This window comes from Populus alba, chromosome 10, assembly GCF_005239225.2.
Source record: "Populus alba chromosome 10, ASM523922v2, whole genome shotgun sequence".
NCBI lineage: Eukaryota > Viridiplantae > Streptophyta > Magnoliopsida > Malpighiales > Salicaceae > Populus > Populus alba.
Window position 1 is genome coordinate 15,384,069 of NC_133293.1, and position 63,547 is coordinate 15,447,615.

Below are 63,547 nucleotides of genomic sequence, written 5' to 3' on the forward strand. Positions count from 1 at the left end.
AGGGATAAAATTTGTGGAGGCCTTTATCGAGGATGCTCACGAGTATAATCGATCGTCGATCCGTCTAGGTTCATGTCTCTCCTTGATTGATGTGGAGCATTGTGTTAAGTTGCTTTTAAGGATACTCAGTATTCAAAGAAAAATCTTTAGAATCTTTACTTATTCGATGAATCTATTGTCTGTGAGCAGAGCTATAATCAAGACACACACGTTCATTGTTGATTGGCTGTGGTTTTCATGGAAAATGTTCGCCATAATAACAATAATAAAATGCAAGACAAGACTTTGGTATGCGGCGGAGCAAGGGTGACGGCAGGGCCAAAGCCCCTGCAAAGATTAAAAAAAAAAAACAAAATCTTCGGAGCTTTTTAGCATATCGATAGAAAGATAAATAGAAGTAGAATATTTACCTAGTAACTCTTTAAACCTTAAAAATGTTATATTTTAGTCGTTCGTCTTTTATACTTTTATCCGAGTAGTTTTGCTGTCCCACTTACAAGAATTCTTGGCTCCACCGTCGGCTTGGTGGTACGCAGGGAGCATAATCATGGCTAGCTAGGGCCAAGGTTCCATTCCCATTGCCTTTGCATAATTACTCTTAAATTCATGTGTTGTTGGACTTGGATTTAATTTGGGTTTAATGGTCGATAAAATAATTGGCATGTTCTAGCGTGGCCAGCCTAGTTAACGCTGGAATAGTAGTGGATAACCACATCGATATTCTACTGTTTGGAGATTTAAAAATTAAAAAAAATGACATATGAAGTATTTTTGAGATGAATAACTTAATTTATATATAGAAGAATTGAAAAGGGCTATTTTATGTGAAGTTTGATTAGATGAAGTCTAGCACCCTTCATTTTTTTCAACGAGGAAATCACTATACATATTGGCTACTCCCTGCGGAAAGAGAGGCTATACACATCATTCGCCGATTAAAACATCATAAATAGGACCTTTCCTGTTGAAGTTATAAACCTACATTGTTTCAAAGCAAGTTGATGTGATTGTATCTTATTAACGAAAACTAATTGAGAAATTAGAGGGGTATTCACTTTGATGCAATGCTAACTTAAATAATGTTTTTTTTTTAATTTTTTAATTTTAGTGTTTTTCTCCATTTTATTGTATTGAATTTTCTTATTTTATATCGTTACTTAGATCTTGAATTCAACATATTAACTTGGATCGAAATTAAACTATATAGTTTTTTTTATTTGTTTTTATAAGGTTATATCGATTTTATTATCTTGATTATAAGTTTGGCGACTTGATGGTTAATTATTTTATCTTTATTTTTTATTTTATTTTTATTTTTATCATTTAATATTAGGTTGATTGGCAATTGAGTCTTGTAATTTATTTTGATTTTTTTTTATGAGGTTATCTCAATCATATAATTCAGATTGCAGGTTTGACATGTTAACTTAGGTTGACTTAGGTTATTTTTTAAAAAGTTTTTTTAATTGATTATTTTTTTTCAATTTCAACTTTCAATATTGGTTAATTTAATTGAGAATTGAATTTCATAATTTGTTTCAACTTGCTTTCTATAAGGTTATCTTAATTTTATAACTCGAGTTGCGGATTTGATAAGTCAATCTAAGTTTACCTAGGTTAATCCAATATATTTCCATCTCAATATTAAAAAAAAAAATATCTTGAAATTTATTTTTAATAATTTTTTAAATTATTTTTAGACTTATAAAATTAATTGGATCACATTAAATTAACTTTTATTTTGTATTTTTTCATTAAAAAATACATTAACAACATTTAAATATTTTTTTATAATAAAACAAATTAATCTGACACTTGGCGTAGTTCAAGCAAACAATCTAATTGAAAAGTATAAGCTAGTTGTAAGTGGGGGTTAACAATACGGATGCAGTGTGAAAGTGGGTTTTTTGGAAAAGTAGAAGTTCTGGACAGTTCTTGTTACTGGAGGACATTTTCTATACTCCCCAAAAGGGGACGAGACCAAAAAAAAAGCAAAAAAAGAAAAAGACGAAGGAACTCCAGTCTTTTGACACGTGTCCCATAACACAAAATTCTTTTAAAGTGTTATTATCATTTTTATTAGTATTAGTATTGTTATTATTATTCTCTGGCCACCGAGACACCAAAACTCTTCGAGCTAGATCTGAGTGGTACTGCAGGCGAGTGGACTTCGTTTTCATCACTGTTTTGCAGACATTTTAAGAATATAAATCCTGTCTAATTTAACAAATTACTATTATGTTTAACAAACTCAATCATCTAATAACTTTTTTTTGTCGTACCAAGCACTAATTAAATAGGATCATAGTTGGCTATGTAAATGTAAAATCTTTAATTTAAGAACAGAAAAAAATCCTGAGATATTGGATTGAATAATTGAGTACAAGTTGTTGAGAATTTGTCAAAAAAAAAATGGTTAAGGGATATATTTGAGGTAAAAAATTTTTTTTAAAAAATACTTTTAGTATTAAAATTTTGTTGGATTAATCTCAAATATATACTCTTTAACATAAAATATTAACATGATTTAAATAAATTATAAATGAAAACATTATTTATCATTAATTTAATACATTTAATTACAACTAAGAAAAACACAATTCACCTTAAGAATTAAAAAAACACTTAAATCTTTTAAAAAATGATTTATTTACTATTTCATATACTACGATGCATTATACAAGATAAAATATGTTATTTATTGTATTTTGACATAAATTATTTATTTTTTAATAGACTAGAAAGATAGATTCGAGTTTGGTATCTAAAATAGGCTCTCGATACCACCCAATTATAAAATAAAAGATAAATAAATCTGAATCAACCACTTTCATGTGTGTAACTCAATGATTGACGTTAAGTAGTTCTTACCTTATGTTATATGATAATGCACGAGCTTAATTGCCCTTTTATAAATTATTTATGTATCATTGTTGACATTGTGCCAAATAACAAGCAGCTAATAGTTGAAATCAACTAAACTCGTGGTTTAGGGCTTAGAACACGCGTACATATATCCTTACATACATATAGCAACAAATAAAAGTTAAAAGATTTCAACTTAAACAAAACTTGTTTCAAGATAAAGTCAGCTGTTTCATGGAAATCCAGTAGCCGAAGAAAGAATTACAAGACCATTAATTAAGAGGAGATATACATGAGAGTGACAGTACCATCCATTGTTTCCTGGTCTTTAGTCGAAAAGCAAGCGGGTTTTAGGGATTCATGGCGTTGACATTTCCACTGGACGGTGTTCATATCCACCCATATATATTGTGGATAGCAACTAGCCATCGATCTCAATCTGGTTTTTTTTTTTTTTAATTAGTTATCACTCATTAAAATTAAATTCTTTCAAATGGATCTTTTATGATAAGGTAGAACATCCACGTCTAAAATTGAATTTCTTTCTCACAATATATCTTTCTCTGAATTTAGAACTCTTAGATATTAACGCAGAGCTGATAAAATCCACTCATCCCTATAATTAAACCCAATTGCTACTGTGTTCTCTTATTTTCATTAAAGTTAAATTATACCATAATTGAACTTCTTTTTAATTTTCATATGAAGCTGAAGCGTCTTTGACCCAAACATATGTTGGTAGCACCTTTTTTTTTCTCTCCTCGCCAATTTTTTGACCTCTTTGAAGAGGCATGCGTATAATTTTCTATTGCAAGTTGTATTTGTTAGGTATAAAAGTTCTTATGAAAGTTTGACAAGCTTATGTCTTGGTAGGAAAAAAAAAATAGCATAAACTTAAAAGGCATGCCGCGAAAATCATACAATTTATTGTACTTTAACCATCATTGGTTAATTATTCGAAGTTGATGTGAAACTTCTGGAGGATACTTTCGTGTATTTGATCAAAAGTCTTAAATCTGGACAATTTTAATGATTTTTCTGACAAAAATAAATAAATATTTTTTAATTTTACAGTTGAAACGAGTTGAAGAAATGGTTACATCATTTTAATGTAAATAACTGAACCAGTAATATTAGTTGAGGTCGAGATCATATTTAAATTAAATTTGAAATTTGTTATTTTGTATTTTATTTTATTTTTCTAGTAATTTTTTAATTATTTTTCTTGTTAGGTTGAGATTTCATTTAATTTGAATTTTTATTAATTAGGCTGGCTTAGTAAAAAAATTTGTGTTATTTTTCAGATGAGTGGAGAATTTTTTTATATTCAACTTTTATCAAATGAGAGTTTTCTCTACAGTTATTTTGGACATTGAGAAACTCTAATTTCTTTCTTCTTTTTTTTTAATCACTATACATTACTTCAAAAGCATGGAAAAATTCAAACTAAATGTTAATTAAACTAATATAATAAAAAAGGTGCTGTTAAAAACTAAGGAGACTTTCTTAATTACACGTATAGATATCGTTAGTCATGTTCATTAAATAGCCGCTTTCCACGTTCTGTTTTAGTCGGTCGAGCCTTGTCAAGTATCTTAGGTGACAAAATCGGTGTTAAATATTTCGTCTAAATTAAACTATATAATATAAATATATTGAAAATTTAATCAATTTGGTTAAAGAAAGTTTGTGTTTGAAAGGATATTCATGCTCACCCCTTAACAGCTAAGTTTTTATGATTAATGGATTTAATTTTCAACTTATCATCTAAGGTTGGAATCTAAAAAGAGATCATTAAATCATTAAAAAAATTTATCAGTGAATGCATCATAGAAAATGTGGATTGTATGTTAATTAAGTCCGGATAAGACAGTTGCATAAAATATTGGCTCAAGAATTACTTGAATTTTTTTTTTTTGGTCAGGATTGTTTTTTTTAAAAAAGAAAAAGAAAAAAACGTCGTTTTATTTTATATATGATTAAGACTTTCATTTCACGCCTTAACTTCCGATTATCCGTAACAAGACTAATCAAGTTATTTGTTCCTGGTGAACAGTACCCATACATTCTTCCTAATAAAATTGATTTAGAATGTGTTTGACAGTGTGATAGTGGTTGCTTTTTAAATAACTTTTCATGCTGAAATGCATGTCAATGATGTTTTTTCATTTTTTAAAAATTATTTTTGACATCAGCACATCAAAACAATCCAAAAAATACAAATCGCATTAAATTTTAGCAAAAAAAAAAATTCAAATTTGGTGGGAACGCGGTTTGCACCGCGTTCCCAAATGCTTCATTAGCTACATCATTGCTTCTGCAGTAATTCGAGCTGGGTCAATTTTTTTAATAGAAAAAAAATATTTGGATGTTGTTAATGTGTTTTTTCAGTAACAAAGTAAAATTAGATTATATATGGATTGATCTTATATGATTTGATCGATTTAACAAATTTAAAGACAATCCGAATAATAGATAAAAATATAATTTGATTTTAAATAAAATAGGACAATATCTTTTTTTTAAAATATTGAAACAACATATTAAATCAACTTAGATAAACTTGTCAAATTCGTTACCCAGGTCATAAGATCATAATAAACCTATAAAAAAAATTATAATTTTTTTATTAAACCTAATTTTCAATCAACTCAGTATTAAATAATGAGATTTAAAATAAAATTCAACTGAAAAAATAAGTTAAATCAACTTGGGTTAACATATCAAATATAGATCATAAGACCGAGATAATCCTATAAAAAAAAACGAAACAAATTATGAAACTTAACTCTCAATCAACCCAATATTGAATGATAAAAAAAAAAATCAATTAAAAAAGGATATAAAAACCACCTAAATCAACCAACCAAATTCATGATTCTAATTATGAGATTGTAATAACCTTATAAAAGTAAAACAAAATAAATTATAAATTTTAATTCTCAATTAACCCAAATATTGAAGAATGAGATTTTAAAAAATCATCTAAAAAATAAAAAAAATAATAACTTGAGTCAATCGGCATAACTAGTGATCGGATTATAAAAATGTAATAACCACATAAAAAGCAAATAAAAAAAATATAAATTTCAATTTCCAATCAATATGATTTTGAAGTATTAAATTGAAAAAAATAAGAAAAAAAATAACTCGAGTCCACCCGGGTTAACCTGTCAAATCTAGGTTAGAAGATTAGGATAACTTCATAGAAAGTGATTTAAAAAAAATTATAGATTATGACTTCCAATCAATTCAGTGTTGAAGAATGAAACTAGAAAAAAATTGACAAAAAAAGACCCAGGTCAATAGTCGGTACAGCCAGCCTACAAAACTTGCAACTCAAGTTACGAGATCAAGATAACGCTATAGAAAGTAAATCGAAATAAATTATGAAGTTTTATACCTAATAAATCAAATATTAAAGGATGAAATTGAAAAAAAAATCTAAAAAAATCAAGGACCAAAGTAAAAAAAAAAAATCTTGACTTTTCATTATTCATTAGAATAGTAAAAAGTCAATCATGTTTAGTATATGTTAATGAAGTTTTAAAAGGATTCAACATTGTCATTAAATTAAGCAATCGTGGCATTTTATAGTTAGACATATATTTTAGCTAAGTAGATGATCAAGAAAGCAGCCAAGGAACAAAGCAATTGTCTCATCTCCTGGACGCATGCTTTCATTAAAGATAGAATTTTTAAGGCTAAAGCATGTGTGTTTGTTCCCTTGACCTTCGCCATTTATTAAGTATACGTGACTATGTTGGTTTCTAACTCTGCAAACTTGACAGATTTATATTTATCTGATCTCTTTGATTGATTTAAAACATTTTCTTGTGGGCGAGCGTGTTGTTGCGCCACCAGGGCTTAATTAAGATCATTATAAGTTTTCTTAATTAGTTTAATCATTTTCGATTTGATTGTTCACCGTCTTTCTTAGTAAAGTTCACACCACCAAAGTGGGAGAGAAGGAGATCTGATACGCATGGATGGCGTGGCACAGAAACGTGTTAGACGACTTCCTTATGGACACATGTTCATTGGCCACCATAGCAGGGACCAAAAGAAGTTTTCTTTTGAGATCATGATAATGAAACATCGCTTTACGTCGGTGACCTTCAAAGGGTTCGATGGGTCTTATTCCCTTTGTCTTCAACGGGCAAACTAGGCGCGCGATCAGATTTGCATAATTACAGGTAGTTATTAATTGAAGTTGCACCTACAATCAGGTGGTGTCAATTTGTGATTGGTTCACGTCTGCATTTTGCTATTTAAATGGTGGGGAATTATTATACTTGCGTTTGCCAACATTACATTGACAGCTAATTAGGGTTTGACGTGTCTAAATTATGAGAATACGTGCCTTTCTTTTGGTTTAATTGCTCAGGCTTAGACTTGGAGGAGAATCACGACAGTCAGATACGAGGATGTATTAGTTAACCGTCCATAGTTACGTTTTCATGTTGCAAATTGACCACAAGTGAGTACTATCAAACGAGAACAATATCCATCGCCAAATTCCTGGCTGCTCGATAATTAATCAAGACTTGTATTTTTGGCGTGGGGAACCAACGATCCTGTATTGATCCCTGCTCCGAATGCTCAATCATCGACGTGTAGTTGTCTGAGAAAAAGATTATTAGGACATCAGAATGTTGGTGATCAATTTACAGGGAAAATTGAATTTATGATCTGATAAGAATGATGATCACAACGAAAATAACAGCAAAAGATGACGAGGACGAAGACGAAGTTGATGGTAGTGGAGATGTAACTACAGTAGCAGCCTCGCAGTGAAAACGAAAGCAATAAATAAATACGTACTGTAGCCTAAGATGTTGATGTTGTAGATCGAGCATGAATTTATGGTGATTAGAAGTATGACTCAGAAACTTGAAGAAATTAAGATACTTCAGTCCAGATTCAATGGCTTCTCTCATGTCAAGTCCATGCTGTAAAAGGACCCGTGTCTTTTGGATTTTCTTTATTTCTACTTTTGTGTTTTTTTTAATAAAATTAACTTACTTGCTAGTTGCGCAAGTCAATCAAATCAGACGTGTATTACTGTAGTATGCTATGATTAACAACCTTTTATTCCCCTCTTCTAGATGCATACTATTGCGCCTTTTTTGTTATATAAAATAATATTATTTTGATTTAATTATATAAAAGTTAATTAGATATTTAATCTTTATATTATAGAAATTAATTAGATAATCCCCTAACCAAGATTAACCACCACCCATTTAGTACTCTTTGTTCTAAAAAAGCCTTTTTTCCTTATCATATTTTTCCATCAGAACTACTTCTCCTTTTCTCTCTTTTTTGCTCAAATTTTTTTTTTTTTAAAAAAAGATTCGAATTAAGTTATAAGCACATTTAAGAAAATGGTTTAAATATATAGTTTCTGAAACTATTGAGGATGAAATTTTTTTGTGAAAGACCATGAAGACTAATTAACTCCAATATCCATTCGTTGGTTTTTTTGTTTTCTTTTCCCTGCAAATACTTGGACCTCGACTGCATGATGGAGTAACATCCCTTGCTTTTAGGTAGTGTTTGGTTTTGCGTTTCAATTTGTATTTTGCTAAATTTTAAATTTTTTTTTGTTAAAATTGAGTGCGGTTTGTACCTTTTGGATCATTTTGATAAGCTGATGTCAAAAATAATTTTTAAAAAATAAAAAAATATCATTGGTATGTATTTCAGCACGAAAAACTATTTGAAAAGCAACCGCTACCACACTGCCAAACATACTTTTAATTACCTTCATCTCATGATCCCCCGAATGGAACCCTATACTAGCTAACAGTTACTGCTGGTTTGAGATCTTGGCTATGACATGATATGTTCAGATCTTAAGAATGGTGGAAAGAAAATTGAGATATCTTCATTTTATAAATAGTCCAGCAGGATCTACCTCCAATTTGACCCCAAATAAAAAGGTATCATGATTTATCCGGTGACACCAACCGTTTGTTTCGGTAATGCTTGGTTTATTAACAAAACCCACCAAATGCATTTTCAAGAAAGATGTGAAACTTGGCGCGCTCAAGGGAGTGAAAGTCTATAATATTTTGATTATGTAAGACTAAAATACTGGTCCCGGGCTGAGCGTTGAAGGTTTAATCAAGCTGATTGACAAACATAGGCAGCCATGGCCACAAAAGTCAGCAGAAGAAACAAAATGTTGCAGCAGTGACCAGTCGTTTCATGGTCCGAATAGGATAACTTTCCTGACCTTTGAACGAAGAACAATTTTAATTGAGTTGGTTGTAGAATTTCAGTATAACTTCACTTCGCATCGCTGGAGCAATATTTCCCTTACATTTCAATACGGTGCATTGCTTTGGGTCATTATTTGGACAAACCTTAAGCTCAACGAAATCAAATCATCTTAATTATATTATTATTATGACTAAAATGTGTCAGGAACTCGTCAATTATTAGTCAATTTATTTAAGATATATATATAGTTCACGAGACAAACTAGTGAAAAGAATTAGTCGTGGATTGTTAAATTATGTTAGGATTTCATTAAATAACTCTAGACAATGTGATTTTTGTATAGTTAATGCGAATATAAAAAATATGTAAAATACAAAGATAATAAATACCTAAATCATCATATAATTGTTTAAAATAAACCCTTGAAAATATCTAAAATTTAACTACTCTCGACATGAGACAATCAGATCGATATCCATGCCACAAAGTTATATGTTCTTCTTATACTTTGATTTGCAAATTTATCAGCCATGTAATTGGCCTCACATAAAACATGATAAAAAAAAGATAAGGAGCTCAAACTATGAGGAAAAATAAAAAGCCAAATAAAAATTTCATGAAATCTCCATGTTCAAATTTGTGTTCTGCGTTAAATAACTTAAATAAAGATTATTTACATTTTAAGTTTCCCTGGCATATTTTACCCTGGTTTAAGCATCACATTCTTTAATTCTCGCTACTTTGATCTTATAATTAATTGAATGAGTTTTTTCCCCGAAAGGGGGATTTCCTCGTATCAATGAATTGAATTAACTTTGTGTTCTAAGTGCAGCTCTTCACTAGGGCCGGCTTTTGTTTGATTTTTTTTTTCTATTATTAATTTGTTTTTGTTATAAATGATAGGTTAGAATTCCAGTAATATTGGTGTAAGTCGAGCTTGAATAGAGGATTAATTTGTTTTGTTTTTTCCTCTAAAAATATTGTATGTTGTTTTTCACTTTTACTATCAGTAATTAATGGTGATCCTTTTCACCTTTTTTTAATCCAAACAGCTAATATGCATGCATCATAAATCATGGGCAATAATTACAGAGGAAAGTAACAAAAGTATGAAACAGAATGAAGAGTTTGAACTCAGCAATGCCCCCAAAAGTGGAAAGCAAGGTGGTTGAAACATCCCTTTTCTTTTTATACATTTCCCTAGCTTGGAGACACCCGGTTGGTTAAAGCACAACAAAAATAATGGATTGAGTTGAAACATGCTCACTTAGAATAACACTGTGCTACCATTTCCATAATTTATTACACACAATTGATCAAAAGCTGATAATTAATAGACTTGGAATTATTTAACCAGACTGTAGATCAGGATGTGAACGTTACATGTCATTGTGCTTTGCATGTTAGATACTTAAAGCATCAGATGAAATTTTAAATGATTTAGACCACCTTTTTCTTATCTTACTAGCAAACTACAAATGTAATTCAATTAGAGACTAGTTTTATAAATACTTTGGCCTAAAGTTTCAACACCTATGGCAGTCTATAAAGCCATCGTCAGGACACCATCCGTGTGCTTTGCTTAGTTGCTTGTCAACAAAGGATGCTCATCAAATTAAATTATTACATCCACAACAAAGATCTAGAAAATGGCTTAACTCAAAGCTTTAATCGTATAATTTATGAATTAATCATGTCTTGTGCAGGGGTACAAGTTTGTGAGATTAACCAGCGAAGGTTTCTAGCTACTTTCCAGTCAACAAATGGATCAGGCAGTGCAGTATTGTATAATTTCTTAAGAAAAAACAGTTTATTCAAATCTATGTGCCACGGCATGTGCTTTAGGGGTGTGCAAAAAAACCGGAAAACCGAAAAAACCGAGAAAACGAGAAAAAAAAAACCGAAAAAACCGAACCGAAAAAAAACCGATTAAACCGATTAGAATAGTTAGGAAAAATCCCGGTTCGGTTCGGTTTTCGGTTTTACAATGCAGGAACCGGTTAAACCGAACCGGTTTAAAAAAAAGCACTTAGAAAAATTATCCCCCCTCACTTTTTCTCTCCAACCCTAGCCGCAGCCCCCTCACTTATTCTCTTCATCTCCCTCCCGCAGCCCCCTCCCCCTCTCCCTCTTTCTCTCCCTCTAGGCCTCTACCTCCCAGCAGCCCCTCTCACCTCTTTAATTTGTTTTTTCCATGATATACATGGCCATGTCATCGTTGCTTTCCTGCTTTTCTTCTCGGGGAATTTTTGAGGGGTTTAGTTTGTTAAACGAAGACCCCTTGAGAGAGTGAGAGACATCATATGCTAGATGTTCTTCTTTTGAAAGATGCGTGGGAGCCCTTGGATTCTTCCATTTCAATATCCATTGTTATGATCAAGGCATCTGTTGAACAACCTGTTTTTATGGCTTCAAAGTGTTGAAACTAAGGGCAATTGAAATAATTTTGATAAAGTACTTGAAATTCGTTTGCATATAGGTTTTCTCGGTTTTTTGAAAAAAAAACCGAACCGGACCGGACCGAATCGGTTTGACTCGGTTTCGGTTCGGTTTCGGTTTTTTTTTCAAAAAAAAAAAAGAACCGGTTTGATTGTTTTTTTCAGTTCAAAACCGAACCGAACCGAAAATGCTCACCCCTAGACTGCTCTTGGTCTTGTTTTCCCAGTTTATTTTAGCTTGTAGAGTTCTCCTTTTCCTTTGGCACCCGAAATTGCCATAGATCCACCACTCACCCAAATCAGCTTTGCCGAAGATGTCCCAGCAGCAGAACAAAACAATATTATATTTGCCAGTCAAGACCAAAGTTTATAAAAAAACTGGGTTGAAAACAAGGTCAAAGCGATGAAAAAAAAGGTCAAATGGCATAGTTGGAGCACAAAACGGAACCAACCACAAGTGGGTAAGGCAGGAGTCAGCTCAACAAGCATTTTCACAGTTGAATAACATCTTCTAATGAATGATAGAGTAGAATGAAGCACTCTTAATAATATAATTTGCAAATGTTAATTTGCAGGAACACCTAATTTCCTTTGACATTGATTAATGAATGGTTGGACTCCTATCCGCTTCGATTGTTGAACTTTTCAAATGGCTTAAACAAGGTTAAATGCGTTTTACATTTTATTTTTATTTTTGGTTATAACACTCGAGTGTTCTTGTTTGCTAAGATTAGAAACCAAGGAATCAAATCTTAAACAAGTTATCAACATTAAGATTAGAGTATTTGTAATAAAACCCCTCTCTCGCTAATTTCCTTTCCTTAAATTCAAACCGACACGATAGCATGTCTAGGAAACCAGCTTGTCATCGGAGCAAAACCATGTGAACATGCATGGTTAATTGCCAGGGGGCCAGGAGATATATTTTAGTGGCCTCCGGGACGGCTAGTCTTATTCAACAGGATCGAATTATCCAAGTTGTAAAGGTCGACTTATAGGCGGCCTAGCCTCGTGGCCTTTTTTTTTTGGCGATTTCTTATTTGACCCGGAAATGGGTAGGACGTGGCCGTCCTTTTCTTTTAAGAATCTAGTAACCACTAGATCTCTTACAGGGCCCATCCTTTACAGACAAGGTCCAATCTCGGCCCACAAAAACCTGGAGAACCTTCCTGAAGCAAGAATAGGAGGAGGAGGAGAGATTTTGTTGGTTGAAATTGCTTAACCTTGCAGTGCTGCACGAACTAATATAAGTTAGGTCAAAAGAGATAGAAGAAGCCACCGTCCTCCAACCATGATACTTTTGAAATGGACTAACCCGTGCAAAATATGGGCATAGATAGGCTCTGCGTTTTTTCACAATTTAATGTAATCACTAATTACTAGCAGTATTTAAACCCTGTTTTGCAATATCTGAAGTCCTTTCCAATAGGTGGTTCAAATTTAAACTCGAATGGGGCCTCACAGGGAAACCCAGTGGAAGCATGGGCCGGGGGTTCAGTAAGGGCTGGTCTATGGGCTCATATCATAGTTGGCTTTGCAGCTACAGTTGGTATTTGTAGCTCAGTATGGGCTGGGCTATGGGCTGTTAGCATCGGCTTGGACATGACTTTGGAGCAAGGAAGGTGTGAGGAAATTGATGGCGAAGACTGGCTCTCAGGTATTCCTCTGTCTCCTTTAAATAAAACTGTAACATGCAAGATAGTTCACATGTACCTCTTCCCTGTCTGTTTAAGAATTTGAAGGTTTTAGCTCTGGTGGAATTAGAGTTTGTTTGTGAATGTAGTTGTGATTGTTTTTTAAATAATTTTTTGTATTAAAATGAATGTTAATAATATTTTTTTTTTAAAAAAAATATTTTTAACATCAACACATCAAAATGATTTGAAGAACATTAAAAATATATTAATTTAAAGTTAATAAAAAAAAAAAAAAAATTAAATTTTTTAAAAATACTTTTAAAATATAAAAACAAAAATATTTTTAGTTAATGTTTGTATAAGCTATCCGTATATTTATATTAATTAAAGAAAGAATTTGAAGGTTTCTTGCGTGTACAGGGAGGGGAATATCTGTCTGTGCAGACAAGCTAGCAAGCTGCGAAACTTGGGCGTCTCGTTGCTGAATGGTATCACTGGACCTACCGTCATGGGATTGCATTTGGGCTAATCTTACCGGGCTAAGAATGACTTTTTCATTAAATTCTTTCACCGCTTCACTTGTGAACATTAATTATATTTTATTCAACTTAGTTATATATTGTTTTTTACTAAATATCGTCACTTGATATTCATGAAAATTCAATCCAATTCATGGTAACATTTTTTATTATTTTTTAAATGATATTGAATGTCTTTAAAGGAATTTAAATATGTATTTACACTGTATCATTTATATATGTGTAAATATATACATTCTAGAATATGTGTTAATTGAATAACATTGTATATGACGATGAATATTTATTTGATTAGTAGTTGAGTTTGATACATAGCCTCGAATAACAACGAATATAAATAAATAAAAAATTGAATATATAAAAGTTATTTTATATATTATAATATTATTTCTAATGGAACATATAATTTAATGTTAATGGACAAAAAAGGAAAAATAATTTTAAGAAACACTAAAAAAAAATATTAGTCAACTCGAGTTAACTTATAATTTTTGTGGCCATAAGGTGTAGGATCAGGATAACTCAATATAAAAAAAAAGAAAAAAAAAAGTGCGGAAAACTAGTTTTCAACAAATTAAATTTTAAATAATTAACTTGAAATAAATCAATTTTTTTTTTTTAAATCAAGAAATAAAAAATAAACCCACATTAAGCTTTACAATCGGTGCCCTGGCCATGAACCAAAGACCAATCTCATACAAGCTAAATCCTAAAAAATTAAAAAATAAAAATCTTTGCACTGACATGATATTACAAAAACAAAATGATAAAAAAGGGGGGGAAAAAACCCTTATTAGAGAGCAATGTTGATAATGTCTTTAAGGACACAAAAGTAATTTTAACTATTTTTAAAAAATAAAAAAGACTGTAACACCCCTGATTGGAGGCAACATAATTTTTTATATCAAGGGTAAATAAGTATTCTTGTCATGTAAAAAATAAAACTATCAATTTATCTCTGCACAAATTATTAAGAACAATTGTGTTAAAGTGAAAATACAATTCTACTTCAATACCTGATTGAAAGTTTTTTCAAGCAACTAGCAAATTTTCTAAATCACTATTACAATGAGGCAGTCTCCATCTAAAGCTATAGTAATTTCTCCTTCACCTTTAATAATTTTTTATTTTTATTTTCAATTCAATTCAATTTAATTTCTCGTGGTTGAACAGAAAGGTAGACTTTGTCTACCACTATAACTATAACTTTTACCAAAGTTGAACAACTAGAAAAGCTGGTAACGAAAATTACTTGTTTATTATCCACCTTCTATTACTAGAATCCAATATATTGCTGTAATTGATAGTATATTGTAAAACATTTAAAAGTTCAGAACAATTTAAACCCATAAAAAGTGATGTTGGTGAAGAAGAGTGCTAATTTACTTGAAAATTTCTCAAAATAAATACCTAAAAAATTACATCGAATCTGTTTATGAAATTTTCATGAAGGGATACAGGGAAGAAATTTTTTGATGAAACGAGCAATACTTGTGACCGAGAATCTAGTTATTTTTGTGTTTCACCAAGAATTGAATAATTTTTTTTAACAAGAAAAAATAAATATATAAGATTTTTTTTTTTTTAAAAAATTAATTATAGATTAGAAGGCTTATATATATATATATATATATTTAATCAAATACACCAAGAAATATTTGCCAATAAATGCAAAAAACAAAGTTTTAACTTGTCGATTCAACTCGTCTCGCTATAAGCCAACTAATTTATTTTTCCAACAAAAAAGAATTAATATTCAAGTATTATTAAAGTATTATTTGACATTGAATAAAAAACATAATCCTAAATAAAAAAAATTAATGTTTACATATAATAAATCATAATAAAAATCACACGTGTTAATAAAAACACGCAAGATCTCAAATTTATTTTTAACCTAGCATGATAATGAAAAAAAAAGTTGCAATTGCTACAATGATTCATTTAGTTATTGTATAATAAGTTTTTTTTTTTTAAAATGCAAAGAAATTTTTTTCAAAAAAAATTCAAAAGAATAAACATAAGAATAAAAATAACGGTATAAATAGGTCAAGTGTATGATCAAAGTATAAAAAATAATATTTTTTCCAAAAACAATATAAAGAAAATAAAAGAAAAACTAAAAAATATATTTTTAAAAAATAATGATAAATAGAGCAAGTATAAAATGATAAAAAATTTCAAATATAAAAAGAGAAATTTTTTAAAAAAGCTTGTTTTCTAAAAAAAACTTTAAAAATTATAATTTTTTTACTTTACAATAAAAAAAGATTAGTAAAATTTATAATTATATTATTTCTGCATGGAAACACCATTTTTTTTTTTAGTATGCGTATAATAATAATAATAATATAATGTTGTTAAATCATAAGTGTAGAATTTTAATATTGATGAATTTACAGCGGTAAAGAAAAGGAAAGGGAAAATCATGCAATTGGTCGGTTGCTCCTTTACACGTACGACGTCCTTCTTTTCAAGGACCTTTAAGAACTGTATTCATTATGCGAAGTTTCCCAGTCTTCCTCTTCTTCTCCAAGTCTTGTAAAACTGAAGACGAATTCCTTAAATATCTATTTTAAACCCGGACCTATTGTTTTAAAACCGGCGTTATTAGAGTTCGACTCAGAAGATATACGATGTTTTTCAACGGCGATCCATCGACACGGAAGCGAGTGGATTTAGGAGGTCGGAGTTCGAAGGAAAGAGATAGGCAGAAGCTTCTTGAACAAACTAGATTGGAACGGAATCGTAGGTTGTGGGTGAAGCAACAGAATGCTGCTGCTCTCAAAATTCAAGTTAGCTTTTGCTCCTATTAGTATTATTTTTGTTTCCTCAATTGATTGTAATTTACGCGTGTTAATTTGTATTCTTTTTAGTTCATTAAATTCAATGCCATGTTTGTTCACGCGAATGCTATATGCTCTACACGTAACGGTGCTGTTTTAGGCATGGAATTTTGTTGATTTAGAAACTAGGGATGGAAGGATCACGAGAATTAGGGTTTTTGTCACTTCATTGCTTTAGTTGCTCAAAGTCAGTTACAATCCGTGTTTGATTGAAAATGGATTGTTTGATTTCTTTGTCCTGTTAGATGTTGTAGCGAGAAAGCTTTTGCAAGGTCAATTTTAATCTAAATAAAGAGCACATTTGGTGGCTTTTTTAGTTGATATAAGCATTTGTCAGGACTTGTAATGCATTTGTTGCAAAGTGCTTACTAATTAGTAACTACAGAAATGGTTTAGAGGGAGAAAGGCAGTGGAGGCTGAACAGTCTACGGTTCGAGAGCAGTTCTTTGGAACCTATGGGAAGTATTGCCAAAATGTAGACAGGTAACGTGGCAATGTCCTCATCCTAATGTTATTAATAGCAGTTGTGACAATTTATTGTGGAAGTCTGCGTGATACCCTTTTTGATTGAGATTCTAAATTCTTCCTCCAAATTGTCTTGTGTATCCAGGCATTGTTTCAGTTCAGATTCAGAGTTCCTCCGGCAGCTGTTATTTTTCTTCAATGCACAAAATACTGATGATTTCACTATCCTTGTGGAGACTTGCCGATTGCTTCTGCAAAATGTTCGAGATAGTGGTATTTCCATCACTGTAAAACTTCTAAAATGGAAACCTTACATGCATGTTTATTTATTTATTTTCTAAAAAACATAATGTCATCAACAAGGGCAGCTTGTCCAATCATAAGATATCCTCGTGTACAAATTCACACTTGTTTGAGTTGTACTTCTCTATGTAAGAATGTCTCTGGATTTAGCATTTGTTGCATTTTGATTCTTGACATGCTGATTATATTTTTCTATTTTATTTTAGCCTTCAACATTTGTAGCACTTTTGAACTTGACATTTAAATGACAATCTAAAGTGGCCGTGGCGGAAAGTTTATTAATTTAATATTTGCTCCTGACAGTGGATGGAAAATATTAAATTCCAGAAAAAGGAGACAAGGATTATAATTTTGGGATGTTATGCTGCTTTAGATTGTACCATACTCGTTCCAACCTTTACATTTTTCTGAGAAACTCTGATACACAGACTTGTGAGAAAGTGCTTTAATTCAAGCATTTTTTACTCTCAGAGAGACTAGCATACAACCGAGCTATTTTTCTGCCAGCCCTTTTTTTATCTGGGAAGGCACCTAGCCCCCTACCCACCCAACCCAAACCCAGACCTTTACTGAAGATTGCCAACGGGTTTGAGCCCCCTTTACAACTGAAGTTAAGTTCAACAGTAAAAGAAATAACAAAAGCCATAAAGCCAACCTTTTTTTTTTGTTAACGAGGTTTATTGTCATCTGCAGGGTGAAATCCTTCCCTTCATTGATGAACAGTGACAAACCATTCAGAAATCAGGATGTCACTGTTTAATAAAAGCCTTCTAGGAGATTTGTATTTTTCAACATAATAAAATCAAACAATGTCATTGTTTAGCAAATGTAGATCATTGGTTATGAAACTTTTTGTTTGGGTCAGGTGTGAAGATTGTCATTGATGTTCTTAGATGGCCCCACTTAATTAATCAGAAGCATGTTCTAGGGTGGCCCATAAACAAACTCTGTGCTGTTGTGGTAATAGTTAAGAAGCATGAACGATGAGCTATCAGCTATGGTGCCATAAGGCATCTCTTCTCTCCATAATGATTGGATTGAGGGTGAGCTTGAGGGTTCATCCCACTTGCATAAGTAATTATGGTGACCCATTGATGAGAAATGGAAAAGGGAGGAAAAAAAATAAAGTGCAATCTATGCTGCAAATTGCTGGGTGTCTTTGTTTGTTCCTAATTTTGGACTCGATCTCTTTGTTTCATTTTACTAGGTTCACTTGTGCAAGTAATGCGTAATTGAAATTCCACTGCATTTCTCAGTTTCCCTCTCATTGTACTCCATTTGCAGCACAGCATTTTACCATTTTGTATTAACAATCTGTCATTATTCAACAGGGGACATTGTGAGCCTGTTTGCTGGTGTGGACTATTCAACCAAGCATGCTTTGGTGGACTATAGGGTCAAGCAACTTGCATTTACCTGTATTTGGGCTATCTATCAAAATAGGTTTGCTTTGTGAACACCTGTTTGAATATATCTGAAATCTGCTGAACTTTCATCTCTACTGAATTTGGGTGCTAGTTGGATGCAATATTTTCCCTGTTATCGTGCTTGTGCTAAACTCTGAGTACATGAGAGGCGCTGTCTCTTGATTCTGTTTCCATGTGTAGTCATATCCTGGTCATGATTTTGACTATTATAGCTCTAGGCATTCTATCATGCAGACCCTAACAAAAGTTCTTTCCTGTCTTAAATTTTTGCTGATTAAAGATTGAATAGTGTAACATGTAGTGGCATTGTCCCAGTTTTCTTTTATGAAGAACCAAACAATGGAATTATTCAGCAAAGATTTCCTCCTTTGCTGTATCCCAAAATTTAAGGATGATGATTGGATCGATCTTTGTGCTGGTTTATGGAGATAAGACAGATACTAACATTACATTGATGAACTGTGGGGAAAGAAGTGTCTGTTTCTCTTGTAGTACAAATTTTTATCTATTGTTTTTTAACTTTACATCGATTGAATTCTGAATGTCACTACAAATTTAAGGATGATGATTGGATCGATCTTTGTGCTGGTTTATGGAGATAAGACAGATACTAATGTTACCTTGATGAACTGCGGGGAAAGAATTGTATGTTTCTCTTGTAGTACAAATTTTATCTGTTGGTTTTTAACCTTACATCGATTGAATTCTGAATGTCACTATTAAATCTCCTTAGTCTGGAGGTAAAACTCCCAGCATGGACCTGATTTATACTTGCATAGGGTGTGCCAAGTTTCAATGGCTATGTATTTGAATTTTTATCGGCGCAAATATTATTTTAACATGTTGGATTTTACTCTCTGTGTTTGTATTGCTTTTTTGCTTCAATTGACCTTGCATGTCTATTTTTACTTGTGACGTACATGCTTGTGTTTTTAGGATTTATCTACATTTTGCTTAACTTTTGTGGTTTTGATGGACATGTGCTTATGATGTCTGATAGCCAGTACATTCTCTTAGAATTGTTCTTTGAGACTATTTTTTAACATTATCCTTAATTTTTTTTTTTAAAATTTAACTACCTTGCTGATACATGATGCCTATTGGCATTGTGATTGTGGAGCAGAAAACAATTGAAGGATCAACTTGTGATGGTGCCCAGGGATTCAAGCCTAACAGCAACTCTCTTGCTGGAAGCTGTAGTTTTGCTGATCGATCCCAAACTTCCATGGGCGTGCAAGGTTGTTGGTTATCTCTTGCAAAGGAATGCATTCGCTCTATTTAGAGAAATTGTCCTAACAGGAAAGGTATGCATCTAATTATTACAAATGCTTTCTTGGTTTTTGATTTTGTGCTAGAAGGTATATTCTGCATAACGTGCCATTTCTTTCCATTAGCTTTCTACTAACTTCCATTATAAACTTACATTTCTGTTTTCTTACTCAAAATTGTCTGCATGCAAACATGCACTACCAAATTCCATATCTGAAATTTTGTAACCTTAGAGTCATAATGTTGTAACTACCATAGTCTAAAAACTTGCCCAAATTAACATGATTTGAATAGCATGTATAATGGATACATATCTTTCAAAAGCATACTACTATGAGGCAAAAGAAGTAAGACCATCAGTTCGTAAGGTAAAATAAACTTTGAATACCCCGAATCATCGTCTTGTTTCCTGTATTGGCAACATGGCTTATGGCTGCACTCTAAGGGCACTTTATTTTCAGCCATTCTTTTGCCAAGGAACCCAAAAAATCAGATGTTACCTTCCATTAATTTTCTTTTTAATATAACTGCTGCAGAAGAATGAAAAAAGTTGCAGGAATTTGGCTCCACACACAGCTAGAGAGGGTCTGAGATAAATCAACAGAAAAATGCGATTAGAGAATGCTGTGAAGTTTCCAACTTTTCATTTTTTTCCTCCTTAACATGATAACCATGTGTTTTTTGGGCTTGTGATCTACCTTTATAAGAATTGATCCTTTTAATAAAAATAGTGCAGTAATAAAAAAAGAATTTATCATAGTTCAGCATGCTAGCAGTTTGGCTGGGATTAAAAGCTGCTGAACCTGGACATGAACTTGTTAAGACTTGTTTGTTTTTGCGTTTCAAAAGCACTTTTGAAAAAAATTGAATTTTTTTTATTTTTTTTTCATTAATATTTTTTTGGTGTTTTCAGATCATTTTGATGCGCTGATGTCAAAAATGATTTATAAAAAATAAAAAAAATATATTATTTTGATACATTTCCGAGCGAAAAATACTTTGAAAAACAACCGCTACAACACTCACAAACTCCCCCTTAGTTGACAGATGCACATATTAGTTGTGGTGGTTATTATTTCTGATTTTTCTGAGCTGCTTAAAATCTGTCTGGTAATTATGCTCACCCTATTCTGAAGTAGTTACAGATTACTGCATGTGGTTTTCCTTAATAATGTGCAGGAGAATACAAAGAGTGACAATTCCATTAGAAATGCATCTCCATTGGAGCGTATTCTTGCCCTTATGATATCTCACATTGGTCAGCATCCGTGTATTTGCCCCAACATTAATCCGCAATGGAGTTTCTCTTCTCAGATGCTGACAATCCCTTTATTATGGAGACTTTTTCCTAGTTTAAAAGAGGTATTTTGTTTTAATGTTTCTTCTGGTGGAATTACTTGCCTTCGTTTTTTGTTAAAATTCTATGCAATATAGACAACTGTGGCATTGCTTGTCATGGAAAAAAAATGCAGCAGACTGCTTCTTTTATTTCATTGATCCTGTTGAATGGGATATGCAATTTTCTCCTACTTGTTTTCTTCTGAGCTGAGCTGAAAATCATGTAATTGTTGTTTGGACTGCATATTTTTTCTTAGGATTGTTGCATAAGTGACTTTTTTCTTCCAGGTTTTTGCAACTCGGGGGCTGAGCCAACATTACATTCATCAGATGGCACAATGTGTGCGGAATGCCTATGTCCTGCCCAATGATGTTTCTGTGGAATGTCCTGGTTATGCCTGTCTCCTAGGAAATACGGTAGAAACTGCAGGAGCTGCTTTGTCTCATGCTGACTGTTCCTTTGAGATGGTAAGGAATTCATGATAAATCATAGTAGATAATTGTGTTATTGTATAAACACACACACAAAAAGAATACAATACATCTGTATGGATTAATATATTATTTGTTGATATGTAACTTCTTTTCCCTCTTTGCAAGATGCAAAACTACTAGCTGCCTTCAAAATGTAAACTATAGGTTGTATGTTTAAGGATCGTGATAGTCAGGCAAAAGATTTTGAAACATTATGGGTAAAGGAGGCTGGTTACCTACCATAATTTTATGAATCTAAGACTTCTGAAGAAAGATATTGATGGATTACCATTGTGTGAGGAGTCTTTCATACTTGACCTTAAGAACCTATGACTTGCTGTTTTGACAGCATTGATATGACTTGAAATACAAAACCAGACCATACGGACACATTATTAGCTTGATTTTGTGCTTAAACGCTTAATTTTATCCAAGTGGATCACCACGCTGCCTGAGACCTCACCCGATGTGGTTTTGATTCAGCTATTAAGCAATCCATAAATTTTCCTTATGTAAGATTTAAAATTAGTTTCTTGACAACTGCACATGAATACTCTAAATCTTTTCTCTGCTGTTTCATGTATGTTTAAATGTCTGGTTTGCAGATTTCTATCACTTCCTTTGCGACCTATGTTTTTTTTCTTTTCACCATTGAAGATTTGTGAACTTTTTCCTTTTGCTTCCTTTACGAATTCTGGAAATGATATATGGTGATGACCACTTTTAACTTATTTTAGTTTTGGGGAAGTTAAAGTATTGTTAATTATGAAAATCTGTAACTTTCTTTTCTTGACTGACAGTTTCTATCATTCTCATCGTTTTCCCTTAGGATTAAAAGAGAATAATTGTTGTTATCTTTCTTATCCAACTTGCCAAATGTGTTTCAGCTGGGAAATTTTGATTCAACTTTTGTGGATTCTGAAACAAATTTTCTTTCTTGTTTATTTCAATTAGGCTATGGACCTTGCTGCTGTTACAACATTCTTGTTGGAGGCACTTCCTCCTATAAAATCGTCAAGTCCGGAAATCAGACAAAGTATGCACTCTTCATGATATATCAGATTTATTCTTTCCTTGATAAGTGCCTGTTATGGATTTTCTCTAACTGGAAATTCTTACTTATACCATAATTCTTTGCATAATCTTCCATTCGTTCATTAACCTTGTGGAAGCTGAATTACTGTCTTTTGATCTGCTTGATCTGAGTGTATACATGTAATTGGTAAACTTCAGGTTCCACTATGGATGAGGATGATATGGCTTTGCCTGATGAAATGGAAATAGTCTTAAACAAGGATTTGGAACAACAGATAGCCCATGCTATGCATTCCCGCTTTCTCTTGCAATTGGTATGTAACATGCTTTTTTTGCATCAGCTTGACATTAAATTGGCCTATCTATAATAGTGAAAGCAATCTTGACCTTTTAGAATTAAAAAAACTAAGCAACTTTTTTTACTTTGTTTTCAAGCAGACAAATGTTTTATTTCGGGAGGTTTCAATGGTCAGTGGTTCAAACCATGGACTGGATGACAAAGAGGTTGCAGCTATTGGTGCTGTTTGTGCCTTTTTGCATGTTGCTTTCAGCACCTTGCCAGTCGACCGAATGATGACCGTATTGGCATTTAGAACTGAACTTGTTCGAGTGCTTTGGAATTTTATGAAGCAGTGTCATGAGAATAAGAAATGGCCATCCTTGCCTGAGCAGTTGTCATATCTGCCAGGAGATGTACCTGGCTGGCTGTTACCTCTGGCTGTTTTTTGTCCTGTATACAAGTCAGCTTCTCTCTCTCCCTTTGGTGGTTTCATTTCCTTCTTGTGCTGACATGTTATTCTGTTTTTTCCCTTTTGGTTTTATATATCCCTTTTATATTCTAGATTAATGTGTGGCTGTATCTGGTCACTTTAGTTGTTTGTTGCCCTTCCCCTTGCTTCTTGAAGAAGCAAATATTTCTACTCTTAATTGTTTTCATGGTTTGCCAGGTACATGCTTATGTTAGTTGGCAATGAGGAGTTTTATGAGCAGGAGAAGCCATTGTCATTGAAGGATGTTCGGTGTCTAATTGTTATTTTGAGACAGGTAACTTATAATGGATGAATTTTAGATCAACAAGCTGTAAAATGAAGACTTGAACCAGAGGCTTTCTGTATCCAGCCTTGTTCTTACATGTGTTACTGCTTTCTAATGTAAATGCGTTATAACTCCAACTTCTGTTTCTTCATTTTCTATTTTCTGCAGGCCCTATGGCAACTCCTGTGGGTGAATCCTACAGCACACAGTAATTCAGTTAAACTTGTTAAAAACACTTCTGCTTATAATGGGAACCCTGTTGAATCTATTAAACAGAGAGTTAGTCTTGTAGCCTCTGAACTCCTCTCTCAGGTAATTCTTAATCTATTGAATTTTTTTAATCTGAATTACTCAAAGTCTTACTTGCAGGTCATCTTATTGCAATTTGTTGTTTTAATCACTAATCTAGTCACTGTAGATTCTGTAAATGTTTTTGGTTTGATAGAATATTCACTTGTATCTTGCTTAGACTATGCTAGCAATATGCAGGAGATATTGTTCCTTTAGTTTTTTTTTTTTTTTTTTTAATTTTTAATGGGATATTATTGTAGTTGCAAGATTGGAATAACAGACGACAATTTGCACCACCCAGCGATTTCCATGCTGATGGCGTTGATGATTCATTCATTTCTCAGGTAGTATTTTATCTCAAATGTAATCTTCAGGTTCCTGGAACCTAGCTGTTATGATGTTGATTTTGCCCATTTTCCCTTTTCAGGCTATAATAGATGGAACCAAGGCAAATGACATTATGAAACGGGCTCCTTTTTTGGTACCTTTTACAAGCAGAGTAAAAATATTCAATGTAAGTCTTGTCACAAAGTTGCACTCAAAAGAATGTGAAGCTGTGAGGAATAAAGTGCAAGTGTAGTTATTTATATAAATTTGTCTTCCAGTCACAATTATTGGCCATTAGGCAAAGACAAGGATCCCATGGTGTTTTCACGAGAAACAGATTCAGAATACGACGGGACCATATTTTGGAAGATGCTTATAATCAGATGAGTGCATTGTCTGAGGAGGATCTTCGAGGATTGGTAATTCATTTGTTTTGCACATTAATCTACAAAAACAAATATTTTCAATCAGAATATGACACTAGAGTAATCACGTCTGGTTGTTCACCTACAGATTCGTGTATCATTTATTAATGAGTTTGGAGTTGAGGAAGCTGGCATTGATGGTGGTGGCATTTTTAAAGATTTCATGGAGAACATTACTCGAGCTGCCTTCGATGTGCAATACGGGTTGTTTAAGGTGATAAATTTATGTTCTGTGACATCTATGCATTTACATGCTTCAAGTTGAAAGCTAAACCAGTCTGTGTGAACTTGCATGAGTTGAATCAAAGCATACACCCAGTAGTACAAAGATATTCACCCATGTATAAAGCTTTGTTATGACTTACAACATATATAAATTTTATATGAGGTCTCTTAAATAATTTTGGGATATATTACAACATTTTGAATCTTTTGATGGCTGCTGTTTTTATGCATGCATGTTTCATGTGTTACATATCAGCAAAAGCACTTTCCTTGTCTTCTTCTTTCTTGCTTTAATTTATGTTGTTGTACCTTCTACCTAATGTTTTGTGACTGTCTGCTTGGCATTGTATATTCAGGAAACATCTGATCACCTACTCTACCCCAATCCTGGATCAGGAATGATACATGAACAACATCTCCAGTTTTTTCATTTCCTTGGAACTCTTCTTGCAAAGGTTTGATTTGCTCTCTCATTCAACCGATTCATCACATAATATTTAATGGTGTTGATTGCATGGTTTGGAGCTTCAAGGTCAATTGCTTTGTCTTTTAATGCATATGAAAACCTATAGAACAGCATGTGCCTAACATAAACTAAATTTTACTGCTGGCATCTGAAGACTTGCATGTTATAGCAACACGGGCCTGCACTTTTTCATGTTCAATCTTTGATTGTCCACCTTAGGTTATTTAATTTGATATATCTTGAATAAGAATACTACCAACATTTTTAATGTAATATACATAAATGTTTTTGTGCACGTAAGTGTTTTTTAATTGATTTTGTAGTGTTATATCTTATCATTTGCTAAAATATTGTGATTGTGATTTTGTTTTATATTCTTTTTAACCAAATGTCATGGTCATAACTTACACGAGATAAATGGTGTAAGATATATTCACCTAAAATGGGTATCATAGTACTAGAGAGGAATGATTAACCTAACTATTTTCAGATAGTTCACACCAAATAACTGGAACAGGGCCTTTTGAGTTGCTGATGGGACCTTTGGAGTCTTAAATGTCTGATTGCAAAAAGAATTCCACTTATCTTAGTTTTATTTCTTGCTCTAGTCTTTATGTCCCACACAAAGAGCCTTTCCAGGGTTTATTACTGAAATCCCTATTGGTCTTTGTCCTTTGTCTCCTCAATATGAAGGATCTAATTATGTATCCTTATCCGGTTCCTTGTTACTCTTTGCAGGCTATGTTCGAAGGTATTCTTGTTGATATACCTTTTGCAACATTCTTCCTAAGCAAATTAAAACAGAAGTAAGTTTTCAATGCTATACCCGCTAAATTGTAGCTGTTTATGGACCTTTTTAATTTTTCATGGCTGCTGCCTTCGAATTCCATGATTTATATACAAAGTGGCGGATCCATAGTGTAATTAGCGGGGTCAATTGACCCCACTCAGTTTTTTTAAAATGGTAATAATATATGTTGGATATAAAATTATATAGTTGTTTTCCTAAAATGACCCCATTAAATAATGCCAAAAGTAAAAAACAATTAAAGAGGAGGGCCAAATTTGTAATTATAATTACCTTGTACAGGTAAAGAAGAAAAAAAGGAAATTATTTTGTAAGCATGTGATGTTAGGAATAAAAGAGTTCACATAGGAAATGGCTGAGAGAAATAGGGATTGATATTTGTAGCAGACTCAAATTTGTATTATAGTTCTTAATTGTTTCTTCTCCAATCTTCACACCTCATTTTATATTCTTTCGAAAAGCTAAATCAAATTTAATCATTTAAAATTTTTAATTGTTTGGAAAGTGTATGGTATGGAAGTGTTTTTCTAATAAAAAATGTCATTATTTATTTATTCATTGCTTTTATATCTACCTTTTCGTTTCCTTATATTTGAAAGTTTTTAAAAGAAATTATTTCTAAATTAAACTTTTTTTAATATATTTATTTAGTTTTGAATTAATTTAGTATACAAAATTTTTTATAAAAATATTATTATAATATTTACATAAAATTATTTGTGCAAATATTATTAAGAGCTATTAAATGACCCCGCTACAAAAATTCTGGATCTGCCACTGTATATGCATGTATTTTTGGCAAAGCAGATACCTTTGGAATAATTAATTTTGAACTATCTGTGCAAGTTCATATTATTTTAGTTTAGGAAATAGAAACTAATTTTGACAATTTCACCTATTTGGTTTTTCGTTACCATGCACTATCTCTAGCTCAATTTTAGTATTTATTTACGAGTTTTGTTGGTTGATCAGGTACAACTATTTGAATGACTTGCCTTCACTGGATCCAGAATTATATCGCCACCTTATTTTCCTGAAGGTATTATTGTTATTGTCTTCCCACTGACCATGAATGCTTCAGTAACTGCTACTGTCTTGTCAGCTAAACAATAAACTTCTGTTTGCACTGATTCTTTAGCAAGCAGGAAACTGGAAATTCATCTATAATTGTGCTTGAGGTACAAATAAATCCCCTTGAAATGAGCTGCTGTTAAAAATGGAGACACTGTGGCAACTAAAGTAGAAAGTTTGAATTAACTCTATTTTGGGGGGATCCATCATAATGTTATATGTCTATGGGATATGTCTTAAGAGATTGAAATAGTGTTTTACTCATTTGAATTGCTTGGCCAAATACGGAACATAGTAGTTCAATTTCATGAGCTGGATAAGTCTTTATGCAATTGGTTTTTGCTATTGATCAGCTGTTATAGCTTTTATTCCTGTCTGTTCCAAAAAGAGTAATTGCTCCTATCAGTTGACCACCTGACTTCCATACTTTTGGTGTCAGAAATGGGACCAGAATGGGGTCATGGTCTTGGGGAATGAAATAGCTTTTACTTTTTCATAGAAGGCCATTTACAAGCAGGCATGCCCATCTAGAGGGTTTTAGATTATATGGTGCTAGTTCAATTTTCTGTAGGGAGTCAATTATATTTTTCGTTATCCTTTTCAGAAGCAGGCAGGCATGTCCATGTAGGGGGGGTTAAGATTATGTGATTCTAGTTTCATTTTCTGTAGGCACTGAAGTATATTTTTCCTTCTTTCTCGTCCTTTTGGTGTTGGAATGGAACTTTCAACTGATGCGGGAAAAAAAAAGAGAGAATCTCCATCTGTATGACATCCTCTCAGATTCTCATTGGTTCTTTTGATTTTAGGTTCTCACCTTTTTCTTTACTTGCATTTATCTTAACTGCAGCGTTATCAAGGTGATATTTCTGACTTGGAGCTCTACTTTGTCATTGTAAATAATGAATATGGCGAGAAAACAGAAGAAGAGCTGCTTCCTGGTGGACGAAACCAACGTGTTACTAATGACAATGTCATTCCTTTTACTCATCTTGTATCTAATTATCGTCTGAACTATCAGGTATTCCAGCATTTCATTATTAGTTCATCTAGTTCACGCAATGTTGTCATCTAATCATCGTAGTAATATCACTTTCAGATACGTTTGCAAAGTTCTCATTTCATGAGGGGCTTTCAGCAGCTTATAAAGAAAGAATGGATTGATATGTTTAACGAGCATGAACTTCAGGTATTCTCACCCAGATTCTTATGAACAAATCATGCTAGCTTCGCATGGGATGGATACCTTGCATTGCTAATCTCATATTTAACATCAGTAGAAAAATTATATACTAAAGAATCATCAGCCTTATGTGTAAACTTGAAAATATCTCCCAATCCCTATTCCCTCCTTTATTTGACGTAGCTACTATTTGTTTACAGCTCCTGATATCAGGTTCACTTGAAAGCTTGGATATTGATGACCTGCGCAGTCATACCAATTATGCGGGTGGTTATCATAGCGTAAGTTATATTTGTTTGTCTTAATTGTAAAGTACTAGTAGGAAAAATATGAGTATCCTTAATTTTCTATTGCAGCTTCTTAGGTGTATTATTTATTACAGAGAAACTAAAGTATGCAAGAAGAGAGAAAAAAAGAGAAAACCTTACACTTAACAACTGCTCTCTTAAAAATTATGAAAAAAATGCAACCAAATGATTTAATTCAAAGAACCTCAATTAAGCTCACAATTTCTCCCCGACAACAAAGTCCCACTATAAACAAGGTGAAACTAATCCTGCTCACCTGCCAACACGCCATCCTCTCACCATTCATAACTGTGCATGCATGTATGTTTTTTTGAGACTTTAATCTAGAGCCCAACCTAGGGCCTCGGCATATTATCTTTAGAGTTAATTTAGTGGTTGAGAATTGGCTTTGGTAAATTTCAATTCTTATTTGGAATTGTATTTTTCCTTAATGTGCAGTTCACATATGATGGAGATATAATACCTTTGCTGTTTTCCTAGAAAAATACTTTGCATTGATTAAGATTCTGAATCTTGTTCCAAATTTAGCTGCTGTTGTGGCCCTATGTGAGCTGGTTCTCTGGATTTTGGAATGAATGGTCATTTGTTATGGGGCATTTGTTCATGTTCTGATGACTTCATGGCTACCAAGGCATTTAAACTATACCTAAGTGAATGATTAAGCCCACCTTTATGTCTATTTTCTTGCAATTAAAAGCTACTTAATTAATCTGTTTTGTTTCCCCTGCACAGGAGCATTATGTTATTGAGATGTTCTGGGAAGTTCTGAAAGGTTTTTCATTGGAAAACCAAAAGAAATTTCTGAAGTGAGCTTCTTCTTCTTCTTCTCCTTCTTTTGTATTTTGCCACCTCAATTCTCAATTCTCAGTCAGCTTGAGAAAATACTACCAAAATGATAGAAAACAACTTTTATAGGTTTGTGACTGGTTGCTCTCGAGGACCTCTGCTTGGATTCAAGTATCTGGAACCCGTGTTTTGTATACAGAGGTAAGAGCTGTACTAAATGTAATTAGGAGAAGCAGATTTTGAAGTTTGTATGAACCTCTTTGTTGATGCGTGTCAAGATTTTTACTATTTATTTTGTTTGTTTTCACTTTTTTAATATAAATTGATTTCTACAATTATTTGACTTTTTCTTCAGGGCCGGGGGTACTGCTTCTGAGGAAGCTCTTGACCGGTTGCCAACATCAGCTACTTGCATGAATCTTCTAAAGCTTCCACCTTATAGAAGGTTTGTCCCTGTAATAGGATCCGCTAATCTGATGTTTACTTTATTCTATTCATTTTTGTTGTCTTGTTGCATATATGGAGGTTTTGTCAGGTACTCAGCTCATTGTTTACTCACTTAATCAACCTTCTCATGTTTGTGACACAGCAAAGAGCAGCTAGCAACGAAATTGCTATATTCTATAAATGCGGATGCTGGTTTTGATTTGAGCTGATGAGTTGTGTTTTGATAAAACCAAGGGGAGAAAACATAATCCACGTGATGTTGCTCCTGCAAACATCCGTTCATACACTGGAGTGAGTGCCAAGGGCCAGCACAGCTTTGCTGGAGACAGGTGATTGTAGGAGAAAAAACTGAAGACAAGAAATAAGAATAGAATAGCCTTTAGATTCATTTAATGGAAAATCCCTAATGGGGTTCATGTGTACATATGTGGATACCCCTGCAGTATATATCGAGTTTGGCTAAACTCACTCATGCTGGAGCTTCCACAGGTGGGTCCTGTCCAGGGATACGATTTGTAGACTGTAAGTTGAAAGAATTGCTTCTCATTATGTCAAAAGAGAAGACTCTTTCTCGACCAGGTCCCTGCAAAAGCTTTCGTGTCTAGATGATCAGGGACGTAGTCGATTATGTATTCTACTCTTATGCAAGTTGAATACACTTTTACTTCTTTCCATCGATTGTATTGTACTTGTGTAATTATCTGTAGATGATCTGGGACGTAGTCATTGTGTTTGGCTAGAATATCATGATTCAGATAGAAACTTTGATTTCTCAAAGAGGAAATCTGATTTTAAATAAATTAGTTCTGCTTATGCGATGCCTTACAGATTCGCTGTACAAATTAATCTCCGAGCTCATTGTTTTTTGGGCTTTCATTCCTTCCCTTTTCACTGAACTGGCCATGTCTGAGTGCTTTGTCTCACAAGTCATAACAGGAGGGAGATGGTCAAGACGCAAAACCCCCTACCCTCGATCGCATTGCACAAATTGGCTGGGCGCGTATCCAATTTGAAGGGGGACAGGTTGGATTACCTGCCAGGATCAGTATCCCTTTGACGCTAAAACAAAATTAAGAGGAAAAAAAAATCAATAAGATGAAGATGGTTCTGAGGAGGACGTACTTAATATATTAGCTGTTCCTGTAGCTCTTGCAAAGGAGATAGGTTGGGAGGATCTTGCTCGGATGGTGAAGGATGAGAAGGCAGGAAACCCCATTGCTGGCTTAATTGACAAGCTCCATTTTGAAAAGAACTGCATGGCATTGCTAATAGCAATAATATAAATGAAATGGATGGTGATGAAAAGACACTTCCAGTGTATAAGGTGTTACTTCTGTACAAATTATGACTAATGTAATTTAAGCACACCTGCTAAGAGTGAATCATGAAACTCCGTCTTTCACAGTGTCGACCTTTTGTCGCTAATCTCAGTTCATATACGTGATTATTCAGTTTAGACGTTGGATTTGAGCTATGTCATCTGTTGATTTAGTCTATTTCCACTTTCAGATAGAAGTTGTTTTAGCACTTTCAGCACGTGCCAATGCTCAGAGGTGGTATGAACTGAAGAAAAAGCAGGAGTGCGAGCAGGAAAAAACTTTTACCGCACATAAAAAAGCTTTTAAAGCGGCTGAGAAAAGGATCCATCTCCAGCTTTCTCAGGTAGATTTAAATTGTAAATGCGGTAATGCAGGATTCTGGCCTACTTTGCTAACTATTAAATAACATATAGGTCTTGTGCTTACAGGAAGCATCTGCATTTTATGTATTTAAAAACTTCAAAATTTATTAGCATTAGCACCAAGTGTGGTGTGCAGCTTAAATATTCTGAGGGATATCATGTTACTGGGTAAAACTTGATAGGCTTTACATTGTTTTATACAAGCATTAATAGGGTGTATATTGATCGCCAAGCGTACTAAAAGACCATTTATATCTGAAAACTGCGTGCATGCTTGTATGTGCATGAGGTTTGCTTTATTTATCACTGATCACCTATGAACGTGCTACTTGTATTTTAATTGTTATCATAAGCTGGGATATTCTGTCTTCTGAATTTTGTTGTTTACATGCCTATGCTGGTGGTGAATGCATGAAAAATCTGTTGCCACTATATCACACATGCATAAGGTTCACTGGCTTGAGAAATCTAACTGGTTCATCAGCACTTAGAACTATTTGGTTATTAGCAGGCGTAATGCTCAGCAAAATGAGATGACAGTCAAGCGTTATTGTAAAACGATCCAAAACACACAAAATAAATTAAATTTTTGTAAAACTCAGGCTAAACAACACCGAATTGAACAGAAGGCGGCCTCATAACTCATTAGTAGAAGGGTTGCCGTTTGAACAAATATTTTACACACAAAGAAGGCAAAAAATTAGAAAAGCAGAAAGCTTAAAACTCAATCGGATTCTTCCTCTGGTGTACCATGGCCATCAGACTCATCAGCAGGGGGGACATCACTCAAGTCTAAACCTTCTGCAGGCAAGTCTGAAATATTCGGACCCAAGATCCCACCGGAGCTGAGAGTTAGTCCACTCTGTACAGACAGATACAATTAGGTTAATCCAGCTAATTCAGATATGCCTAGATATGCACATAAACATTTTCAAATAATGGAAATTAAATACACATTCAGGTAACTTTAGATGCCAAAGAAGAAAAAAGAAACTAGTAAATCAGAACTTTTTTTTCTTTTAGGCATCAAACGTCTCCTTAGATAAGCGAAAAGGAACAAGCGTCTTGTCTAATGCATATCATCACAACTGACCTTATTCTATTATTGAAAAAATGTAAAAATTATTCTATAAGTTTAATTAGTTTAAATGAGGTTCATAATGATCATCATTTAAGTTAAAAAAAAAAAATTAAGTTTGCTCCTATCTAATTTTACATGACAGGGAGAAATGAAAACAAAGTTCTGTTTGCCTTCATGAAATCCTTTAGTTTCAGAGAAAATAACTGAAGTACCTCAGGCTGGAATCTCAGCATGTCAGCACGAGCCATAGCCTCTGCCTGGGCAATTCTCTGCCTGAATGTCCGGGCCATCTCCTCAGCCTATTAATACAATACAGAGATATGAATACATCGCATGTCAGAGAAAGGATGAAATAATTTCTAGCATCTTCTATACCTCTCCTGTTGAAGGACAAAAAAGTGATCATACTACAGCATAAAACATCTAACTTTATATTATGTTATCCAAAACATTTGACAATAAGGAAGGTTAATGACAATATCCGAGAATTACCTTTTCAAAGACAAGTTTTGGATTGCGAATCATATCACCAGGAGTAGGTTCCAATTTTTTGGTAGAAAGACTTACTCGGCCTCTCTCACGGTCATGGCTTAGAACCATCACCTGCATAACATAATATGGTTTAGATATATGAAAAAGGACAGAGAATACCTTCTTTGTAATATGGCAGCAAGTAACCAACCTTCAGAGTATCACCAGGTTGAAGAACTGTTGAAATATCAGAGACACGATCATGACTAATCTGACTGACATGAAGAAGGCCATTGATTCCACCAATATCAATGAAGGCACCATATGGTTTGAGGCTCTGAACGGCTCCAGTGACCACCGATCCAATACCTAGCTGTGCTTGACTGTCAGCCATGGCCTTGCGATTACTGAGAACAAGTCTAGACTGCTCCTCATCAACGTCAACAAATTTCAGGGGAAGCTCTTTATCAAGAAGTTCTTCTGCAGATGATTTCTGGTACAAAAACAGGGAAAGATGAGAATTTGGAATTGACTGAAAGCAAAGTCAGACAATATGGCAAGCCTGGTTCAAGAACTAAACTGATGATATCTGTGAGAAAGGGACGAATCCTTGAAGGCCTTCAACAACTGCAACTACTCCACCTCTGTTTCCACCAACAACCTATAAACACATTCCATTATTCAAAGTTTTGAAAATAAAATAATTTATTTGTGATTTAAACACCACACATGCTATTAAGAAAGGCCTAAAAGCAGGTGATTAGGAAACAAAAATTGATAAGAAAAGATTCCACAGTTAACCATGCAATCACACTGCAATAAGTAACAAAAAATTGATTAACCTGCAAGCACTAAAATGACAATTAAATTTTTGCACCTGACCACCACCCAATTAAAAGTACTGGACCAGACACATAATAATAACATTCCGTATGAAAATGGAGGAAATGCAGTATTTGTACAAGTATAGATATAATTAATGTCAGGAGCATAAATACCCACCTTACCCTTCACAATGGCATCCTCAGCTTGAAGCTGCCTACACCGTTCCCAGGCAAGTTCATACTGGATTGACCTCAAGCTCAAGATTAAGCTATCATCAGCTTCATTTTCACCAATGATAACAAACTCCTCTCTCATCCCAGGAACTATACCAGCTTCTTCCACGCGTTTTATTTTGTGAATGCTTGCCTCTTGCACTGGTAAATATGCAGAAGATTTTGCAGTAATGTCAACAAATGCCCCATTGTTATCAGTCATAAAAACTGTCCCCTTGACCTGATTTTAAAAAACACATGCACAATGGAAATCAAAATACTATCCGTCAGACATCAAATAATTGCCTAGATTTCACTTCATTTTTCATTTGGGTCTTATGGGAGTTCCCATATGATTGTTTTTAATTACCTTCAAAATTCGTATAGACAGAGCATATTGCCCATACTATTAGGAAGAAAAAGAACACAAATATAGAAAACAACAATAAAAACAAAGAAAGATTAACCATCAAACACTTAATTGATTAAAAAAAATCGTCCACTCGTTTCCAACGTAATTAAGAACTAACTTGTAACCATTTTCATTTTCCCCTGAATTTGAAAGAAGAAAGCTTCAATTTTTCTTGGCGCCCGTAATTCCATAATCCCACATAATTCACATAAATTTCCTCATTCATGCATAAACCCACCAAGCAAAAACATCCCATTTTCAGTCATCCATGTCAGAACCAACAAAAAGGAAAAAATCACAAAATAAATAGAAGGAAGTGAGGTTGTGCTACTGACTCTTGTGCCGATCTCAGAATTGAAGTCATAAGTATCAAGCGCAGCGTGAAAATCTTCAAGTGTAAAAGAAACTCCTTCCAGAGGAGCAGTACGACACCGTTCATAAGCTTCTTCAAAGAGTTCTTTAAGTTTGTGCCTCTCTTGGGTCTGTACATTTGATATTGCCACTGCTTTTGCTGTTACAACAGAGTTAGCAGCCCTCTTTGGCTTTGAGAATGTTGCTGCTCTTTCTGTTAGTCTTGAAGATGATAATGGTGGGCAAATTAGGCCTGCAAATTGCTGAGCCAACGATGCCATCTCTCTGTTTTCTTTCGAGTGTAGGTCTTCAAGTTTTTAAACTAGATAAGGCAAGGTAGCATTAGAGTCGAGAGGGAGAGAGAGGAGAGACCATGTGCATTTTTTAGAGTTAAAGGTGCGACCCATTTGATTTAATGCCAATAGATAATTCACCTCTGATCAGTGAAAATGGAAGGGTCCAAAAATAAGGAGGTGTCGTTCATTTTGGGCTCCTTGGATCGTCAAGCCTTCTTTGACTTAGAGTTTGACCTTGCAGCTTTCTTCTTGAACCTGACCATCGTGCCCATCTGGTCCCAGCTCGTGGATCCCATCTGGAAAAAAGACTTGTTTTTTATTATTATCTTTTATTAAGTACAATATTTTCATTAATATTTTTTTCATTAAATATTATGAAGGATAAAATCCCGATCGGTCTCAAATCCCATTTGAAACATAAAATTAAATCCAAACCTAGTTATTCAAGACCTGGCCCAGTTTAAAATGGGCATGTAGAAATTCATTGTCATCCATGAACAAGAGGCGGGCCAGACACCAAATTAGCTGGGTTTCTGGGCATATTTCAACCATTTAGGCCTTCAACAGGCCCACTCCAAAACTTAGAGTCTGAACTTCCATTTGAGATGTTATGTGGCCCGGTTTAGAACCGTGGTTCTTTAATCTTTAAATTTATTTATATAAAATTAATATTTTTTTAATGTTTTTAAATTATTTTAATATGCTAATATCAAAAATAATTTTAATATAGATATATATTATTTTAATTTATTTTTAAATAAAAAACACTTTAAAAAGCAACCACAACCACTTTCAAACACCATCATTATTAACTCAAGCTTTAAAAGCAGTTTTAAATGTCACATTTTCATGTTCTTGTTTCTTGTAATTTTTTTTGTTTGTTTTCAAAATTGTTTGCTAGTTTATGCTTTTTTTTTGTTCAAGATATAAGAAAAGTATTTGATTAGTTAAATAATTTTGGTTTTCTGTATTAAATTTTTTATATAATTACATTTTAAATCTTAATTTTATAATAAAAATTTATGTTACATGTAAGAACTCATTTCATAACAATTTTAATTAAATATAGTATTTTAAAAATTATTTTTTAAAACCACAGCTACACAAACTATAATGCTTCATTGGTAAGGAAAACGTCTTGAATCTCAAAAGAATAAAAGGTTGGTTCTTGATATATTTTTTTGTAATGAGGTCCCGCTTATACTTTTTTCAAAGCTTATACATGTGGTCCATCTGCTCGAAAAGAATCTCAGAATATGATCCTCATGCTCAACTGTCATCCAAATCTACCATAACACGTAAGAAACAGAAGGACACGTGTTTGCGATGTATTATCCACGTGTCAATAATGAACACATTATAAGAACTTTGCTTGATTGGAGGGAGTAACTGGATAAGAAAAAAAGAGTAGAGGGATCAAATAATATGACGAGTCCCTCACTCACATGCTTCTGTAACCTTTTCCTCCCCGTATCTTTTTCAATTGAATTTATTTTATTTTTTTATTTTAAATTAATATTTTTATTATTTTCAGATGGATTAGATATTCTGATATAAAAAAAATAAAAATATTATTTTAATTAATTTTCAAATAAAAAAAATACTTTAACAGATACTCCAAGATCACTCGCCAGATTCCAAAGTGTTTTTGTGTGAAAAGAATATGCACACATGTTTAATCGATACAAGTAGCATATCCGTGTTCGATCATCTTTGGTATCGACAGGAGCATAAAAAATGATTCCTACAAGCGACTTCAACTTTCCAATTTTCTTTCATGCACCAGTTCTTTTTTGAACAGCCAGAATGAATCTATTCATGTAGACACGTATTCAAACGCTAAACGTCAATGATTCTGTTGTATTTTCAGTTCATAATTATCTGTCATTCTATCCCGACCACTGCAGCCATGATCATCCCTGTCGATAAATCATTTTCTGTTAGGATATATATATATATCTGGCGGATGTTTTCCTCTCTTTAGCAACTATATATAGCGAGTGATTTGAGCATTATAATGCACGGTGATTGCTCATAATCTTCATGTGCTTGCGCATGTTTTTTCTGTAAGGGTTTCGAACAGTACTATAACAAATTATCTTGAGAGAAAAAAGGGAAAAAAAAAAAAAAAAAAAAAGAACAAGCATTGCTATGATAAAATCATCTAAATAATTATGATTGAAAAAATTTTAAGGCGGGATTAATTTCCAATTTTTTTGAGAAAACTGTCATATTATTTGAGTTATTAACCATCAAGAATATTATTTTTTTTCGGGATTATAGCCTTCACGTTCAATAGGTAGTGATTTCTTTTGGATTATTGGAAACTAGCTGCTTTCCAATAGATACTTACACCCTCTTCCCTAATTATATTCTTGATACTCTCTGAATTATTACCTAAAGTGTATCCTTTCTAATTAGATGCAATTTTATGATAAATCATATATAGCCTTCACGTTTAATATGTAGTATTCTTGTGGTTCTAACAAATTAAAAATCAGAAAAAGGAAAAACAAAATAAAGTAAGTTGTTATCACTCCGAAAAAGATTCCCTGTGAAGAAATACAATGACTGTGAATATTGCGTGAAAAGTAGAGGTGAATATTGTATAAAATATTTCTTTTATACATGCAGGATTATCTCCATTAATTGCCGGGTTTAAGAAAAAGATTAGATGAAATAGCCATGTCTTGATGGTTATAAAGTCTAAAGTTTTCCTTCTTCATGTTTTCATTTAGAGCAAATTTTAACAGAGAATATATAAAGAAAAGTGAAAAATATGGAAATACGAGTTAAAGGAGAAAGAGATTCTTGGAGGTGATTGAGGTTAAGACTAAATCAGGAAACATAATTAAAGCAAATAAATTATTAACAACTAAAAGGCAATACCAAAAATAAACAGCCAAGAAGTTTACATGAGTGGATCCTCATAAGTTTTTTAATATATGGATTAATTTTCTATGTCGTCAAGAAAATAAAGAAACAAAACCCAATCACTTACATGCTTCCTTGACGTTGTCTTTTCCACCTTGCGTGATTTCCATGCCTCATGGTCAAACGATTTAGGCTAAACTAGGTAGAATAGAGTGTATTGATTGCGTTGTTTTGTCAATTAAAATGAGATTAGAGATTATCGTGAGTAAATAACATGCACTAAGTTGGAAATTAACATGTGTGTGTTGGCTTTACATGTAGGAAATATAAGGAAATTGTTTCCAAGAGAAACAAAAATGGAAAACACACCCACGGCATATCAATTTCTAAGAGTATGTCTTATGATTATGGTTAAAAAATATGTAAGCGCGACACAAGTCTATAAAAAATTGTTTACATGGTATATTCCGAATAAATAGCATTAATTTCCTAAAGCTAGCTACATAATTGATCTCCCATGGGTACGTGTGTCTTTGGTAATCATGTTTTTTTATGTTTTAGGGATGGCAATTGTGTCGATTTTTTAGAAGGGTTATATAATATTTGTACGATCAGGTTCCATATATGTGTATCAAGGAGGGAGCGGAGAAATGTTTTTAATTTTCCCATTGAGTTTATGATGCATTTACAGAATCCTAATTAATAAAAATAAGCATATTAATTAAGACTTAACATATGATGAAAAATAAATAAATTTCTTAGAAATATTCTTAATACTAACATGAGCATTTGGAGACTAGAAATCGAGATTTACCAGATTCTACCCTTATTTTCTTGAAAAATTTCACCATTTTCAAGAGTAACCTCGCATGAGCTACACACCTCACTAGCACCTCACTAGGAGTATTTTTGAAATTCTCGTTGAAGTTCAAGGGTATGATAGAATGCACATTCAGTCAAGGGGAGAGAATGATCAATACAATTGTAATTAGATCAGAAATTGGTTTCCCTTTTAAGCGAATTTGCAGAGTCTTTTAGTTATAAATAAAAAGGAAAAAGGAAAAACGTTGCTTTAAGGTGTCAAGTGCTCAAATTGACAAGTGCAACCTCCAAACGAAAGCAACAGATTACGAATGCTTGCCACGCTCTGGAATCTAAATTGACATTTATGAAAATAGATTCAAAAAATATCATCTTAACCTAAATTAGTTCATTGCCGTTTTCACCACCCTCGACCATTCGATGCCTATATATAAAGAGAAACACCCCTTGAACTAAAGCTCATACCCAACTTCGATAAGTGTTTCTTCGTTTTCTTTGTTCTTGATCTCCTTATCTAAAAAATGTCACCAAATGCCATTATCGAGCCCACGTTTGACTCCCATAAGAGGGCATATGTTACTTTCTTGGCTGGGAACGGTGATTATGTGAAAGGTGTTGTGGGTTTAGCCAAGGGTCTAAGGAAAGCGAAATCTTCATACCCTCTTATGGTGGCTATTTTACCTGATGTTCCTGAGGAGCACCGCAAAATTCTAGAATCTCAGGGCTGTATCGTCCGTGAGATTGAGCCAGTGTATCCACCAGAAAACCAGACTCAATTTGCCATGGCTTATTATGTGATTAACTACTCAAAACTTCGTATTTGGGAGGTAATTAGTTATCAACCCTGATCATCTTTCTTTCTTTTCTCGATATGTTACTTTTATAGTCGGTCATCAGGCGTTAATTAGCCCCATGCAATTGTGTAAGCGTGGGCTATAATCAAGTCTCTCCACGTGTATTCTAGAGAATTACACACGACACATATACATCCCTAACCAAAATAAAGATTCTCTCTTTCTTTCTCTTTTGCGCCATGGATCTACATATTTGATGTGATATAATGGCCTTTAATTTACTATCTAATATGTGTTAATTCCCCCTGTTGTTTGTAGTTTGTGGACTATGAGAAGATGATATACCTGGATGGTGATATTCAAGTCTTTGACAACATTGATCATCTTTTTGATGAGCCAAATGGATATTTCTATGCTGTGATGGACTGTTTTTGTGAGAAGACATGGAGTAGCACCCCTCAGTATCAGATTGGATACTGCCAGCAATGCCCCGAAAAAGTTCAGTGGCCTCAGGAGATGGGCTTACCCCCTCCTCTATACTTCAATGCTGGCATGTTTGTCTTTGAGCCTAAGCTTTTAACTTACTTTGATCTCTTGGAGACCCTCAAAGTCACCCCTCCTACTTCATTTGCTGAGCAGGTAATCTAGAGTGCTTGAGAATATAGAGTTTTGTTATTGTCTAGGCACGTATAAATACAAATTTTCGGCTATGCTAATAAGATTGTTTTGTCAGGATTTTTCGCACCGTCCAAAAAGAACTGGCAGATCTTGCGTTTTTTCATTAATCTATCACTTTGTTTTTGGTTTTGATTTGCAGGATTTTCTGAACATGTTCTTCAGGGATGTGTACAAGCCTATCCCTCCTGTGTACAACCTTGTCTCGGCGATGCTGTGGCGCCACCCTGAGAATTTCGAGCTTGACAAAGTGAAGGTTGTCCATTATTGTGCTGCGGTAAGAGAGTTAATTTGTCACTAAAAGTGTTGTTTTTTAAACATATGAACATATACATTATATCTTAATTGATTTTCATTTTTGTTCAAATCGTTAGGGAGCAAAGCCATGGAGGTATACTGGCAAGGAAGAAAACATGGATAGACAGGACATCCAGGTTTTGGTGAAGAAGTGGTGGGAAATATACGAGGATGAGTCATTGGATTACAAGAATATTACTGTGCCTGTTGATCAAGAAAAACTTGGACCTCTAATGGCGGCATTGACTGACGATGGAGTGATTAATCATAGAAATCTACCATCGGCAGCATAATCTCGTATACCTCTAGTGTGCTTGGGGCATTATTTTTTAGCCTTATATAAATATTATATTTTAGGGCATTTATTTACTAGCCCTAGATGCTTTTTCAGTCTTGACCGTGATCACTGATCAAGTAAAGAATATATGCATGTATGTTAATTAAGCACGTTATTAGCATGTCATGAGTTGTAAAACAGCAACCTTCGACATCTACAAAGTTGGAAAACTAAGAATAAAGAGAATATATTATGGCTATATATTATTAACTATCTTGGGTTTTTTTCCCCTTAATTTTAGCTTTCTTTATTCTTAAACTTTTTTCGGCGAAGCTCTTCGGCCGTGATCTTTAGTGCTGCTATTTTTCAGTAATATATTTTACCCCGTCATAAATGGGATTTCCCCCTACTGCCCAGCTTTATGCACGCTATAAATTTGTTCCTTTGTGCGAATATCCAGCTCCAAGATTCTCTTTTTGTTTTTCTAATTGTAAGCCTGTGGGGAATTCATTAAGATTCCATGGGAGCAAATTAAGGGCTTCAATTCGTTTTTACTAAAGAGACTCTCGTTCTCCCTCTTCCAATAATTCTCTTGTTTATAGTCTTGTCTCTGTAAAAAGAAGAAAAAAATGAAATAGCTATCAAGAAAATACATGTAGGCCTAGTTAATGAATGATCTTAATTAAAGCCCGGACCAGGGATGATGGACCCAATGGTTGATCCTCAGGGATAACTAGGGATTGGTGAATTTTCATGTATTGAAGCCCGAACCCTAAGAAATGCTACAGTTGTTTATATATATATTAGTTTACATTGAATGACCACCTGGAGACCAGGAGAGAAGAGATTTAGTTTTTATATACGAATACTACTTAATCCGAAAATATTCTCGCATTTTAATGACAAAAATAAGAGTTCAACTTTTCAAACACAAACAGAATTATTCAATTGAAATGTCAATTTGATGGTAAGAAATGTCGGATTCTTTTATACTCTGAAAATCATCTAACCATGTGTAATTTCTTAATCAACTTAATTTATTTTCATACATGGTTTTTTATAATTAATATAAAAAATTAAAAAATATATTTTTTTATTAAAAAATATTTTTTTTATAAAAATATTGTTTAAAACATACAATCGTGTTAGATGAGCTCAATAATGTGTTGACCATGCCACTTTTTTTATTAACTGATGCAAGGCCGGGCTTGAAAGGACAGTACTCTGGGCCATCCGGAGCTTGAAAGTACTGGCCTAGCTCAGAGGTCAGAACTAATTATAATCGGCTCGGGTCAACATGCTTGAAACTCATGCCCGAGCCCATCAGAAAACTATTAGGCTCGTATTGATCCATCAGAGGAACTGATGAAGCCTCGTTAATGTACTGTAATGGCTTGCTTCAATGGGCCGTGATCTGTATTTCAAAAGTCGAATATGTCCATTGTTTAGCCATAAGATTGATGAGAAACCTGAGCGTTTGGATATTAATATCTAGAATTCATTTATTCTAATAGAAATATGAATTGGAAAGAAAAGTATGTTTTTTTTTTAAAGATTTTTTATTTTTTTCTTATAACTTTTTATTGTTTTAATATGCTGATATTAAAAATGAATTTTAAAAAATAAAAAATATATATTTTAATATATTTTCAAATAAAAAATAATTATTATTACTATTTCAACCATTAACAATAAAATAAAAACCAGCTAACGGATTAGCCGGCACGAGTGACCCAACTATAGCATGGCAAATAGCCAAATACTTAAAGAGGCCTCCACTCCTGATTTTTGTGGGTAGCTAGCTAGCTCTCAGAAAAAAACAAACAAATGGTTGTTGGTTCCTTCTATAAGAAATAAACAATAAAAAATAAAAAAGGTCACGTGGTAGTAATCATGCAAAACTTTTGACATTGGAGATCGAGAGAGAAAGTGGAAGATAGAGTGGGTACGGTCCTTTATTGACAGAGTTGTCATAACTTTATTCAAAATCATATCTTTTGGATTGGCCATAAATGATATGTCCGTTCTTGGACACAGCCTGGTTTCTATTTGCTTTTCCCTCCGTGGGACCCCTTGATCCATCAAATCTTATCCCGTTCCCCAGCTTTTAGACAATGAAATTTGTGGAGAATTGTGCTCGACTGTAAAGCAAGCTATTGCTTTGGCCACTGATTTTTTTCTTTAACAAGTTATGAAATTAACACAAAATAATTTACTAATTAACCTACCAACAATTTTTTTTTTTTTGAAATAACATGTTGTCGTGCTTCTAAAATATACGAAGGGAGCACTTGAGATCTTGATCTAGTAGTAGAAGAGATTTGTTTTTTTTTTTTCACCAGGATTTAAATTTTACTATGCATGCATGTCATTCCCATGGTGTTTTACATGCTCACTGGGTTTACAGGATGTTCAGTGAACTGTGGGATTAGTCGCGCAAGCTGGCCCAAACACCTACGTAAATAAAAAAAATATATATATATATATGAAGAGAATATTTGGTATACTGATTCATAATTATTAATAATAGCTATGAAAATAAAATTAAAAAAATCGCTAATGTGGTCAAGGAAGTTTAATCATAATTTTTTATATCAAAAGATTCAACTATTTGCATATTTATTATATAAAAAAAAAAACCTTTAAAAACTATTGTAAAACTTTAAATGCGATACAACGATCAGGTAAAAACTTATAATCATTTTGAGTTATTATTTTAGTCTGATGAGACAAAGCCTCCTCTTGAACCCAAACTTATACCGTCAATCCATAGATACATCTATTAGGCTACCGTTGTAATCTATTTGGGGGCAAATTCTCATTTAGTTTTTGTAGATAAACACCTAACTGCTTAAAGTTACTTATTATAGTAAGCCCAACTATATTATCGACAATGAAGAACAAAGAACAACTACTTTGTGAACAATAATTTTTTAAAATTTTAATTAAAGTTTATTTTTGAGCCACAAGTTGGATAAAAATATATATTTTGACTCATAAAATATATTTTGCAAAAAACAAATCATTAAACTATGATTTTTATGAAACGGTCGATCAATTAAATCAAATAATTAAAGTTTTAAAGTGTAAAAACTATTTTATTGTACTTAAAAATAACGATATTTAGTAATTATTAGGTTTTTGAAGCGTGAGAGGATTAAAAAGTGTTATTTTATCAAATATTTTTTAAATTGTGTTATTCTACCAAAAATAATTTAGAAATTGTGGCAATGTTAAAAAATATCCTCTTTTTTTCATTCAACTGCGTGTTGAGATTGAGTTTCAAAATAGATTTTCCTTACAAATTAACTGTGATTCAAACTGAATTTGTCGGAGAATATAACAAAAGAATCATGTAATCATTCGCTTCCAGGAGCAATATCGCATTTCTAGAATATATATTTTTCAATCGTATGTGGTATTTGTACGAATACCAAACCATCAATGATTTACAAGAAAAATATTTTCTCAAGAGATTTCATTTTAACAAAATTAATTCCCTATTTGCCTCGAATCCATGCAAGATCCAAATGGTCCTGCATGTGATGATCTACTTGTCGCCACAGCAGGCGAAGAGCATCGATGATCCTACCCCCGGGTCTCTCTGTCTTCCGTCGGGAATTTATTCGAGAAGGCTAATCAAGAGATGGTCCATAAATCATGGCTGGGCATATTCAATGTATACGAACCTTCTTGTTTTTTTGTTTTTTTTCTAATTGATTTCATAACAATATAAACCAATGGTTAGCTTAATAGATTCAGGATACTCTCGTCAAAGTGTTTTAGTTAAGATGGTGGATATCCTTGTGCAAGCTCTCGTGCTCGTACGCCTAACATGAGCCCAGAAACCTTTGCATGTTACAACTCCGTAACAAATTAGAATCAAAATCAAAGGTTTGGCTTGGGACAAGAGGCGATCGTGACTGAGTTCTTATGAATTCTAGATATATCGCACCTGGATCATTAAATACTTTTGTTGGAAGAAGATCTGTACTGTTCGAATAGGCCGGAGATACCCTATGAATTGTCCCTTTAATTCGACTAATTATTTCGGGGTTTAACTTGTTTATCCCAAGGAAACCTCGACGAAGTTGCATAACATAGTCGAATATGAGAAGATAAGTTGCGTCAAACATGTGAGCTCCGTTTAGCCGAATTCTCTCGGAGTAGAAAAGTATGGAATGCATCCATTTTCTGTTTATTGCTGCTTGTAAAACTGCTGAAGAAGTTCTTGGCTCCTTGTCTCGAGTAGAGCAGGGAGGAACCGGGGTGTGGAACAGCTGTTTTCGCTCTATCGTTGTACACTTGTACTGGTGTTTTCCCGAGCATTACCAGTTATTTTCCTCGCTTGACAGACAAATGAAGATAGGGTATTATGGTCTTTTTCGGTTTAAATTTGTTGTGCCCTTAGACTTTTGAGCGTGCCAACAACCAGACCCTGATAGAATCTCCTTTTCTATAGCTTATTCGGCGTTTGATTTGTTTTAAACGACATCATGTTAAAGCAAGGTTCATTGGATTTCCTTCGATAATAAAAGATTCCTTGCCCTTTAACCAACAGGTTTCTCGCCTTTTTTGTCAAAAATAAAAACCAAATACAATTTTAAAACCTTCCAGGCTTGCACCCTCCGCAAACTTTGTAATTACAAAATAAACTAGAAAAAAAAGGGGCTATTTCACTGGAAAAATTAGACGCGTCAAATTATAATTCAGTCCCTTAATTTTACAATATGGTCCCTCAACTTTGTAATTTTATATATTTGGTCATTATAGTTTTTAAAATTTATTTTTTTGTTATAAACTTTATTATTATCATGTTTTAGTTTTTAGATGCAGGAAAGAGAACGATGCTTGCTAAAAAAAGAGTGGACCACCCTCCCAAACAGCAAGATAGAAACAAAAAGAACTCATTAGAGTAAATAATAGAGTATATTTTATAATTAATTCAATCTAAAATTGAAAAAAATAATTAATTGGATTGCCTTGCAAATCGCTCTCTTAATCTTTTTGAATTTTTTTTCGGTTGCAAGTTCATCGAGAGAATAGAGGCATGCGCATAAAAACTTCAACAACCATATGTAAGTTTGTTGACCAATAAAAAGAGAGCAAACCGATCAGCCTGATCGTGTAATTCACCATCAATTGTCAAGACAAGTAAAAGGGGGAAAAGACACCTAGGCTTGTAGCCCAGCAGCTATGACAAGTTCCCTTCTCTTTGTATTTTAAGTTCAAGTTTTAGTGTATATAGCCTGTTATTTCTGTGGTATTTTACTTATTTATTAGATTTACAGGATATTTAGTGGATTCGAGAATTAGTTGTGGTGCGTATAAGCTAGCTCGAACACTCCAAATTATAAAAAAAAAAAAAGTTAAAGGGGAAAAGCTTTTTTGGCCGGTATATACTGGAAAAGGTAATATAATTTTTTTTATCTTAAAAATATCTTTTTAAAAAATAAAATAAAATTTTTTTTTTTTTCTTACCGGGTTAATATTTTTTTTATGTTTTTATATTATTTTGATGTATTAATGTTAAAAATAATTTTTAAAAATAAAAAAAAAACATTATTTTAATATATTTTTAAATAAATAATTATTATTTTACACTTTCAAATTTTTATGTGATAAAAACTAATCTAATGGTTGAAAAACTTTGGTGTTAACAAACATCTCGTAAAACATTACAATGTGGTGATAATGGAATGTGACAAGGATGATGGTGTTGATGGGGTCCTGAAAGTTGCAGTGATGATGAAGGAAGCGGCGGTGATGATATTGGTTCCGGTGAAGGTGGTGCGCAATACATGGCAACACGGTGAGGGTGGGGTGGTGTTGTGATGGTGTGATAGTTGTTGAAATAACTATTACCATGTATAAATATTTTCTTAACTAATAAGTTGATTTTATATATTATTATAAATTATTTTATATTGAATTATTTTTCTATAAAATATTTACGCATATCCTTAGAATTAACTATGAGATCATCTACTAGAAACAAGTAGCATACAGATACAGGCTGGTTGTTATTATTATTTTTTTACAAGTGTTTTTTTTTAATTATTTTATTTTATTTTTGAAAAATTATTTTTTTTATTTCCTTTCATGTCATTTTAATATGTTAATATTAAAAATAAATTTTAAAAAATAAAAATATATTATTTTAATAATATATTTTCGAAGGGGAGTGGTCCAGGCTCATTAAGGCTCATTAATAAGCGCCTCTTTATATATTTTCGAAGGGGAGTGGTCCAGGCTCATTAATAATATATTTTCGAAGGGGAGTGGTCCGCGCATTTATGGGAGAAAAAACAACAAGAAGTGGTGAAAGGATGTGGCCTGTATTAAATGTGTGGGGTTGATGAAATCATGAAAGTAGTGGGGGAATTTGATGACAGCTTTTCTTTTTATTATTATTATTTTTTAAGCGCCTCTTTAACGTGTTTTTTTTTTTAAATGAAAATGAACAGATGAGATATTAAATGGTAACTGTACTCTCATGCATTTTTTTTAAGAAAAAAACAAAAAATAGAGGATGGTCATGATCTAAATAAATCAAAACACCTTATTTAAACCAAAAAAATAAAAAAAATAATAATAAACATGTCGACGCTGGTTTTTACCTGGTTCAGCCTTAACCCAGGTTTACCGAACAATCTAGATTTCTGATTTCATACATCATGTTTTTTATTATTCTATTTTTTTTTAACTCGACACAGTTTAAATCCAAGTTAAAAGTCATTTGGGAATTTAATTTCAGTTTTTCTTTTTATTGTTATTTTTAAACATGTGTGTGATGCCCTTTTCATTTCTTTGTAAATTAACAGATTTGGGTGGGTTGGTTTAATATTTTTTGAGTATTTTTTTAATGATTTCAGCATGTATTAAAAAAATACTTAAAAATCAAATTATTTTAAAAAAATAAAAAATCACACCACTCATCACAAATTAACTAATACTCTAAAAGACATAGGAAAAATACTGTAATTTTTCTCACACCACATGTTTTATTTCCTTTTTCTTTGATTTTTTATTTTTATCAAAAAAATTTTAAAATTATCTTTGTTATTTTTTTTTATAATATTGAGCTGGTTGAGAATTCAGCTTTAACTTTTTCTCATGTTTTTTTCATCTTTTTTTTCATTTTTTTTCCAAAATTATCTTTTTTTTTTTTCATAATTGTTTTTGTTGATTTTATTTTTTTAATATGAAGCTGATTAAAAATTTAGCCTTGTAGTTTTTTTCTTTAAAACACTATGGATTGCTATAGTGTTTTCCCACGGTATTTTTTTTTTCATAATTGTCTTTGTCGATTTTATTTTTTTTATATTGAGTTAATTGAAAATTTTAATTTCGTAGTTTTTATAAATAAAAAAAACATTGGGGATTGCTACAGTGTTTCTTCATGTGATTTTTTTTTATGATTTTTTTAAAATTATCTTTATTGATTTTTTTATTTTTAATATTGAATTGATTGAAAATTATAATTATAGATTTCATCATGAAACATTATAGATTGCTACAGTGTTTCTTTACATGTTTTTTTTCCTTTTAGTTTTTTTTTATTATGATTTTTTTAATTTTCTTTTTTTATTTTATTTTTTAAATATTAATGTGGTTAAAAATTTAGCTTTGTAATTTTTTATTTTAAAAACATTATGAATTACAATAATTTTTTTAATATAATTTTTTATTTTTTTCATAAACCCATAACAACGCATAAGTATGTCAAAAGCTTGCAGCATCGCCGACACGTCATCTAGTTTGATTTAGTATGAATCGCGTGGTTTTATGATGAATTTACTTAAATAACCCTTAAAAAATAACTCGCACGTCAAATCTCAAGTACCACGCTGAATGCACTTAGCTCATCTACAATCTGCTGAGATTTTGTTGTCTATTGATATTCTTGTCTGGGGCTTAAGCTTTATTAATTTACCTTTTTTTTTTTTTGTCACGTTTGTGCTTTCTAAATCTTCTCTATCAATAATTAGATCGCGAGGCAAAAACAACCAAGCAAAGCAAATCGACGTGCCTTTTCTCTCTCGCTATGGTACCATCTTCTCTCTCTTGAACTCTAACTTTGTGACGGTTTGTTATTATGTTTTAAAATGCATTCCAAAAGTATGTTGATTTGTTTTGTAAGAATATTAAATTGAAGATTTTTTTATATTCTTCAATGATTTTAATGTGTTAGTATAAAAAAATATATAAAAAATTTCAAAATAATTTTTTTTTTAAATATATTACATTTTAATATTAAAAACATAATTAATTTTTTTTATCTATTTTTTATTAATAACAACATCGATGATGATGATGATAAAGAAGATGAAGAAGAAGAAGAAGAAGAAACTAACTATGTGCTGGAGGGATAGCCTGTCTCTACAACCCCTATGAAAAATCGATTGGCATTATCTTATTTTGCAGGTCCTTAAGTTTTTAGGGATAAATTGTACAATTAGTATAGAAATTAAAAGAAATGGTAAATTAGTAAAAGAAAAAAAATCTTGCTAAAATAGCATAATTTTAAATGTTACAATATTAGAAATGGTAAATTAGTAAGAGAAATGATATGACATGTTTTTAATACGCAACATGTTTAATTGTTTTTTTAAAATATGATAATTATGTATCATGCTCAGTAATAGTAATATTTAGTAAATATTATATTTTATAAAAAGGATAAGTTAAAAAATAAGTTATTTGAATTTTTTTTTTAAAATTGTATATTTTTAAAAAAAATTATTTCACTGTGCTATTTAAAAAAAAAAAACTTTTTTGGTTCTATTTTCATCAACTGAGACACTGCCGCGCGTTATAATTGTTTCCACCATAAAACAAAGCCCATGAATGAAGAATAGATTAAAGTATTAAACACAAACAAACAGGATAGGATAGGAGTATGCATTGAGACTTGAGACCATTTGGCTGGAAGTGGGACCGGAATGGCTGGTTTGAAGAGCTGTTAGAAAATAAATGGAAATGTGGAACCACTACCGAGAAATCAAAGTCATCTTTGTTAACCGTGATTCCTATGCCTGGATATGTTTTGGTCGCACACGCCATGATAGATATTTCTTTCTTTCTTTGATTTTTCTTTATCACAGAGGAAACTATAATATTTTGGGGTTTTACCGTTACAATCCTGAGTTGTCTTTTATTCTTTCACTACAAATGGGTTGCCGCAGCCAGGACATCAGGCGTGGAAACTGGAAAGTCAAATGAAAAACAGAGCTTTCAAGAGGGTTAAAACTTAAAATTTACTAATTTTAATACTAATTCTTTGTTTGTTTTTGTAAAGTGGTTTTTAAAAAGAAAAATTTAGCTTGATTTTTATAAAAATATTTTTTTTTTTTTGGACGAAAAATACTTTTTAAAAAATATAAAAAAATTAGAAATATAATATTATTTGCTGATTATATTAAATTTAATCCTCAAACTTTTGATTGATATATATATATATATATATATTGTTTTGAATATTTATTTTTCAATTTCATCCCTTAGAATTTAATTTTTATATTAATTTTTATCCTCATTTTTATACTTGTTATTTTTTTCTTATTATTTTTTAATTGAAATTTTTTATCTATTAAATTTGATCATCATTCTTTTGATTGTTACTTATTTTTTTTGAAATAATTTATAAAATGTTAATTATTATTATTTTAATTTCTTCATATTTTATTTATTTATTAGATTCGATCTTTATTATTTTGATTATTATTTATTTTATTTGAGATAATTTATAAAATTATATTTTTTTCAATTTCATTTTCATTCAACCTTTTAATTTGTAAGATTTATTTTTTATTATTTTAATAAAATTTTAAAAAATAAAAACATTAATAAGTTATTTTCCAGCTTATTTTTCATAACATAATCAAATGCTAGAAAATATTTTTTAATTTATTTTATATTACATTACCAAATATCAACAAAAAATAATTTATTTTCATAAAATTTATTTTAAAAAAAATATCTTCAAGCAAACAAACGCTAAAATTTATAAGTTGAAAAATAAAACCCGGTGTGCGGCAAAGAGAATGGATAAGATGCAAGAGACGCGGGCTGGTTGAAGGCTCCCAGGCCATCTATAAAAAGGGCAGAGCATCATGCAGCTCAGCTGAACATCTATACATCCATAGAGAGAAAGAGAAGACATGGCAACCAGAACTCCAAAGCTTGTGAAGCACACATTGTTGACTCGGTTCAAGGATGATATCACACGAGAACAAATCGACAACTACATTAATGACTATACCAATCTGCTCGATCTCATTCCAAGCATGAAGAGTTTCAATTGGTAATTAAAACAAAGCCACTTTTCTACCTTCTCTCTCGAGCTCATTGAGTAATGCAAATTGCCTGTAATTCATGCATAGTCCAAGATACAGTCAGATGGGTCTTTGAATAGCATGTTTCTAATACCATTTTTTACTTTATTATGCGACAGGGGCACGGATTTGGGCATGGAGTCTGCGGAGCTAAACCGAGGATACACTCATGCCTTTGAATCTACATTCGAGAGCAAGTCTGGTTTGCAAGAGTACCTCGATTCTGCTGCTCTTGCTGCATTTGCAGAAGGATTTTTGCCTACTCTGTCACAGCGTCTTGTGATAGACTACTTTCTCTACTAAACGCTCAGGAATCACGACTTCGGCCGGGCTATTTCATGGGAATAAAGTAATGTAATGTGCAATAAATGCTGGTTTTGAACCACTGAATGTTCGTGTCTTGATTTCTTGTTTGTGCTAAGTGAAGGGAGTGCTGCTATTCCGTAAAAAATAAAGCCCTTGGGGTTGAGTTGTAGTTTTCAATCTTTTTCCCCGATTAATTTCAGTCTTGGTGTTGTTTTCTTCCCATTTTATGTCATTATCCTCGAATGAGTTCCACCATTGACGCACCTTCATGACTGCGTATGTGCTTCTCTGATGCCAAATGCCAAGAGGAAAACGGAAAAGATAAGAAGAGGAAAGGAAAGAACCAGCATCGATCCTGGAAACAACCCTCACAATAAAAGCTAAAATGCAAGGATTCATCACTTAAAGAATCTGCCATTTAAAACAAGTGAATTTGCATTGGCCCTTCAACATTTTTAATTGTTATTTTCCGTTTTTGGATCCTTCTTTCAATTAATTTATTCCGGCATGTCACATGTTTCACGTGAACTTCAGTCGGTGGTTTGTGGACGGTAAAGCTAAAGGAAGAAAAGGCAAAACAAATTTTTTGGAAGCGCATGATGAAAAATCAAGACCGGAGCTTGTAGACAAGTTTACCAGTCAAATTAAACGGGCAGGACCAGAATTTAGAATATATATATACGGAAAGAATATTCCAGTGTCAAAACGTGGATTTACGTGATGAAGAAGTTCACCTCTCATCTTTTCTACCGAGCATCAATTTAATATTTTTTATAAATAAAAAACATATTAAGAGTAAGTCAACTACGAAGCAAACAATTTTATTGATGAGTTCCAACCGAAGGTAATGCACCAGGGTAATTAATGTTAAAATCTTGAAAAACAAAATCGTTGGGAGTTGTTTGGTATGTTGATACAGAAATATATCTCATTCTCGGGTAAAAAAATATCCCCTCATCATAAGAACCATGCGTGGCCCATGCGAGTGATCCGCCAGGCAAACTTGTGATTTTTTTGGGGCAAATAACAGGTTATCATTCTCTTAAAGATACAAACAAAAATATCCAGGCATGTGAGACCCGCATGCCCGAGCTCTGTTTTAAAAGGTTCCAACGTGCTGGACCGTCAAGCTTTTTTTTAGTTTATTTATTTATTTTTTGGTCTGTTATATAATATTTTTTTTAAAAAAAATATTATACTTTATTCTTGGCGCGGGTCATAATTTTGATAGAATAAGACATGATATCCAATGACTTTTTTTTTTGTTGCTTTATGCATTTTCCTTTTTATTAAAAAAAAATAATATAACTTAATTCCTTATTACCAATGATATTTTTATTTGACTTAAAATAAAAGGAATGCAATCTCATCTGATCCCTTTTTTATCATGCAGCTTAGATAAATCATGTCTAATTCAAATCATGTTCATGAAGTGAGTTGCAAATTTTAGTTGAATGAAGTCATTTAACATGATATGTTTTTAATTTTAATTTTAATTTTTTAAAAACCTCTTCAATCTATCTTCAAATTTAATCTCTCTCTCTCTCTCTTTTCAATCAAGACACAATGAAGAAGAGAATAGAGGAAGAAAAATAAAAAAGATAAATTATTCAATTGTATTAACTAATTATGATTATGTTTATTATTAAGTTGTAAATTTCACATATTAGCTTGAGTTCAATCCAGTGTTTCATTGTTTTTTTTCATTTTACTCATAATTTTTTTTATTTAATTTTTTAACATTTCATTGTTTCATATTTATATTAAGATTAGACAAAGTTAAAACGATGACCGCATGAATTTCTTTTTAACCAAATAACTATTTGAATGGGCAGATCAATTCACTTTTGGTTCGTTAGGTCAAACAAGCCTGGCCTTTCTTTTTGCAATCTGACATCCTCTTATCAAGAGTAGAAGAATCACCACCAGCCTAACCATCCTTGTCATCGGTGATGCGCGAGCAAATCCCTGCCTCTGCACTTGTTTCTTCTCCATCACGAGTACCCTTTCCTTTTCTCTTCTGGCTTTTCCGCGTCCCCTTTTCTTCTCCGGTGAAATGAAAAGACCCAACTACCCTCGACAGGGAGCTAGAAAAAATTGATTAAAAGGGTAAAGAAGTCATTTTACCGTCCCCACAAAAACTTAAAGGTCACTTGTGCTCATTCACAAACCATTAACGACTATAGGTTATATAAAAACACTGAAACACCCTTGAACGGTTGAAGTTGAACCGTAGTCATCTCCAGTTTTCTTTTGAGGGCACAATTGATAATACACCGAAGCAATGAAGAGTAAGAACAGGGTATATATACAGAGTGTTTTAGCTGCATGTTTTACAGCCGTTGTTAATTGTCAATCGTTGATGTTAATAAGTGACGTGACAGGGATAAGTATCTCTGGTGTTGAGACGGAGGGCCTGTATCGAGGTCACACTGGAGCATTTGAGACCACGCTTGATAGCTTAATTCTGCCATTGTTAATAAATTAGCAAAAGGCTTTCTCCCTGGCATGGAGCAACAGTTTGTGATGGACTATCGGCTCTTTTAAATTTAGGCATGTCTGCTGCAGATCTTTAAATTTTCGTCTATGAGTCATTGCCTTTCTCTACGGGGATTGAAGAGATAAAATGGAATTATGGGATGTGTTTGGCGTGGGCGTACTGATGGTGTAATAAAAATCCAGATTATACTAAAAAGTAAAAAGAATCTGCGAAACATTTATTAGATTACTTTTACTTGAAAAGACAAAAATAAACATTTAGAAGGCCACCATAGAAAGCCCCGTGACAAAAGCTGTGTTATAAAATTATAAATCTGCAGCACCACGTGTTTTGAATGTTTTCTCACGTGTCTTAATCAGGCGTGTCAAATCCACTTAATTGATTTTAATGATTAAATTTTTTTTAAGATAATTACTAACCATTTAAAGTGGGTGGGTGGTTTTTTTTGGCCAAAAAACAATTATATAGGCCTTTCTAATGTGTTTTTTTACTACAAAAATCTTAATTATAAAACAAAAAGTTATTTATATATTTAATTAAATAAATTGATAACAATATGTGCCTATCAATATAGAAAAAATGACATTTATCTGACTTGTTTTGCTTCGGATTAGATATTTTTTTTTCTAATATAAAAAAATAAATATGCAAATTTTGTTAATATTTTTTTTAACATCAAATAAAAAATATAATTGTGAATAAAAAAGTTACTTATATGTAATAAAACAAATTGAGGATCATGAGTGTTAAAAAACACATGTATGATTTCAAGTTAATTTTTAATATGATAAAAAAATAAGATAGCATTGCAAGTGAGTTTCACTATACCATGATCCTGTTAATAAAAAAAATATAAAAATATTATTTACATAACTGTAAATAAATCTTAAAATATATGAACCAAATGAATGATAAGAGACCCTGATGGCAATGAAGTTCTAAAACAATTAAAAAATATATAACAATTCAAGATGAACAAGTATGATTTTTAACTCTTGACTTTTTCTTTGATGCACACCTTTTTTTTATCATCTTAGAGGTCAATGTTTTTTACCAATAATAAATAATTTATATTTTTAAAAATAAATTATATATATAGATAAATTAGAATAATCTCTCCAAAATATCAAATACATACAAAATAATTTAAAAAACAACCATGCTATCTAAAAAATGCAAATAAACAATCTAAAAAATTAGAGAAAATATTATTAATATAAATATAAATGAAAAAATATTAAAAAATACATATTAAAAAAATATCAATGCAAAAAAAATTCAAAAAATAAAATATAAAGTTCAAGTGCTCTTGAACCTAACAAGCTAGCTCCGCAAGCTCGACACATTTTAAAAAGTGCAGGTGACATGTTATTTGTTCCATTATTAAAAATAAAAAGATCAACACGTCCTTGCCTGCAAGTGTAGCGGTAATTATTTAAGGTGTGTGAATAAAATATAATAATTTTTTCTCCAAAAAATAAGTTTAAGGAAAAAAAGATTTTTTTAAAATTAAAAAAATGCTGAATATAAGAAAAAAATGATATTAAATAAGTTAAATGTAAAGTGATAAATATACTAGATGCAAAGAAAAATGGTAAAAAAACAAAAACAAAATTACAAAATACAATTTTATCACCATTTGAGAAAAAAATAAAAATAAAAATAAAATTTTTCTACCACTACAGTGAATTTTTTAAAAAATAATAAAATTATATTTTTTCACTGTTATAATAAAAAAATTAAAAATAGTTATAAAATTTTAATTTCTAAAGTGATTTGCCATTTTGTTGCAGTACATTGTATACTTTTATTTATGAATAATGAATAAATATGATTTAAAATATATACTTACGTATATAATATTTATATTATATATATATTATTTTATATTGAACAAAAAATTAATATTAAATAAATATATGATATTCAATAAATAAAAATTACAATTTAAAATCTTTTATTCAATAACTAATAAACAAGATACAAATAGAGTAATTTTTTTCATGAACGATTGCCTTGTCATCCCTGATTTTATTAAATGCCGAGCCATGTCAAGAGGTGTCGTTCAAAACTTCAAATGAGAGATAGCAACCTGGTACTCGTAGCTTGCTAGCTTCCCTATAAAAAGGGTATAGGGTCATACATCCTCGCAGCACCGAGAGAGAGTAAAGGAGTGAGATATTCAAGAGAAATACGTTAAGAAATCGAGAGAGAGAGAGAGAGAGAGAGTTAAGACAATGGCCTCGAAGAAATCTGCAATCGTATTACCTGGTTCAAAGGTGTTGAAGCACATAGTTTTTGTACGGTTCAATGATGGGATCACTGATGAACAAATTGAGAAATTCATAAAAGACTATGCTCATGTCGCCGATGCAATCGAATCCGTGAAGGGATTTGGCTGGTATCATAAATGCATATCCTTCTCTCAACTGATTTAATTTAATTTTCCAGCTCCTTTTTTCAAACTAATCAAGCACTGCTAGCTCTGATTTCTCTCTGTCATGATTGTGATTAATTTCCTAACACTGATCTTTACCATTTTAATCTGTATTGTGCTGTGACAGGGGTAAAAACTATCCTGTTCAGCAACTGAACCATGGTTACCTTTACGGGTTTGAGCTTTCATTCGACAGTCAAGATGCCTTCAATGAGTATCTTCAATCTCCTGCTCTCACTGAATTCCATGCCAAGTTCTTGCCTGCCTGTGCAAGCCGTATGATCATGGACTACTATCTCTTCTAAGTCTCTCCAAGGATAATGAACCTCTGCCACCCTGCAATTTTCATTTGTAAATGGAAATATGCTGAAGTAATAAAGATCAACTCGTGTTGAATGTTTCTTTGGTTAAGTTAAATTGAAGTGCTGTATATGTTGGAAACCTTTGTGTGGTTCAGGGTTTAGCGTTCCCTATCAATAAACAAATATTTTATGATACTCTTTTTCTTTTTTTTTAGTTTTTTCTTTGTATTTCCAATTTTTTAGTACTTAGCAATTAGCATCGCTACCTCGCCAGAAGTCATAACCTACTTCTCGAATTTTCTTTTTTTCCTTTTTTTTTAATCAAAGGAAAATGCAATTTCATCGATGAGAGTCGGATTGCCATGGGCTTCGCTTCTTACATTTTATATTTAAAGGCCAGTATTTCCCAGAAAAAAGAGCTGTCTCAGATATCACATGGCAAACTTTTTATCCCATATTACAGACAGTGTATAAATACACATTCACCATTCCAATCAAATGGTTTCAAACTCCAAGTCAGGGAATGTCGTGAGCAATGATAATAAATCATGCTCGAACCATCAACTCTCAGAGCCTGACCTCACATGGGGATGGCGATTGTATCTGTTTTTACAGGGACATGTTTTCATTTATGTGAACACAGATATGGGCAGAGAAAGATTTTTGTTTTTGTGGAGAGGAAGGTGGAGGAGACATGTAAAAATACCTGATTTGTTCGGATATGGAGATGGGGGGGTTATCCTCCACCTCCATGGATCTCTGCTGTTATCCCTGACCCTGTGAAACGAACAAAACCTAGCCTGTGAAACCAAGCAAGTATCCTCTTTGATGAGCCTAGATGCATGATAACATTCTGTAGAGCTGGACACATACTGATACAGTGTATAGTGTCGTGATACAGATTTTCAGTACTCAGAAAAACCTTAAAAAAATAACGTTAACAAGATACTAAAACATATTTTTCTATATTAAAAAGAAATTAACCGGCCGGTCCTCAATACAGAGCAGATCAGTAAAATGTGAAAGCTCGCCATTTTGAATAAGTTCAGGTTAAATGATAATGATGGCTAAATACCTTCAAATAAAATAAACTAGAAATACAAATTAATAAAAATATAAAAACATTACCTGAATAAATATATCAATTTTAATTTTTAATCATATCAAATAAAAACTAAAATTATAATGAGCTTGAGAGAGCAGGTTAAGAAAATAATCAAGATAAATATAATTGATTATTTTTTAATTAATAAAAAAATCAATTAGAAAATTATTTAGGTTATCTAATCAAATATCTTGTATAATTTATTGATTTGAGTTCCTTGTATACATGGTTGTAGTGTAAAACATATAATTAAATTATCATGCATCTAATATATTTTTTTTCTATTTTATTTTTTTGTAGATGGTTCTTGAAATCAAACAATAGAGATTCTCTGGGAAATGAATTTAGATGAAATTCAACTTACCATTCATGCTGGAATTAAAAAGCTTAGTCACCACACTAGATGGCATCCAACTAGAAAGTGCTAAACACCTGACACGAGCCGATTTGGATTACTTGTTCTGCTGAAAAGTTTTAAATCCCATAGAACATATCGTGAGAAATGAATTCCCTCGTTCTGCATTCTTGCATTTATCGCCTCTCGCGTGAGTGATGTTTTTGTTTCTCAGTCGAGTGGATGAACCTCAAATGTCGTCGTCGAATGGAGCCCTGGACTGGACATTCATTGAGAGGCTAATGGGTGGCTGCGGGCCCCAGTCCCTAATTCACATGGACGCGGTCCTCTCTACTCACATGATCACATCAACGCTACAGCCCGTAGGGATGGGGTCTCAACCACGCTGGGGTCTCAACCACGCCTACATGGTTGCCCTCAAACATTTATTGAATGGCTATCTTTTTCTGATAAACGACAAGACGGCATGTCTCTTGTTTATTGTATTCGGTATTTGTTTTTATATTTTAAAAATATTTTAAAAAAATTTAAATTTTTATTAACTTTAAATTAATATGTTTTTAGTGTTTTTAAATTATTTTGATGTACTAATATCAAAAATAATTTTTTAAAAATATAAAAAATTATTAATATATATTTTAAAATATAAATTTATTTAAAAAACAACCACAGTTACGTTGCCAAATAATTATTAACAGTTTTTACTAAAGTTCTTATGCTACTCCAATATCTTACTATTATTCTTTTTTCTCTTCCCTCTTCCATAAAATTCGTGTGAGCCCATCCAGATTTAATCATATTTTATATTAATTTTTTAATTAAAAGTTTTTTTAATTTAAAATTTACGTAGATATACTTAATTTTAAATTTTAGTTTAAGAAAATAAAGATAACAAGATTTAAATCTTTGATGCCTGGACACAAAAAATTCCAATACCTTATTAAAAAATTATCTCACCCGCAAACCTTGCGATACTTACATGTATTATTACACAGCTATTAAAGAATGCCGGCCTTCGCTGTAGACGTTGAAATCCGGTTACTAGCAGCCACGTTGTCTGAAACTTCTCTTCCTGTTTGTTAAAAAGTTACTTTAGATGGGTAAAAACGCCATGCGATGATACCATTAGACGATATTCTGGAATATAATTTAATATTTATTTTTAAGACTTTCTTAAGTGAAAAATAAATAAATTTAAATTTGTACTGATCCTCTTATCGTCGATGATGATTTAATTCTGATTATAAAAGACAGCATAAATTATCAAATGAAGCTTTAATTATATACAATTAAATCTAATATCAAGAGAAACAATTGATTCAATGAAAAGCCTAAATTATCAAATGAAGCTTTAATTATATACAATTAAATTCAAGTTCGTGGAGCTCGTTTTTAACTCAAATCAGGTTAAAAGTTTTCTTTTTCAAGTTTGAATAGAGGTAGAGGCATGGAAGGGGTTAGCAATCCTCACCTTGTGGTGGCATGATCCGGTAGTTATTAAGAGTTGGTCGGAATTGCATTTGAAATAATATTTTTATAAAATTTTAAGTTTTTTTTGTTTAGACTTATAATTTTTTATCGTTTTGATGTACTGATATTAATTTTTTTTTAAAAAATAAAAAATATTATTTTGATATATTTCTAAACAAAAAAATACCATAAAAAACAACCACTTCAACACCCTTAATATTATATGTATATATAACGATACAGTGTAATCATCATACTTGCTGTAATAATTCATGCATGAGATCATATTATACTTGTTGCTAAAAAATAATATGTTAATTATAGGTTTATTTGTAAAATATTTTTCTTTTAAATTGAGCTCTAGATCTTAGTTTCTCTATTAATTTTTTATTATATGTTTTTTGACGTCTCTACAATGACATATAAAATTGTTTTCCTTCTCGGAGTATAGTTGATTTCAAAGCTAGATGTACAGGCATTTCTTCTTTTTTTTTCAATAAAAATCTATATGTGACAAAGGGAAAAAAACTAAGATTATCTAAATTATGCAAGCCCAGTCAACATCATGAATAAAAATCAGAAAAATTTATCCAACGCCAAACACATGCCACGTATATGTGGATAAAGGCAGGTCCCAGTACTATGACTTCATTTATATTTTTTAATTATTTAAGAATCTGAATTATTGATCCGTGATTGATACAGACTATACAGTACTGAACGGGATATTTTCTTGAATAAAGACAGGATAATTGTCCCGCATCACGTCGTGGTTACATAAAAAAAAAAATATTTAATGTGAAGAGAAAAAAAAGTGAGATGGCCAAACTAGATTGACAATATGCTTTCGAGATGCTGTTTGGACGGCGAGTATTAGGGTGTGTTTGGTATTGCGGTAATTGTTATGGTTGTGGTTTGAAAAAAGTTATTTTATAAAAAGTACTTTTAATTAAAGTTGGTTTAAAAAAATAGATGTTTGGTTAAAACTGTGGTTGAAATTGAGATTGAATAAAAAGTAGTTTAATGTGTTTGGTTAAGAATGTTTTTAAAATTGAGGTTATAAATTTTTTTTAAGAAATATATATTAATATTGATGGTTTTAAATTTAAATATTGTAGATTTAATTACTCCTATTACATCATGGAATAAATAATATTTTATATAAAATATTTTTTATTATTCCATTAAACTATATATAATTTCATTACGTACAAAATTCATCCGATAAAAACTACAGTTTTCATAATTTTTTAAGTGTGTAATAAAATTAGATAAAATATTATCATATATAATATTGATATTATAGTGCAAGTGAATTTAATTCACTTTATACTACTTTTTCGAGAAAAAAATATTGTTCACATTACAGTGCGAATAAATTTAATTCATTTTAAACTAGTTTTTTTTTTAAAAAAAAATTTAATAAAATTAACAAACTGTTGAGAAAAAAAAAAAACTGGACGCACAAGTGAATTGCACTGTTCACGTGAACAGTGCAATTCACTTGCACTACATTATTTTTTAAAGTGAACAGTGCACCATGTATATTGTTCACGCTAATTGCACTGTTCAATGAACAGTGAAATTAGCTGCACAGTGCATGAAAAGCATGAAATTTTTACTTTTTATTTACTGTGTTTTTTATGCAAATTTTGCGTAGAATTCATATACAGTAAATCAATTTTTTTATATTATCAAACGGCTACAAATTAAGTTTTAATTAAAATACAGCCGCAGCCGCAGAGCCAAACGGTGCCGACACGAGACCCCTCAGCAGGCTAAGGTAGTACATCTATTCACGTCGTTGCAGTAAAACGCTGGGTATTGAACACAGCCCATGATGATACATGCAGTTCATCACGTCGTGGTCCGGTCAGTACTTGGTATTGCCAGTGTTTTTTACGGTAGAAAATATATTTATCTGAATCTGAATCAAATCGTTGCAACTTTAAAGATAATTTGAATAATTAATATGAATATAATTTAGATCAAAATAAATATTTAAAATATATTTTTAATAAATATTAAAATAATAATATATTAAATTAATTTAGGTTAAGTCCAGTTAATCTGACAATCTACATATTAAATCATAAAATCATGATAACTTTATAAAAATTAAAATAAAATAAATTATCAAACTCAATCTCAAATAAACTAAATATTAAATGATAAAACTTAAAAACATCAACTAAAAAAAAACAAAAAACTCAAGTTAGCTTATCAAGCCCACAACCTAGAACATAAGATCCAGATAACCCAGTATAAAATAAATTATGAAACTCAATCATCAATTAATCTTGTACTAAAAGATAAAGTAAAAAAAAAAATTGGTAAAAAAAATATTATAAAAAATAATTTAAGTCAATTATGTTTTAACTTATTAAATTCGTAACTCTAGTCCTAAAATAAAAATAAACTCGTAAAAAATAAATTAAAATAAATTATAAAATCTATTATTTTATAAACCTGACTCATGAAATAATTAATTAAAAAAAAGTAAAAAAAAAACTCGAGACTGTCAAATTAAAACATCAATTTTTTTAAAAAAATATTATTTAAGCCAATAGTATTATATAATAAAGGACAATGTGAAACCCTCTCCTTCCTTTATTTATTTATCCTGTGTTTCAATTCTCTCTTATCGGCTGTTTTTCGACTTCCACGCGATTCCATGCTCGCTCCAATGATTCCATGTCATCAAACACTATATGCTCCTTACACTATTCCACATAACAAATAAAAGGGTGTTTTTTATTTAAAAATTGTTAATTTTTTTTAATGATTTAAAATTATTTTGATATGTCTACATTAAAAATAAAATTTTAATATATTATCAAATAAAAAATAAAATATAAAGAAGTGTATATAAAAAACAAAAATAGACGGGACCTTCAAATATCTCAGCAAATCGACATCTTTGTCTGTTTTTGGTCCAGTGGACTATTGTTTTTAATATCATTGATTGATTGCAGTACATGGCATCCAGCAAAAAAGCCTCATCCATGGCCGGGGACCACACCCCATGACTCCCATGGATGCGGTCCTCTCGATTCAGCACAAATCCAGTGATAGAATTATTTTTGAAAACAAATTAAATTTTTATTTTTAAAAAAATTAATATTTTTTAAAATATTTTTAAATTATTTTAATACACGGATATAAAAATAATTTTTTTAAAATATATATTTTTAAATAAAAATATTTTAAAAAATAATTTCAATTAAACTTCCAAACATACTTAAAAACATGTCACGTCATGTCCGGCGAATTAAAAACAAAAGATAATGTGGCTCTAGTTTATTTTTTTCATATATGTTAATATTTGATAGTTATCTAGACAAAAAAAAACAATAAAGGACAACATGTCACTTATCACATTCAAGGTGGCTCGACTGTGGAGATGAAGATAATAATGAATCGTGACACAAATT

At 31.9% G+C, this 63,547-nt stretch overlaps 5 protein-coding genes and 1 long non-coding RNA gene across 8 annotated transcripts; 4 read left to right on the forward strand and 2 right to left on the reverse strand.

The window, feature by feature from the left end:
- The first annotated feature begins 16,201 nt into the window (after positions 1-16,201).
- Positions 16,202-30,907, forward strand: LOC118043227 (E3 ubiquitin-protein ligase UPL6). Of its 3 annotated transcripts, none has more exons than XM_035051117.2 (26): positions 16,203-16,502; positions 16,939-17,036; positions 17,164-17,291; positions 18,653-18,764; positions 19,872-20,052; positions 21,197-21,379; positions 21,644-21,823; positions 22,784-22,865; positions 23,063-23,178; positions 23,303-23,604; positions 23,812-23,908; positions 24,068-24,211; positions 24,451-24,534; positions 24,618-24,704; positions 24,796-24,936; positions 25,031-25,156; positions 25,524-25,622; positions 26,372-26,439; positions 27,414-27,480; positions 28,360-28,530; positions 28,609-28,698; positions 28,893-28,973; positions 29,733-29,806; positions 29,916-29,987; positions 30,142-30,231; positions 30,376-30,907. In XM_035051117.2, the coding sequence occupies exons 1-26, from the start codon at positions 16,344-16,346 to the stop codon at positions 30,440-30,442; spliced, it is 3,099 nt and encodes a 1,032-aa protein (XP_034907008.1). In that variant the 5' UTR covers positions 16,203-16,343; the 3' UTR covers positions 30,443-30,907. The 3 variants fall into 3 exon arrangements, with proteins under 3 accessions (XP_034907009.1, XP_034907008.1, XP_073267725.1); XM_073411624.1 differs by having other exon boundaries at positions 16,341-16,502; positions 16,950-17,036; XM_035051118.2 differs by lacking the exons at positions 28,609-28,698; positions 28,893-28,973; positions 29,733-29,806; ... (1 more) ...; positions 30,142-30,231; positions 30,376-30,907 and adding an exon at positions 28,182-28,275 and having other exon boundaries at positions 16,202-16,502; positions 28,360-28,500.
- A 1,625-nt stretch (positions 30,908-32,532) lies between these two features.
- Positions 32,533-35,686, reverse strand: LOC118043228 (small ribosomal subunit protein bS1c). Its single transcript, XM_035051119.2, has 7 exons — positions 35,251-35,686; positions 34,469-34,744; positions 34,047-34,127; positions 33,678-33,959; positions 33,488-33,598; positions 33,208-33,294; positions 32,533-32,776 (listed from the first exon to the last, which is right to left on the reverse strand). The coding sequence occupies exons 1-7, from the start codon at positions 35,545-35,547 to the stop codon at positions 32,639-32,641; spliced, it is 1,272 nt and encodes a 423-aa protein (XP_034907010.1). The 5' UTR covers positions 35,548-35,686; the 3' UTR covers positions 32,533-32,638.
- Positions 35,687-39,710: 4,024 nt separating this feature from the next.
- On the forward strand, positions 39,711-41,574 carry LOC118043229 (galactinol synthase 2). Its single transcript, XM_035051120.2, has 4 exons — positions 39,711-40,085; positions 40,371-40,691; positions 40,870-41,004; positions 41,102-41,574. Exons 1-4 carry the CDS (start codon positions 39,780-39,782, stop codon positions 41,315-41,317), a joined length of 978 nt encoding a protein of 325 aa, XP_034907011.1. The 5' UTR covers positions 39,711-39,779; the 3' UTR covers positions 41,318-41,574.
- A 9,836-nt stretch (positions 41,575-51,410) lies between these two features.
- LOC118043231 (stress-response A/B barrel domain-containing protein HS1) lies at positions 51,411-52,121 on the forward strand. Its single transcript, XM_035051121.2, has 2 exons — positions 51,411-51,607; positions 51,758-52,121. The coding sequence occupies exons 1-2, from the start codon at positions 51,465-51,467 to the stop codon at positions 51,939-51,941; spliced, it is 327 nt and encodes a 108-aa protein (XP_034907012.1). The 5' UTR covers positions 51,411-51,464; the 3' UTR covers positions 51,942-52,121.
- Positions 52,122-56,580: 4,459 nt separating this feature from the next.
- LOC118043232 (stress-response A/B barrel domain-containing protein HS1) lies at positions 56,581-57,378 on the forward strand. Its single transcript, XM_035051122.2, has 2 exons — positions 56,581-56,845; positions 57,009-57,378. The coding sequence occupies exons 1-2, from the start codon at positions 56,682-56,684 to the stop codon at positions 57,184-57,186; spliced, it is 342 nt and encodes a 113-aa protein (XP_034907013.1). The 5' UTR covers positions 56,581-56,681; the 3' UTR covers positions 57,187-57,378.
- Positions 57,379-57,459: 81 nt separating this feature from the next.
- On the reverse strand, positions 57,460-58,952 carry LOC118043233 (uncharacterized). Its single transcript, XR_004686608.2, has 2 exons — positions 58,653-58,952; positions 57,460-57,960 (listed from the first exon to the last, which is right to left on the reverse strand). It is a non-coding gene; the product is annotated as an uncharacterized lncRNA (long non-coding RNA).
- Between the last annotated feature and the right edge of the window lie 4,595 nt (positions 58,953-63,547).

What these genes read in the sequence shown, in the direction of transcription:
- LOC118043227 (XM_035051117.2), top strand. Translation starts at nt 16,344, where the DNA reads ATGTTTTTCAACGGCGATCCATCGACACGGAAGCGAGTGGATTTAGGA. An exon ending in CTGCTGCTCTCAAAATTCAA is followed by an intron (nt 16,503 to 16,938) that starts GTTAGCTTTTGC and finishes TAGTAACTACAG; the next exon opens with AAATGGTTTAGAGGGAGAAA. An exon ending in TGGGCTATCTATCAAAATAG is followed by an intron (nt 18,765 to 19,871) that starts GTTTGCTTTGTG and finishes ATTGTGGAGCAG; the next exon opens with AAAACAATTGAAGGATCAAC.
- LOC118043229 (XM_035051120.2), top strand. Translation starts at nt 39,780, where the DNA reads ATGTCACCAAATGCCATTATCGAGCCCACGTTTGACTCCCATAAGAGG. An exon ending in CAAAACTTCGTATTTGGGAG is followed by an intron (nt 40,086 to 40,370) that starts GTAATTAGTTAT and finishes TGTTGTTTGTAG; the next exon opens with TTTGTGGACTATGAGAAGAT. An exon ending in CTACTTCATTTGCTGAGCAG is followed by an intron (nt 40,692 to 40,869) that starts GTAATCTAGAGT and finishes TTTGATTTGCAG; the next exon opens with GATTTTCTGAACATGTTCTT.
- LOC118043228 (XM_035051119.2), bottom strand. Translation starts at nt 35,547, where the DNA reads ATGGCATCGTTGGCTCAGCAATTTGCAGGCCTAATTTGCCCACCATTA. An exon ending in ATGCCATTGTGAAGGGTAAG is followed by an intron (nt 34,128 to 34,468) that starts GTGGGTATTTAT and finishes ATGTGTTTATAG; the next exon opens with GTTGTTGGTGGAAACAGAGG. An exon ending in AACCTGGTGATACTCTGAAG is followed by an intron (nt 33,599 to 33,677) that starts GTTGGTTACTTG and finishes TATGTTATGCAG; the next exon opens with GTGATGGTTCTAAGCCATGA.
- LOC118043231 (XM_035051121.2), top strand. Translation starts at nt 51,465, where the DNA reads ATGGCAACCAGAACTCCAAAGCTTGTGAAGCACACATTGTTGACTCGG. An exon ending in AGCATGAAGAGTTTCAATTG is followed by an intron (nt 51,608 to 51,757) that starts GTAATTAAAACA and finishes ATTATGCGACAG; the next exon opens with GGGCACGGATTTGGGCATGG.
- LOC118043232 (XM_035051122.2), top strand. Translation starts at nt 56,682, where the DNA reads ATGGCCTCGAAGAAATCTGCAATCGTATTACCTGGTTCAAAGGTGTTG. An exon ending in TCCGTGAAGGGATTTGGCTG is followed by an intron (nt 56,846 to 57,008) that starts GTATCATAAATG and finishes GTGCTGTGACAG; the next exon opens with GGGTAAAAACTATCCTGTTC.